The sequence below is a fragment of the Sabethes cyaneus genome, chromosome 2 (genome assembly GCF_943734655.1).
Source record: "Sabethes cyaneus chromosome 2, idSabCyanKW18_F2, whole genome shotgun sequence".
NCBI classification, from domain to species: Eukaryota; Metazoa; Arthropoda; class Insecta; order Diptera; family Culicidae; genus Sabethes; species Sabethes cyaneus.
Window position 1 is genome coordinate 236,703,679 of NC_071354.1, and position 63,175 is coordinate 236,766,853.

The following is a 63,175-nucleotide window of genomic DNA, read 5'->3' on the forward strand; positions in this document are numbered from 1 at the left end:
AATTACACTAAATACTGAGTTTTGTGCCCAATTAAAATTCATCACTATATTTACGCTTTTTCACGGTCGATTTTTCAGTAATGTATTTCGGCCGTTCCATTCGTCACATCACTTGCGAAACTTAACTTGAGGCACAGAAAACTTTAATTTACCACCCGAACAGTTAATATTTAATAAAATAGCACAATGATTTTGCCCAAACCGTTCACTTGAATTGATAGGAAAAACTTTACTTCGTTTCGATTGCAATTCCGAATCCATGACCGTCGTTGCTGTACATTACCAAGGGAACGGGCGAATATCTGGAGTGATGTCAACGTAAATATTTGAGCATGAAATTGACCAATTATTTTCGCTGTTAAATTAACGACCATAGAGTGTCGATAATATACTTAAATTCAAAATTCACCGTAAACAACATATTAAGTGATAGAATTATTGTCGAATCTAGTTCAACAGCAAAAATAGATTCGCGATTCTACGTTTCATAACTGTTCATAACAGATTATTACCTACTACATACCTAGGACAGGACATGACACGTTGTATCGCAAAAGAGCCAATTTGATGTCAAAAAAGAGCCAGCTTCCTGATTGGCTGATTTCATGCGTGTACCTGAAGAAACAAAAATTCACAAGGGAAGCGCAAAAGTGTTGCTGAAAATCACAGCAAACCCTGAAGCAATTAAGTTTTTCACGTTACTAGGTTTTTAAGACGTTGTTTATCGTAGCGTGTTAACATAAAACAAACTAAAGCGAAATGTAAGTATTATTCGATTAGATTGGATCTATTTTTGTGTAATTAGTGATCAACTAGGACAAGTGGCTTCTATCATAAACTGCAGCTGCATTCTTGGAAACACTTTTCGCTTGTCACAAGAAGAAGTCACATGCTAGCTACATACTAGAAACTCTGTTCCACAGAGTGTCTGTTCTGCTGGACGAAAAGCCATAGCATAAACAAAACTATAGTGGCAGCAGTACGTGTATTGTATTAGTAAGTAAGTAAGTATTGAAATCAGTAAAAAATACACAGCTGGACTCTAACGATCTTCACCGTGAACATAATAAACCGCCGAGAAAAGCTTCAAAAACGACGAAGTGTGCAATAATTGGGTGGCGTGCAACAATTGGCAAATTACCCTAAATGCTGTACTGACGTTTGGAAAAATTTCTCCTTGTTTAGCTCGTTACTTTCCAGCTTTTTACGAGCCATAATATTTGACATTTCCTTAAGGGGGCATAGTACTTTTTACGCCATATTTTTTGCCTTATTTCAAATATTTTTTTCTCGATAACGCGAAAAGCGAATCGATTCGGGTTTTTTGCATTCTAAACATTGCACTTCATACTAATATTTGCAATTTTGTTTGCATATGTGAACCTCTTCCCCTCTCCCCTACGGCTCCTTGAACATGATCATTCGAAAAAAACATGATTTACGGTACCATGGATTGGCGCTGGGGGGCTTACTCGAATTGAAAAATTCCAAAACGACATGAAAGTAGTATATTAAATTATCTCGTGTTTGACCCATCCTTTTTTTGAAATTCGAACGCACAACAAAATGGCGGATATTCAAACATAAAAGTAAGGTTTTTAGTCGAAAAAATTGACTTTAAGAAATTCTAAAAAATACAAAAATTACAATATCAAAAAAACGATGGGTCAAACACTAGATAATTTTATTGGCTTTGAAACAAAAAAAGAATCATGAGAATTGCTTGAGCCGTTCTTGAGATATTTATGGTACCGACTTTCAAAACCTGGTTTCGAGAAAAACGACGTTGAAGTTTTTATTCGCTGTGTAATCGCTCCAGACATGCGCGGTACAAATAGCTGTAACTTTGTCAATTTTTGGAATTCATCGAAATGACTTGAAACACATATGGTCAAAATGTCAATCTTTCAAAATAATCAATAAAAAAAATTTCGATTTTTTCAAATTGGAAAAGTACTGTACCCCCTTAAGGGGACATGAACGACTAAAAATTTTGAAAAAATCAATATTTTTTTTTTATTTTCAGATTTTGATTCTGCAATCTTTTCCGCTTATTTTGATCCGACCACGGGAAGTGGCTAAAAAACGATCATACACATAAGCATTCCAATGCAACGTGGAACAACTTCAGCGGAATAAAAGACCGCTCCTGGAAAACTATGATTTTCAAACTTTATGTACCTTTTTCTCAGAAACTACACAACGTATTGGAACAAACTTTTCTTTTTCTTTTTCGTTTTTCTCAAGCTGTGTTGTATTTACGACACTAAAAAGTTATAAAAGCAAGTAGATACAATTTACACAGATATGTCTAAGGCTTTTGACGTAATAAATATTGATGCGATCGCAACATTGCTGCCAAAATATGGAATAGGCGGTATAAATCTGAGGTGGATAAGCGACTATTTAAAGAATCGATCGCAATATGTCAAGATTGACAAGAGCAAGTCAGCTCCATTCCCGGTCTGGTCTGGTGTCCCTCAGGGGAGTCATCTTGGGCCATTGCTTTTCGTCACAGACATGAATGAGCTCCCGGAACTTCTCCCTGGAGTTCACATCTTAATTTATGCTGACGATGTGAAGGTTTTTCTCCCGGTGAAATCTGTTAAGGACTGTCGAATTCTTCAGGATGGTGTACAACATTTCATCGGATTCTGCAAAACGTTCGGCCTAAAAGTTAATACGAAGAAGTGTAATCTGGTGTCCTATACCCGAAAAACAAATAAATTGCTATTTGATTATTACATGGACGGTGAAATAATACCAAGAAGAGACCATGTATGCGATCTGGGGGTAGAAATGGACAGCGAGCTTAACTTCATCCGGCATACTGAAAAGGTTGTTGCAAAAGCAAATTCTTTATTTGGCGTGATCAAACGACTCAGTGGAGAATTAAAGGATCCGCATACTATCATCTCATTATACAATGCCTTGGTACGCAAGTGTAATATGGCAACCATTCTACGAAGTGCACAAAAAGCGAATTGAGCGAATCCAAAAGAAATTTATTCGCTATGCCCTGCGGAAATTAGGATGGACCGGAGAGATGCCTAACTATAAATCGTTATGCTTATTGGTTGGAACGGAAAGTTTGGAGAGCAGAAGGCGTACGACAGATGCTCTGTTCTTAAAGGACATACTCGCCGGCAGGTATAATTCGCCATATTTATTAAGCCAAGTGACCGCGAATGAAGGACGTTCGTCGTTAAGAAGTGTTAGACCTTTTCGTTTGACAAATAGAGTTCAAAATTACGCCAGAAATGAGCCAATGTATAGAATGATGGCCACATTTAACAATCATCGTGACATTATAAATGTTGACTTGACCAAGAAGCAAATTAGAGATAATCTGAGAATATTTTATGTAAATTATTTGTAATTAGTAGGTAATAACTATGTAACATTTTTTTTTTTAATATCGATAATGGGCAGAGCCTAACATCAGTCAAATAAATAAATAAATAAATAAATAAAAGCCTTTGCCAAGCTACTACTAACAAAACAAAACAAGTTTTTTCCAATACATTTCCGAGAAAAAGGTACATAAAGTTTAAAAATCGTGGTTTTCCAGAAGAGGCATGTTATTCCGCTGAAGTTGTTCCACGCCGCACTGGAATGCTTATGTGTCTGATCATTTTTCGGCCACTTCCCGTGGTCGGATTATTACAAAATTAGTATCAAAATAAGCGGAAAAGACTGCAGAATCGAAATCTGAAATTAAAAAAAAAGATTTTTTCAAAACTTTTAGTCGTTCATGTCCCCTTAAACCAAACCCCAGAATGCGACCCCGCTTTTAACTCAAAATAACAAATTACAAATAAAAGGAAAACATTTTTTGATTCCTTTGAAATATTATCCAAATTTATCAGTATATTACATAGCCATGCATATGTATTGATGATAACTGTCATAGTGTTATAAAAGTTGAATTATGTTCCGAAGGCGTGTCGAATTCTAACTTAAATGACAAATGAGATGGTATACCTAAGGTTCCTTTCACCAATAGGTGGATTAAATCGGGTTTTTTGTGGAAAACATGCAAATTTCTTCCACGTAAACAGCTACTAACACGGTATCATGAATTCGTTCAGTCCAAGCTGCAGTACCTTATTTCGATATGGGGAGCTGCAAACAAAGCACAGATGATGTCGCTTCAACGTCTACAAAACCGTTATTTAAAGGCTATATCCCAAAAATCCCGTTTATACCCGACAATCCACTTATACAGAGAATCTGATGGACCTGTACTGCCAGTATCAGCGTTACGGGAATTACAATGCGTTGTACAAATACATAGTATGTTGTACAATACAAATACGCACCACAACATGCGGATCGACATTTCAAGTCACAGCTACGGTACAAGAGGTCGTGCTAATCTAATCCTCAGAAGGCCGAACACGGAGCTGATGAAAAAGTCCTTCTCTTACTTCGCAATACCACGATACAATATTGTAGGATAAGAATGTTAAATGTTGAAATGAATCAAATATTAAATGAATAAAATGTTAAATAAAATTCTAAGTTAAATAATATTATACGTGAAAAAAGAAAATGATACATATTTCTCAAGTTGATATCCGAAGTCCGCCAATTTGCATTAGACAGAGTACATTTTATTCATTTAATATTTGATTCATTTCAACATTTAACATTCTTATCCTACAAATATGTTGCCTGTCTCAATAAAAAATGAACGAATTCAATAGAAATTCAAAGGAGATGTTAAAGCTCACTTGCGGAAAAATTTATGTTACCACATATTATAAACACGTGACGATTAAAAAGAACACCTACAGCCATATTGCTTGCTGCCATCCATGACGTCCCGGTCCTGAGGTCGGAGTTGAAACCGGGGTCTGTCAGCCTACATTTTTAGGCAAGTATGCGTGATTTCAAGATCTTTCCCTCCCTGAAGTTTTTCAACTTCTAGCAAATTTTTCAGGGGATCATAGAGTACTACATTTGAAGAAAAAGATTCTTCTACGCATATGGTCAAATTGCAGAGTTATTAAACATTTTTAATTTTCAATTCGGTTTGCCTTAAATTAGTTGTAGTACAAAAAGTATGCTGAAAAGTATGTTGATTTCATTCGAAAGCTGAGAAGAAATTTAGTTATACGCAAAGAGTTCTGAAATAAGTGTTTCTCACGGCATTTTCATCAATTTATTTCCAAAAAGCATGAAAATTTTATTGCTTTTATTTACCAATTTGAACCTCTGGTATCATTCTATAATTTGTTCTTTGGCGTGAAACGGCTATCTCTTTTAGTTTCGTTGCAATTTAATTTTAAACGTATCGTGTTGAGAGTTAAATTAGTATCTGAAAACTGCTCGAATTCATACATCACGCATAGCACACAAGGGCACCGCATGCGACGGCACACTTTAACACATATGAAAAACAACAACAACAACAATGTTCTCCATAAATTGAGGGTTCGCCTTCACCTTTACTTGCATAATCCTGCAAATCTCAAGCCGCTTAGGTTTATCCGCTCCGCAGGCAACAGCTCTTGAACTTTTCGTGTGGAAAGGACGCCCAACAGACGGAGGAAATTTAAATTTACATTTAAACAACAATTATCAGGTTCGTTGTTTGTCAACCTTTAGCTAGCTAAGGGATCCACGGATACCGAATTCAAGTTATCCTTAGACCCTATGATTCGTTGGTATAGCGTAACTCTTAAACTGTATAGGACTTGAAAGAAATATATTTTTGAAAATGAACAAACCAATCTTGTAGTTCATGTTGTATTGAACGTGAAATGATAAATTGGCAGAATAATGTGGTATTTTCATGCCGAATTGAAGAAACTGTACTGCATTTTCACGAAACACGAATGTTTCTTTCTTAAGTTGTAGTAAAATATCCTTTGCATTTGGTTGTTATTGAGAAACGTAATTTTTTAACAGCACAAAATGGAAGAAGCAATTCACACATTTAAAACCGGTTTGCAATAATCATCACCCAGGCTGTACTGCCTATTAAAATTGCCGGCTCAGCAATCGCGTTGCAGACTCAAGCCATTGAACCATGGCAACCGATAGCCTACTAAGCTACCTAGTGATTATACAAGCACTGCTGGCTTGCCTGTTGCTGGACCGATCGAAACAGGAAGACCCGATTGCCGGTGATCTTGGATTTGGTTTAGAACTGATTCTTACCAAATTGGACGAACTAAACCTCAGGTGAGGGCACTTTAGCACTTTCGTTTGCTGATGAATTGTTTTTTTTTTCATGTTTTGATCACAGGATCATGACCTTAGAACAGCAGAATCAAGTGCTTACCGAAATGTTGAACAAAACCATGGGTTGCATGAAAAATCCAATGTCGTTTAAAAACAGAAGGTCAAGTTTCGATAACGATAATGTAGCACCTGGGTTTTACTTTTACTGATATAGTTACGTTGTTCCGTTAGCAAAATTTGTTAGATTAAACTTATTGGTCGGTAGTTGCGTACCATAAACGTGGATGACACAATATATCGTAGTCAACGTCAGTAGCCTAAAGCCGGGGTAGCTCGTGCTGATTCAGGCAGTCGTCTCCATTTAACTCGAACTTTGGCCACACGTCGCCAATTTTCCAGTCGTTTCAAAAGTCACAAATCACTTTCGACATAATCGTGCCATCTTGCACGTTGAACCCCCTGTTCCTGGTGCCAGTGAGGTTGTTGAAGATATCTGTTTCCGTCGCACTATCGTCCGGCATTCTTACGACGTGTCTGGCCCACCGTAGCCTACTGACTTTCGCGAAATGTACGATGGGATTCGCTCTAAGCAATGCCTGTAGCTCGTGAGTCATACGTCTCCACCACTTTTCACTTTCAGTTTGTACTCCACCAAATATCCACAGTACCTTTCGGACAAGGCAAGGGCGCGTATATCCTCCGTGAGCGACCTTTCGAGTTCATAAAGAACTACTGCCCTAATAAAAAATTTGTGCATTATCAGCTTCGTACGATAGCGTATGCTTCTTGATCGTAGCGTATAGCGAAGGGCAAAGTAGGCTCGATTTCCCGCTTGAAGCGCCGCTGGATTTCCTTACTAATGTTGTCCGCGGTCACCAGCAATCCAATATACACGAATTCATCTTCCACTTCTAGTTCGTCGCCGTCAAGGGTTACCATCCGTGAGAGGCTTGCGTTTAGTCCCTTGGAGCCACTTCCTTTCATGTTTGTGATCTTTGAAGTATTTATTATTAATCTGATCTTCCCAGACTACTGCTTTCAATCTGGCGTAGGTTGCCTCCGCCATCACAAGGTTTCTAGTCTCGAAGGGTGTGTCCCCGAGATGCGCACGAAACACACCACTCGATCCAATAGCTCTGATCAGTAGCGTCAGTTTATCTGGGAAACCGTCTTCATCCAATAAGTGCAATTCCTGGTCTTGATCGACTGGTTCGTGTGATGCGTGCACATCGTGCCCAACATATCTGCTGGGTGGTAAAAATCTGGACCGTAGTTGCGCGAGCCTCCATAAAGCCCGCTTGGTAAATTACAAAGCAAACTTACAATGAAGAACGCAGTTATAATATTGTCAATTGCAAGGAAAATTGTACCATCCAAAGTGCGATATCGCTCATAAATGTGCTATTTTGCATTAAATCGTTTCGGTCTCTTCGGCGCACTTATTGCATGGAATATAACGAAAAAGTGCGCCGAAGATACCGAAACGATTTAATGCAAAATAGCACCTTTATGAGCGATATCGCACTTTGGATGGTTCAACTTTCCTTGCAATCAGCAATATTAAAATTTCCTTTTTTTTTTGCTTCAGTGTCCTGATGAGTAAAATTACTGATATTTACTGATAGTTATCAGTAACGTACTGAAATTACTGATAGTTATCAGTAACGATTTTTAATGATAGTTCCCATCCCTAGAACACACTGTGACGGTTTTAAGGAAATGTCGGAAAATCCATATTCTAACTTTTGGGACAATGATCCTTGTTTGGTATTTTCCATTATGGGTAAAATTGTGAAGCACCTGTCAATCGTGCCGCATTTTTAAATTTTTTTAAATAATCGGTTTCAAGTAGCTAGAGACCCGTAAGGGTAAGAGAAGAAGCTTACACTTTATAAGCTACAGATTACAAGTTCCACACATTCAAAACTTTGACGTTTTCCTACTTTTTTTAAAACCGGTAAATTTGGCATCAGGACAATTTCGGACTTCCGGAACGGAATCGGACCGGACCCGGAACAGAGCCAAATTGGACCGGATCGAAATCGGACCTAAAAAGTTCGTTCCGATTTTTATCCGGACCGGAACTCGGACCTCGATTTTCGTTCCGATGTCGAACACTAAGTATGGCTCGTAAAAAGCTGGATAGGACCTACTGATTCCCCATATAACCTAATAGAAAGACTTCCAATAGCAAATGGTAGAACAAAATGATAATACGTTTGTTGACTAACTAAATTCATGGATTACTAGGATCTCTAACACAATTTCAATTTCAATTTCAAAGGAAAACGGGTTTGAAGCTTTTCGAAGTATAATGGTGCAAAAATTGAACAAACGAGCCAGAACAAAGGGAAACGCGCAAGGTAGAAAAGGAAAAAAAATTGATATAAAAAAAGGAAAACCGTGACAGAATGGGAGGAAAGATAAAGCAAAATCTAGGTGCTACATTCCGTTTCCGAAATCGGATCTTCTATTATTATTCGACAGACTTTGTTAGCCCAGCTGTCAGTGAACAGGGGAATTACAGTGCTACGATCCTATTGACTCTAGCAGTCTCTCCCTGCTGAGATTCGAACATACAACGGCTGACTTTTTAGACCAGCGTCATATCACGAGGCCATCTGGGAGGGTTGTGAGGGATTACGAAACATAAAAAGAAAACAAAAAGTGAAAAAGAAAAAATCTAGAGAGAAAAGGATGGGAAATGAGGCATGGCAGGAAATGAGTAACTGGCAAATTGAAAACGAAAAAAGGGGGAAGAGAAAACTGAAAACAGGAAAAATAATAACAAAATCGAGTGAAATTGACAAAACTGACCAGAAACCAAAAAAAGGGACAGAATATTTCGTGTCCGTGTCCGGTTTGAAGTAAAATTGCAACTTCAGATTAAAATCAAATTCTAGTCTAATTGATTGTCCAAAGTCAAGTTCAATTACACGTTCGAATTTAAGCCAATTTAATTAGAATTTATTTCCAAATTCAGGTTAAAATTTACGTCAAATTTAATGATTTCAAATCCAGTTTGAATTCCAAGTTTTCGACCAACTCGGTTTTTTTCCAGACCAAAACATTCTTTTGAAATACCAGTTTGCCCACCTTTTGTTTATATCAGAGCCTGCTAGTGACAATAGCTAAAAATTGAACAGTTTTGATAACATTTTTGATTATTGCAGAAAATGGCAAAAGTTACTAATATGTTTGTGAATAAAAATTGAGGGTAAAACAATTACTCAAGCTATAAACGTTACTTAATTGAGTACATTGCATGCATGCATACCATAGTATCCACCCACAAAGTGTTGCAATAGGTTTAATCTTTAAATTATCAGCTTCAACCACCCAGTATTATTAGGTAGTTGGTATTCAACTTCCAACCGAAAGCAAAATGAAGCTAAATCACGAAATATGCGCAAGTTCCACGCGCACTACATGTAGCAAAATTCTTTCGCAACGTTTTCCGCCAGCTTGATAGCGGAACGACGGAATCAAAGAAGAAGCTGGACCGATCTTCTTTACTTCCCGCGCCAGCCAGCCAGCCGGTCGATCGCTTCCTATGGCTGGCAGGTACGAAACAAATGAAACTCAGGTGTGTTCGATATGTAGGTACCTACCTACCATCCTACGGATCGCCAATCTCGCGAGGAGGTGCTGCACACTGTAGCTATTTTTATTCACGACGACGATTTACCTTCGCCGTCCAGTCGGGAGCACATGGAAGTCGAATGAGATGCCATACAGAATGATACGATAAAAAGTGTGGATTTTATTATGCCTCCTGTTCGATTCGGTTCTGGTACGGTGGCTCTGTGTTCAAGAAAAAGGAAGACGCACTCCTTATATGGCATCCGGCAAGTTCAAGGCAGGTCGAGACATTCCTAATGACTCAAACTTCGCGTATCATGATCTTGGAGCGCTGCAAACCTGTATTCGCTTTCGGAAATGAGTTCCAACACATGGACTTTTGATTAAACTGGCCGCTAGTGTACTGGCCGTTCAAATTGCTATGGAAATACATATTATTTGAATTATCAATACCATCCCTTTTACGCTTTTGATCTTACCTGTGATAGCAATTTTTATACCACCATGCACCGTAATAATTTCTTGCGCAATTCATTGAATATAGATCGTTATCACGATCATGCGTTGAAAAGTTCATTCCTCTATGATACGAAAATGAGTCACCACCGCTGCCGGTGAATGAACCCAAATCCTTTATTTTATACAGTTCCGTTTCATTACCAATAGCAAACGAACTAAACTTCGGGATCGCAGTTTTCCCACCGGAATCCGTTAGCGCAAACATTATCTCGTGTCGGCTGGTGCTGGTGAACAGATGAATCCGATCTAAACCATACCAAAATTCGCCCTCCAAACTGCCGAACCCATTTTTGTAGTCACTCCACTTGCGATAAAAATTCTCCGACCCATTGAAACGATTCTGTATCACCATCCAACCGATTCCGTAGGTATTATCGCAAACCGCGTAGAACGGCTTAGAGTCGTCCGTAGGACGCAGCAAATATTGCCCCGCCTTTCCGTCCGGAATCTCCGAGCACGACCTGTACACTTCACTTTCATCAAATTCCTGAGGAGCCGCCGCATCAAAAGTGCTTGTTTGTTTAACTTTGGTGCTTACTTTTGGTTGATCTGCTGCTGGAGTTTTTAGGCAACCTATGGTTTGGTTCATTAGTTGTTGTTCTAAATTCAGGATTCTGTAATGATGGCTTAAAACAGTGAAAAAAAATGGAAAAAAGAAGTGCACTCACCTGAGGTTCATTTCATCCAACTTGGCAAGAATTAGTTCCAAACCAAATCCCAGATCGGCCCCCGTTTCTTCCTGGTTTGATTGGTCCAGCAACATACTGGTTAACAACGCTGGAATAACCACTAAATAACTTAGTAGGCTTCCGGTAGCCATGGTTCAATAAAGTTTAAATTTGACAGTGGAATCTGAGCGCTATGCTGCTACTGAGAACGCTGAACAGCAATGCAGCTTGTTTGTTGATAAGAAGAGCTAATATTAGAAGATTTACAACGTTCTTGAATATTTTTGGTGTAGTTCAAAGATCACGTAACCAAAAAATTATTACAATCTTCGATTGATTGTAATTTTCAATCTAACTCAATTGTGTCAATTTCGTTTTAATCTTTCGATTATTTCTGATCGGTTCGTTTGATAATCCATCATTCGTTTCAGCTGCCAAAGCCGTCTTGACCCTACAGTTTTAGCAAATCGAAAATGTTCCAACATCGCCCACCAGGCGAGTATTTGCAAGCTGAAACACGTATCCTTCCAGATCAAAACTTTCAACTGCCGCAGTCAAAAATGCCGCCGAAAACGGAAACCTTCCTACCACGTGTACTACCAGAATGTGCGGGGTTTACGTGTCAAAACTAGCAATCTACGACGAAAGCTTTCTAGTCACGAGTGCGATATTTTGGTGCTCTCTGAAAACTTCAATTTATGTCGACGCGACGTGTTGAACAATGTTCAATGTGTCAACCTTCTATGAAAAATTGCTTGAAGTCCTAATCAGTAGTATCAGTATCCTAAACCAAACAGTAAATAAATTTTTATGATCTGTTTCGACGTTGAATAGTGCTTTTCCTCAGTTAATCGGTAGACGGTACGCGCGAGTTTTCAAAAAGTTGAAAATTTTGCGCAACTTTTCTGCAGCTTATAAAAGAACACTGATAATAAAGCATTTACAACCTGCAGACGTTGTGGAAGTCGCAGAAAATGTCGCCCGTGACCAGAAAACTTATTTCCGTCATTTGTTGGTCGTCCGCAATGGCGAAAAATTCAACCTTTCCCTCGTTGCCTGTGTTATTATGGTATTAACTGGGCAAGAAAATATAATAAACTCTTCAATCGTTGTGTAGTCCTTAAAAGGACCGATTGTTTGATTATCATAACTCCAGCTTGCAATAAACTTGTACTAACGCACTTAACGTAATTCTCTGTTCGGTAAATTGGAATACCGATAACCGTAAACGAGGCACTGCTTGTTGCAACGGACCAACCGGTAGCTATGCGATCGACGAAGGCGTTCGTGTATGATCCTGAGTCACGATGAAATACCAGTCCAAAGTGGCCAGCTGCAAGTGATTCTGGTCGTTTTGTTGTCGCGAGCAGCATATTTCCTGCCAATTCCAGAACTTCAGCAGCCAGATATTCAATCACGGCAGCGAAACGAGTGCTCCAGCTCCAACACACGCTCAGCACACTTTCCTTTCCTCAGCAGCCGATGAACACGACCGACCGGGAACTGCAGACGTGCACGAGTCGAGCGTGACTCGTTTGCCCTTGGTGCTTCTTCCTTTGTCGCGTCCAGACAATAAGATACCAATAAGATGTTGGCAGTAGCTCAGCTAGCGTTTGAATAATACTGTTAGCCGGCTTACCACGTGTTATGTACCAGAGCAAGCGACAAGAATCGCCCACACCTATTTTTCATGGTCCTTCATTCTATCATCTACGTTAAATAATATGGAGCATTTCAATTTCAGTCTGAACAAAAGAGCAAAGTTACCAGTGAGCCATTCGCCTTTGGCTGCCAAGGAAAAATTACGCTGCATATTATTACTGTACCATTGGTGATGGATAAATTTGTGTTGCTAAAGAAAACCGAGTGGAAAGCCCTAAGTTCCAAGTTTCCTACGTTTCATCAATTAACGAAAACCGTTCTTTGAAGAACGAACAAATTCTTATATGAAGATGCAAAAGATGTTACTAAAACTTTCATTTTGTTAAACCCATGGTTTTATGCATTTTTACGCTTGACCGAATACATCGAGCTGGTATATTTGTTGGCTGCTTCTTACCTTCCGAGACGGCCAATTCAACCAGCAGCAACAAGCGAACAGAAGCGCGAGAGGTGATCGGTTAAAATTATTTGATAAGAAGCGAACAATTAGAATCAGTCTAAATTAAATAGAATTAAAATCAGTGAGCGAAAATTCCTCAAATCTTCCTGAACATTATGTTTTGTCCTTAAAAGAACATTTTTTCGACGTGATATGTTGGAAATTGAAGCCTTCTTTTCCATCTTCTTGGGCTGCAACAAAACAGCTTGGATGTTCGGAAAGACACTTCTCTGAGCAGTGGTGACACGGGACAGCAATTTGTTCAACTCTTCGTTGTTGCGGATGGCCAGCTGCAAGTGACGATAATTCTGATCGTTTCGTTGTCGCGAGCAGCAGGAAATACCTGCCAATTCCGGAACTTCAGCAGCGAGATATTCCTTCACGGTAGCGAAGCGAGTGCTTCAGCTCTAACACACGCTCAGCATCTGCTCAACAATTTTCGAGAGGATTTTATAGGGCGTAAAAAAAATACAATCATAAGGAAGCTTAACCCATAGCTTATATCGTATATATTTCTGTCATCCGTGCTAGGGAAGCACTGACGAGGGAAGGCAAAAATATGAAAATAATTCAAAAAAAATTTGCTCTGATTTTGTTAAAGCTCGCTCAATTTTTCCCGTAATTTTTTATTTGGCCCCTACAAGGGACCTTTCTGAATTAGAGTGGTTCAAAAAATGCAATTATTACCTACCTTCCATCATAAGTATTGAACCACTGGACCAATTTAAAGCGTTGACGCAGCAAATGAAAAGGTATTATATCGAACTTTCTAGAAAAAAATTGAGGTAGGAAGGTAGGTTCTAATCGCCTTTTTTTTGACCAAAAGCAAAGTGTGCCCGGTTGTGAAACACTTTGAAAAATTATAAAATAAAAATAAAGAAGAACATAAAGAAATATGAAATGAAAATAAAATATTACATTCATCTATTAACGGAAAACACCGTAAATGGAAAGTAATTTATTAGTTTCTTAATTTAATCATCTAAATCTACATTGTAAGCAATGGATGTAAAAACAGGAAGTTCGAGTTCTGCGGATTTGGCTCTCATGTGCCTGAAATGTGTGTTGAAAATGTTTGTGATCATTAAAGTATTGAATAATCGTTTATTTAAAAAAAAAAAAAAGGAGTCTAAAAATGCGTTTAAAAAGATTAGAAAAACAAGTCTAAAAATAGTCCAAAATTAATCACAAGATAATTCAAAAACAATCGAAAATAATCCAAAACGCGCTTGAAAAGCGTCCAATATAGAATCTCAAAATACTCCAATAGAAATCATAAGCAGTCCAAAAACATTTCAGAAAAAGGTTCGAAAAAATGCAATAGAAAAACATTTCAACAAGTTCAAAATGAGTACCAATCATCTTGCAGCTCAAAAATTGGCCTGAACGAGCCAAAAAAATCCAACAGAATTTAGAAAAAGTTCTGAAAAAGTCCAAAAGGAGTCCAAAAAACTATAAGAAGAATCCAAGACGTTTTCGAAAATGGCTCAAGAAAAGTTACAGATTCCAAGAGAGCATAAGAAGGGCTAAAAAGACTCCTAGAGGTTCAAAAAACGCCCGAAAGATTAAAAAAAGTTAAAAAATAGCCCAAAAAGGAAAAAAGTGCCAAAAATCCGAAAAGAGATCAAGAAAAGTCCAGAAAGATTCGCAAAAGTCCAAGAAAAGTCAAAAACCTTCCAAAAATAGTTCAACAACTGTCCAAGAACAATCAAACAAAATGTAATCGAATCAAAAAGACTTCAAAACACATCTAAAGAGTTCGTGAAAAAACCGTTTTAAAAAATGTCCCAAAAGGGTCAAAACTAGTATGAGGGCAAACAGAGAATGAAAATAATTCAAGAAAGTTAAGAAAGAGCCCAAAAAGGTTTGAAAAGAGTTCCAGGTAGACTGTTATTTGCCTCCGTTAAAAATCTTTGTAGACGCTTCTTGGATTCTTGAAGAACTCTTTTTGGACTCTTCTTGTATTTTTTTCGAGATGATTTTGGCCTACTTTTAATTTTTTCTTACCCCGTCTACACTCTACTTGGAGTGCTAGAAAGCTCATGGAGAAACGGGAACAGAAAAAGTGGAAAAACGAGACAGAAAACCAAACAAAATTGGGAGACGCAAATGAAAACAGAAGACAAAAGAGATAAAACTGAAATGTAAGTAATAATAGTAGCTAGAACGGAACAGACAAATGAAAAAAACGAACGACGAATGAACGAAAAATGGAATAGAAAAGGCGTTAGGAAGCGTAAAAATCGAAACAAAAAAGAAGTCGAAACGTGCTAGAAAATAACAAACCACGAGATAGGAAAAAAGGAAAAAAACGAGCCTGAATACGGGGAGAAATGGAACAGAGTTAATTCAGGACTCAGAAAAAGAGCGAAAACGGTACAACCAAAGAAGGGAAATTGAACAGAAAAAACGGAAACAGCGGACTGAAGAAGGAAAAGCGAAACAGGCTCGCGAAAAGCGAAACAAAACACAAGAGTAATCAAAACAGAAAAGGAGAATATCGAGAGAGAGAGAGAGAGAGAGAGCGAGAGAGAGAGAGAGAGAGAGGAGAGAGAGAGAGAGAGAGAGAGAGAGAGAGAGAGAGAGAGAGAGAGAGAGAGAGAGAGAGAGAGAGAGAGAGAGAGAGAGAAGAAAGAAAACCAATAGAGGAATTGAGAAAAATGGGAAGAAGAGGTAAAACGAGATGGAAAAGGAGAAATTTGGGACAAAAAACGGGAGATAAAAAAACGCAAAAGAAAGACAAATAAGGGAGTAAAAAATCAATCGAATAAAAAGACGGAAAAATGGGGCTTGGGAGTGAAATGGGGAAGGCAACTAGGAAAAAAGCACCTAACATAACTCTAGCCATCCCAAGCCCCTACCTAGCGCCTTCACGTGGTCATTCATGGAGACACTTCAATTTGTATAACTGAGTATAGCTATTGTATAGCTAAGCTAGGAGGTGCGAGGTGCGGGTCGTGTGGTTTTCAGTTCAGCTTTCAGCTGTAGTTTTAGGTCACATTAAACATAATGACTTTATTTTCAAGTGTTAGATTATTTAAACTAATATTTTTGGTAGACTAATCTATTTTCAAAGAGCGAAATAAGGCTAGGTCAAAATGCCATTAGTTCCATCTCCGAAGCTCCGGAGTATCACTCAACCTTTATTAGCAAAGATACTCCCAACGACTGTAAATAAATCATTATCTCTATGGGAAGCGTTTGGTACGGGAGGTCCACGCTTTCTTCCTTCCGATAGATTTCAAGGAGTTTAATAGAATTAGGTATTGTTTCTGGTTCCACTTGATTCCTTAGAATTCTCTCTGGCCGTTAACAAGAAAAATAATTGATTCAAGTAATCGTCATTTTCCAGGATGCATTCAAGAATTGGCTGCGTTAGTGAGAGATTAGATTAGATTAGAGAAAGACGGAAAAAAATTTCGGCGGCTTCAACGGAAGGCGAGAGGAAAACGGCACAGACGAAGACGAAAACGAGAATGAACGGAGAATGAATGATAGAATCAAGCATGCGTCCTAACAAAATCTTGATATAAGACCACAGAGTATAGACGGCTTAGTGGTGTAATTGGTTAAACAACACGCTCAACTAGAGATTGGGAGCTGTGAGTTCGTCTCTCACCTTCGTTAAGTCTATATTTTTGGCCTAATATCAAGAATGTTCAGTTTGCCTGAACCTACATTTCTCGCATTAAGCATTTTTATTCTTCCCCAACAGAGGAGATAAAAAGAGTTAAAAAATACAAAAAGTTAAAACCTAAAAAAGGGGGAAAAAGACTGAATACCCATAAAAAAATAAAAAACGTGTGGAAACCATGAGGAAAAACAGGACTGTAAAGAAAAGTAAAACTGGAACAGGAAACAATGAAACAGGAAATACTGGAAAGAACAACGAGAAAAAAGCGGAAAAACGAATGGACAGTGTGAACCAAATTGAGAAAATAGTAGAGAAAAGGAGAATAAATGTAACAAAAGAGGAAAACGGAACTGCAAAAGAGAAAAAGCGGAACAGAAAAGAGCAAAACGTGTGAGAGAATAATACGAAAAATGTGAATTTCAGTTTTCAGTAAAACTTTGTGTCCTATTTCGTGTTCAATGTCCGGATTGAAGTAAAGTTTCAAATTCAAATTAGTCCAAATTCAGCTCTATGTCAAGTTGTCAACTTCAATTGCATGTCTGATTGTAAGCCCGATCAAGGTTAGTCAAGAGAGGTTTTCTGATGTTCAAATTTGTTTATCACCCCCGCTGGGTTACCTTTGACGATCCCCGTTATTTTCAAAGCGGCAACTGTTTAATGTGTATAAACAACGTCGATGGTTGCTAGCCGATCGCTCCGCGCACTTATGTTCTACAAACTGTGAAAACTAGATCACCTATTTTAACTCACCTTGAGCCCGATTTCATGTCTAATTTCGCTCTTAATTTCAAACCCAATTTCAAGGAAAATTTCAACTTTAATTATAAGTCTAATTCAATTCAAATTTCAAATCAAATTTCATGTCCAATTTCGAATAATACCGTCAAATTCTATTTTAAGTCTAATTTAATGTCTAATTCCAAGCAAAACTTCCAGTCCAAATTACTCTAAATCTACACACTTAAAAAAAAGTACCGAGTTCGGTAAAATATCGTAACTCTGAACAGCAGAACGTTCGGTAAAAATTTTTTATGATACCAAACATTACTAATGATCCGTAAACGTCGATTGGCACCATCAAATTTTACCGAACGTTCGGCTGCTCAGAGTTCGGTAAAAAAAAGTTTAAGTGTGTAGGTCTAATTTCAAATCAAACTTTATGTCCAATTTGCAGTTCAATTTGTAGAAAAGCTTACGTACATCGACAAGCTTACGAAGCCCTACGTCGATCAGCTAAGTTATGCTTGAGACATGTATTTTGTAAATCTTGTAGTTTATGTTGTATTGAATGCAATTTAAAATGATAAATTGATTTGAAAATTAATTCATTTTTCAACATTTGCGGTACTGCACGTTCATGAATGTTGAATGTTTGCAGTTGTTTTTTTTATTGAGTAACGTAATTTTTCAACCACACAAAAAGGAAGAAGCAATTCATTCATTCAAAACCAGTTTGCAGCTTCTGCATATTATTAGCATGGCTGCCATTGAGCATTGTCAGCCCAGCATAGCACTCACAATCGAGTGTCAGACTTGAGCCATTGAACCATGGCAACCGGTAGCCTACTGAGCTACCTAGTGATTGTACCAGTGCTGTTAGCTTGCCTGTTGTTGGACCGATCGAAACAGGAAGACCCGAGTGCCGGTGATCTTGGATTCGGTTTGGAACTGATTCTTGCCAAATTGGATGAACTAAACCTCAGGTGAGTGCACTTTAGGACCTCTGTTTGCTGTTGAATCGGTTTTGTTTTACCGTTTTTTATCACAGGATCATGACCTTAGAACAGCAGAATCAACAGCTAGCTGAAATGCTGAACAAAACCATGGGTTGCATAAAAACTCCAACAGCAGATCAACCCAAAATTGGTGTGAAATCTGATCAAATCAGTGCGTCCAGTCAAGAATTTGACGAAAGCAAAGTGCACAGATCATGCTCGGAGGTTCCTTCCGGAAAAGCAGGTCAATTTTTGCTCCGTCCTACGGAAGACGCACAGCCGTTCAATGCTTCTTGCAATAATACCGACGGAAACGGGTGGATGGTCATACAGAATCGTTTCGATGGTTCGGAGGAGTTTTATCGAAACTGGACCGATTACAAGAATGGGTTCGGAAGGCTGGATGGTGGTGAGTTTTGGTTTGGCTTAGAGCGGATTCATCAGTTCACCGGCAGTCGCCGGCATGAGATAATGTTTGAGCTAGAGGATGCTGGCGCGAAAGTTGCCAATCCTAGGTATAATCCGTTTGCTATTGGTAGCGAAATGGAAGATTATAAACTGAAGGAGTTGGGTTCGTACACTGGCAGTGGTGGTGATTCCTTTGGATATCATCAGGGAATGAGATTTTCAACGCCTGATCGTGATAATGATGTACATACGTTGGACTGTGCAAAAATGTATCACGGCGGATGGTGGTATAAAAATTGCTATCACAGGTAACATTAAAGAGAACTTAATTGATTGTTTAAAATGAATTTATTTTAATTTTTATAGCAACCTAAATGGCAAGTACACTAGTGGAAAATTTGATTTCGAGTCTATGTGTTGGAGCTCATATACCGGAGGTCACGTAGGTTTAAAGCGCTCCAAGATGATGATAAGAGAAGTTTGAGTTGTGGCCTCGATTCACCTGGAACTTTCTTCGAAAACGGAAAAATTTGTTGATAAAATTGGGAAAATAAAAAAGGTAGCAACAAGTACAAACGCCACTTAAAATGTTCATTCTTTTCCCAGTGAGAGGACTTGTAAAAATCACTTAGGTATTTTACACATACAATGTGAAACGTGAATCCCCGTTCGAATGAAATGAAGCATTTGTGGTTTAACCATTGCTGAGTTACGTCATCTTTAAATCACAAAAAAAACAAAAGTGATGTTCATTCGAAGAGGTTTTGAATTCTCTATTATTAGCAATTCTTATCACTAAAAACTGACTGCACTGTCAATTTGAGTGAATTTGAGTGTCAAACATAACTTATTAGTGAACCATGGCAACCGGAAGCCTGCTTCGCAACACGGTGATCGTACTAGTGCTTCTAGCTTGTCTGATGCTGGACCAATCGAAACAGGAAGAATCGACGGCCGATCTTGGATTCGGTTTGGAATTGCTTCTTGCCAAATTTGATGAGTTAAATCTCAGGTGGGTGTGCACGGAATATCCCTTTGTTCAACTTCGCTGTAGTGTTTCGCTTTTAATTTCAGAATACTGACCTTAGAACAGCAGAATCGGGAAATTTTGAACAAAACCATGAGCTGCACAAAACGCCCAGCAAAAGATCGACCACAAATTAATCCCGCTAAATCGAATGAAACCAGTATGAGTGCGAGTGGTTTTGAGTTTGACAAGTTGGTAGTTGCTGAAGAATTTCATGAAAATGAGGTGTACCGGTCATGCTCCGAGATTCCGTCCGGCGAAGAGGGAAAATATTTGCTCCGTCCTACGACGGAAGATGGTCAGCCGTTCTATGCTGTTTGCAACAATACCGATGGAAACGGGTGGATGGTGATACAGCATCGTTTCAATGGTGTGGAGAATTTTTATCGAAACTGGACTGATTACAAGCACGGATTTGGGAGTTTAGATGGCGAGTTTTGGTACGGCTTAGATCGGATTCACCTATTTACCAGCAGCCGTAAGCACGAGATAATGTTTGAGCTAACGGATTCTACTGGGAAAGTTGCGACTCCGAAGTATAATCCGTTTACTGTTGGTAGTGAAACAGAAGGTTATAAACTAAAGGAGCTGGGTCCATACACTGGCACCGGTAGTGATTCATTTGAATATCATAGAGGAATGAAATTTTCAACGTATGATCGTGATAACGATCAATTTGCATCAAGTTGTGCAGAAACATATCAAGGTGCATGGTGGTATAAAGGTTGCTATTACAGGTAACGTTCATTTAAGACTATACACACGGTTTGGTTTTAAATAAAGGGATTGTTTAATAATTAGATCTTACATTTTTGTAGCAATCTCAACGGCAAATATAAAAGCGGCAAGGTGGATGTGACGTCCATGTGTTGGAACTCATTTCCCCGAGCGACTGTAGGTTTGCAGCGTTCCAAGATGATGATACGCGAAGTTTGAGTTACTGTGGGAATCTCTCGACCTGAGTTGCTGAACTTGTTGGATGACCACAAAATAAGCGCATATAACTCCTTTTGGGAATAGATTGCTAACGAAACAACAAGAAGTGGTAATAAAATCCATATTTTTTATCATATCATTCTGTAGTTTTTTTAAATTCAAAATAATGTAATCGCGTGAGACTTTACTGTCTAAAATACATATAGCTTTATTCATTAAAGAGGTGTTGACAATCATATAAAAATATGAAAAATTGCCAACGTTGTTGAAGAAAACTACATTAAATATATATGCTTATATGCTTCTACCTAAGTCTGATATGTGTAGGGACGAGAAAGCACAGTTTTTGGCGGAGTACAGACGGAAAGCGGAGAGTGGCGTAGACGTATGAACCAGGAGTAGCAGGCATTACTTAGAGAGACTCTCATCGTACATTTGGCGAAAGTTGGGAGACTACGGTGGGCCGGTGACGTTGCAAGGGTGCCGGACGATTGTGTAGTGAAATCCGTTCTATTCAAGAACACCACCGGCACCAGTATTATTAACACTGTTACTTTATTTGTTTCTATTTTGCCAAGAAAACTAAAGCTTTGAGAAAGTTCGGATTTGATCATACGAAGGAAAGAAGGTGCGTTCCTTATATGGCATCCGACAAAGTTCCATTTGAACCGTAACACAACTCAAACTTCTCTTATCATTATCTTGGAACTCTTTAAACCTATGTTACCGCCGGTAAACGAGCTCCAACACATAGACTCGTAATCCAATTGACCACTATTGTATTTGCCATTGAGGTTGCTATAAAAATTAGAATATATCCATTAAAACAATTCCTTTTTCCCCAAGTCCTCTTCATTGTTACCTGAGATAACACTTCTTATACCACCATCCGCCGTGATGCAGTTTTGCACAATCATACTTATGTACATCATTATCACGATCAGGCGTTGAAAATCTCATTCCTTGATGATATCCAAAGGAATCACCACCACTGCCAGTGTACGAACCCAACTCCTTCAGTTTATAATCTTCCATTTCGCTACCAATAGCAAACGGATTATACCTAGGATTGGCAACTTTCCCACCAGCATCCATTAGCTCGAACATTATCTCATGCCGACGACTGCCGGTGAACTGATGAATCCGCTCCAAACCAAACCAAAACTCACCACCATCCAGCCTACCGAACCCTTTCTTGTAATCGGTCCAGTTTCGATAAAACTCCTCCGAACCATCGAAACGATTCTGTATGACCATCCACCCGTTTCCGTCGGTATTATTGCAAGAAGCATTGAACGGTTGAGCGTCTTCCGTAGGACGAAGCAAAAATTGACCTGCTTCTCCGGAAGGAACCTCCGAGCATGATCTGTACACTTTGCTTTCGTCAAATTTTTGAATGGACGCACTGATTTGATCAGATTTCACACCAATTTTGGATTGATCTGCTGTTGGAGTTTTTATGCAACCCATGGTTTTGTTCAGCATTTCAGTAAGCTCTTGATTCTGCTGTTCTAAGGTCATAATCCTGTGATAAAAACGGTAAAACATTACCGATTCAATAGCAAACCGAGGGTGCTAAAGTGTACTCACCTGAGGTTTAGTTCGTCCAATTTGGCAAGAATCAGTTCCAAACCGAATCCGAGATCGCCGACACTCGGCTCTTCCTGTTTCGATCGGTCCAACAACAGGCAAGCTAACAGCACTGGTACAATCACTAGGTAGCTCAGTAGGCTACCGGTTGCCATGGTTCAATAGTCTGAGTCTGACACTCGATTGTGAGTGCTATGCTGGGCTGACAATGCTCAATGGCAGCCATGCTAATAATATGCAGAAGCTGCAAACTGGTTTTGAATGAATGAATTGCTTCTTCCTTTCTGTGTGGTTAAAAAATTACGTTACTCAATAAAAAAACAACTGCAAACATACAACATTCAACATGAACGCGCAATACCGCAAATGATGAAAAATGGATTATTTTCCAATCAACTTGCTTCAATTCGGCATGAAAAATGTCAATATATCCTGCCAATTTATCATTTTAAATTGCATTCAATACAACATAAACTATAAGATTGGTGAGAATACATGTCTCAGGCATAGCTTAGCTGATCGACGTAGGGCTTCGTAAGCTTTTCGATGTACGTAAGCTTTTCTACAAATTGAACTGCAAATTGGACATAAAGTTTGATTTGAAATTAAACCTAGATTTAGAGTAATTTGGACTGGAAGTTTTGCTTGGAATTAGACATTAACAGAAGACCTAAAACAGAATTTTAAAGTATTATTCGAAATTGGACATGAAATTTGATTTGAAATTTGAATTGAATTAGACTTGTAATTAAAGTTGAAATTGGGTTTGAAATTAAGAGCGAAATTAGACATGAAATCGGGCTCAAGGTGAGTTAATATAGATGATCTAGTTTTCACTTTTCCGCTTTGAAAATTACGGTGATTGTCAAAGGTAACCCAGCGGGGGTGATAAACAAATTTGAACATCAGAAAACCTCTCTTGACTAACCTTGATCGGGCTTACAATCAGACATGCAATTGAAGTTGACAACTTGACATAGAGCTGAATTTGGACTAATTTGAATTTGAAACTTTACTTCAATCCGGACATTGAACACGAAATGGAACACATAGTTTTACTTAAAATTGAAATTCACATTTTTCGTATTATTCTCTAACACGTTTTTCCTCTTTTCTGTTCCGCTTTTTCTCTTTTGCAGTTCCGTTTTCCTCTTTTGTTACATTTATTCTCCTTTTCTCTACTATTTTCTCAATTTAGTTCACACTGTCCATTCGTTTTTCCTCTTTTTTTCTCGTTTTTCTGTCCAATATTTCCTGTTTCATTGTTCCTTTTTTCTTCGTTTCCTGTTCCAGTTGTGCTTATCTTTACAGTCCTGTTTTTCCGCATGGTTTCCACACGTTTTTTTTTATTTTCTTACTGGTATTCTGTCTTTCCCCCCCTTTTTTGCGTTTAAACTTTTTGTATTTTTTAACTCTATTTATCTCATTTCATGTCCTTTCATGAGGCTGTTAGAGTCAATAGGATCGTAGCACTGACCCCGCACTGTCCTGTATTCTAACAGCTGGTTGCGAAGTCTGTCGTATAAAAACATAAAGTCAAATTTCGACAACGGAATTAGCACCCAGGCTTTGCTTTGCTTTGCTTTGCTTATCTCCTTTCATTCTCGTTTTTGTCTTCGTCTGTGCCGTTTTCCTCTCGCCTTCCGTTTGAAGCCCCATTTTTTCGTCTTTCTCTAATCTAATCTAATCTCTCACTAACGCAGCCAATTCTTGAAAGCATCCTGGAAAATGACGATTACTTGAATCAATTATTTTTCTTGTCAACGGCCAAGCTAACTGCGCAGCATGTACCACAGAGAGAATTCTAAGGAATCAAGTGGAACCAGAAACAATACCTAATTCTATTAAACTCCTTGAAATCTATCGGAAGGAAGAAAGCGTGGACCTCCCGTACCAAACGCTTCCGATATAGATAATGATTTATTTACAGTCGTTGGGAGTATCTTTGCTAATAAAGGTTGAGTGATACTCCGGATCTTCGGAGATGGAACTAATGGCATTTTGACCTAGCCTTATTTCGCTCTCTGAAAATAGATTAGTCTACCAAAAATATTAGTTTAAATAATCTAACACTTGAAAATAAAGTCATGATGTTCAATGATTGCCTAAAACTACAGCTGAAATTTGAACTGAAAACCACACGACCGCACCTCGCACCTCGCACCTCCTAGCTTAGCTATACAATAGCTATACTCAGTTATACAAATTTAGGTGTCTCCATGAATGACCACGTGAAGGCGCTAGGTAGGGGCTTGGGATGGCTAGAGTTATGTTAGGTGCTTTTTTCCTAGTTGCCTTCCCCATTTCACTCCCAAGCCCCATTTTTCCGTCTTTTTATTCGATTGATTTTTTACTCCCTTATTTGTCTTTCTTTTGCGTTTTTTTTATCTCCCGTTTTTTGTCCCAAATTTCTACTTTTCCATCCCGTTTTACCTCTTCTTCCCATTTTCCTCAATTCCTCTATCGGTTTTCTTCTCTCTCTCTCTCTCTCTCTCTCTCTCTCTCGATATTCTTCTTTTCCGTTTTGATTACTCTTGTGTTCTGTTTCGCTTTTCCTTCTTCAGTCGACTGTTTCCGGTTTTTCTGTTCAATTTCCCTTCTTTGGTTGTACCGTTTTCGCTCTTTTTCTGAGTCCTGAATTAACTCTGTTCCATTTCTCCCCGTATTCAGGCTCGTTTTTTTCCTTTTCCATTCCATTTTTCGTTCCATACCCTTTTTCTATTCCATTTTTCGTTCATCCGACGTTCTTTTTTTTTCATTTATCTGTTCCGTTCTAGCTACTATTATTACTTACATTTCAGTTTTATCTCTTTTGTCTTCTGTTTTCATTTGCTTCTCCCAATTTTGTTTGGTTTTCTGTCTCGTTTTTCCACTTTTTCTGTTCCCGTTTCTCCATGAGCTTTCTAGCACTCCAAGTAGAGTGTAGACGGGGTAAGAAAAAATTAAAAGTAGGCCAAAATCATCTCGAAAAAAATACAAGAAGAGCCCAAAAAGAGTTCTTCAAGAATCCAAGAAGCGTCTAGAAAGATTTTTAACGGAGGCAAATAACAGTCTACCTGGAACTCTTTTCAAACCTTTTTGCGCTCTTTCTTAACTTTCTTGAATTATTTTCATTCTCTGTTTGCCCTCATACTAGTTTTGACCCTTTTGGGACATTTTTTAAAATGGTTTTTTCACGAACTCTTTGTATTTTTCTGAACCCTCTTTAGATGTGTTTTGAAGTCTTTTTGATTCGATTACATTTTGTTTGATTGTTCTTGGACAGTTGTTGAACTATTTTTGGAAGGTTTTTGACTTTTCTTGGACTTTTGCGAATCTTTCTGGACTTTTCTTGAACTCTTTTCGGATTTTTGGGACTTTTTTCCTTTTTGGGCTATTTTTTAACTTTTTTTAATCTTTCGGGCGTTTTTTGAACCTCTAGGAGTCTTTTTAACCCTTCTTATGCTCTCTTGGAATCTGTAACTTTTCTCGAGCCATTTTCGTAAACGTCTTGGATTCTTCTTATAGTTTTTTGGACTCCTTTTGGACTTTTTCAGAACTTTTTCTAAATTCTGTTGGATTTTTTTGGCTCGTTCAGGCCAATTTTTGAGCTGCAAGATGATTGGTACTCATTTTGAACTTGTTGAAATGTTTTTCTATTGCATTTTTTGAGCCTTTTTCTGAAATGTTTTTGGACTGGTTATGATTTCTATTGGAGTATTTTGAGATTCTATATTGGACGCTTTTCAAGCGCGTTTTGGATTATTTTCGATTGTTTTTTGAATTCTCTTGTGATTTAATTTTGGACTATTTTTAGACTTGTTTTTCTAATCTTTTTAAATGCATTTTTAGACTCCTTTTTAATGCATTTTAGGGCGATTTTAGATTTTGTGGCATTTACTTGCAATCTTCTTCGATTAATTCTACTTTTTTTGAACCGGTTAGACCCCTTGGCGCACGTGGGGTCCACTATTTCGAGGTATCAAAAGTGCAATTCTTATTTTTTAACCATTTTCAACCAATTAAGTGCAAAAGTTCCAATATTTGAAGACCTCGTGTCAGTAGTGGCCCCGTTTCAGCGAGAATTACTCATGGGTCCTTTTAGGATTCTTATTTATCCTTTGTTGGTCTCTTCTTTTATTCTTTTCAATTTCTTTTTACCCTCTTTTTGGACTCGGCATTGATTTTTTTAGATCCGTTTTGAATTCATTTTGAATTTTATTTAAGCACTTTCCGGTTCTCTTTAGAGACACTTTTCGAACTATTTTTGGTCTTTTTTGACTGTTGTTTGTCTTTTTCCGGACTCTTTCTGACCCTAGACTTTTATCTTCTCGTATACCTTTTGGAGTTTATTTTAGACATTTTAAAGAATGTGTTTTGACTTTTTCTGGACTTCATTTTAGCGTTTTTTTTTTGTACTCTTCTCGGCTCTTTCTGAGCGTTTTTTTTTTCTTTTGAGCTCGACACTATTCTTTCATTTCTGTAATTTTTGGAACGTTTTCATCCTAATACTGGAGACTATTGAGATTGTTTTTACCTTTTTGGACATTTTTGGAACTTTTCTTAAACTTTGTAGTGTATACTTTGGATTATTTTTAAACTTTAGGACTTTTCTTGTAGTTTAGAACCCTTTGTTGAACTCTTTTCGGAATTTTTGAATTCAATTTGATGTTTTTGTATTTTTTTTTTTTTTGAATATTTTGGAAGTCTTTTTTGTACGCTTTTCGGACTTTTTCAAAACTTTTTTTTTGGGTTTCTTTGGAAACATTTTTAAATTCACTTTAAAATATTCTTTGGCTCTAATTAGACTATTTTTGGACTCTTCTGATACTTTTCTTGGACTTTTGCTACACAACTCTCAAACTCATATCGGCGCTTTTTGAATTTTTGTAATCTTGTTGGGTTCATTTTTGAAACTATTATGGCTCTTTTTGGACATTTGCTGAGTTTGGGTTGTCAATTTTGTTGGATATTTATTTAGTCATTTATTTATTTGGGATAATTCATCTGATCTTGAATTTGTCTACATGAATAAAACTTATGTTAAATAAAATCAATTCTACATAGCTTGTGCGCAAACAAGTGCGTTGCCCAAGTAACAATTTGGGTTTTATTAAACTCCTATGATGGCATTTAAGACCAAAATTGGCCTTGAAGACCACCATAAGAGTACAACAAAAACTCACATTGTTGCTTGGGTGGTTCACCGAAATTGAACAGTTCCTCCACCTTCGAAAAAGTTCTAATGCATTCAGTAATTGGCTCGTTGTAACCGAATGCAGTCCGGTGAAACTGCGTTTGCAATAATCCCGTTGAGCGCAATGGTCGTTGTGATACCGGAAATTGAGCATGGTTAATAGCCAGTATTTTCTTCCTTTCTTTTCCTCCGTTTGTTCCGTTTTTCTCTCCTTTTGTCCTATTTTTACTCTATTTTTCTCCAGTTTATCCTCATTCTTATTTTCTACGTTTTCTTTTTTTTTTGTAACCCGTTTTTACAGCTACTGACACGTATTTCTTCCTGCTCTTATCCGCTTTTTTTCTTCTCCTGGTTCATTTTTCCTTTCTTGTTTCTTTTTCCGGAGAGCTACAGGAGATGGACTGCCTCTGGATCCATCGATATGGATTTCGATATGGACTGCCTGTGAATTTTCCAAGAAAATGTACTAACATTTTCACAAGAAACTTTGTGCTCCATGTTGTTTGGTTCATGAGATATGAATTTTTGAATTAATGGATATCATCACGGTAAAATTGCAACACTCTCAAATCACTCAAATTTTTGAAATGGCGTTAGGTAGTTTTAGGGCCTTCGATGAGGAACCAAACTTCTCCGTTGATGTGGCAACTGACAAGATGTGGCTAAAAAACTGAATCTGAGCAAAAGTTTCGTGCAGAAAGCCAAAACTGGAGCTGGATTCAAGGTACAAAAGGCCCCAATAGAATACGGTCGCGAACAGTCGTGTCCGGAAGTTATACGGTAAAAAGCTGACGAAACCACACTCTTGTGTAATGGACGATGAGACCTACGTGGAAGCGGACTCCAACCAAATTCCGGGAACCAGTATTTCACTGCCAAGGATAAGTTTCATATTCCAGAGAACCTCCGCGTGATCAAAAGGTGTTGATACGGAAAACGGAGTATACCGTCAAACGGGGTAACTTGCAACAATTCTCAACTAAGATTGCAAGTCAAAACTTATCTGTAGTACATTTGAGGATATTCAATTAATATAAAGTTATTAGGTCTAGGATAGAACAATTTCACATATTGAGAAAAAATATGCAATCAATATTGGCTGTTGTAGAATTTTTAAACTAATTTGTTACTAGTAACCCCTCAAACGGGGTAACTTGCAACAAGCAATATTTTTTGCATATTGAACGAATTTAATGATTTGTATGAGTTTCTTTAGACTTGAATATGCAAATGATAATCCGACTTGCGATTTTTAATGCTTTTGCTATGAATATACGCATAAATGTCCTATGTCACGTTGGTGAAAATAATTTATGAGCCCCGTAACAGAATTTACGAATTAAACTTTTTATATTATTCATGCAGTTGATATTCCTTGTCTGGATCCGATAGAGCTGTCTTCTTTAAAGATCATTCACATATTCCGTAACGCACTTAGGGGAGCGAGAGTTGTGTAACAATGTATTACACGTCGTATATCCACTAGACCGCCCAGTTAGCTTCGAGGTACGATGCTGGTCTACCAAGCCAGTCGTCGCATGTTCGAATTTAGGCTAGGCGGTGCTTGCCTGATAGTCAATAGGATCGTTACGCTGGCCCCGTAATTTTCCTGTTTTCTAAACAGCCGGCTGCGAAGTCTGTCTAATGACGGTTTAAGCCCACGACTTTTTTGATATCCACTATGCAAAATCGCGTCACGAATTGGAGCAGGGGAGTTAAAAATCATCGATATCTTGGTTACGTAATATATGACTGTTCATTACGTTACGAGTTATCGTAATTAGACACTGTCATATTGCTGGTGAGGATATTTTATTTTTGGCCTCTTCTATAGCCATTTTCAGTATATCCAGAGAAAAACTGGCATATTTCTAACTTACCGAAAGTATCTTACACTCTTCAGGTGTGCTTTAGTATTATTTGATGCAAAATTAAATAATAACTTGCTTCGTGAAGTTAACGGAACACAGCTAGTTATATCTACCAGCTGTTGCAAGTTACCCCGTTTAAGTACTTGTTTTACGAATAATGTGGTAACAAGCAGGATAAACAGAACTAGTCATCATAAATCAATTATTTTGTTTCCTTATTATTCATTTTACAACAAAAATGTATGTTAGGCTTCTTTTATTTGAAGTGCTTGTGGGCGACACAAACGTTTTACAGACGAAAAATTGACGATAAATTTGACACCATCTTGTGAGATTTTTTAAAAATCATCAAAACAGCAGAAAATTTACTAAACAGTATCTAAGGCTTCTTTGAACTGATGTGACTGTGACTGATATAGATTAAAAATTGAAGTAACAGATCAAAAGGTACAATAAATTGGATCGATATTGCATCGCTGTTGCAAGTTATCCCGTTTGACGGTACCTTTCGTGACCACAGATACCATGAATGGACAGATGCATTCAACGACAAGGTCGTCAGAGTACATTTATGGCAGTCAGTATAGTACCGAATGTCACCAACATGCTCCCATAGACTCGGAAAACTATCAAAAAAAATAAAATCAGTTCAACTAACCTGCTAGCCGTAATAAGATCTTGCAACTCAAAGCACTAAACATTGTATTCTATAGGTTCTAATACTTTTTGGGGCAAAAATTACACTTAATATTGAGATTTCTGCCCAATTAAAATTCATCACTATATTTTCACCTTTTCGTCGTCGATTTTTCATTAATTTTTTTCGGGCGTTCCATTCATCACATCACTCGCGAAACTTAACTTGAGGCACAGAAAACTTTAATTTATCACCCGAACAGTTATTTAGTAAGATATTATAATGATTTTGCCCAAACTGTTCACTTAAATTGAAAGGAAAAACTTCACTTCGTTTCGATTGCAATTCCGAATCCACGACCATCGTTGTTGTACGTTGCTAAGGGAACGGATGTTTATATGGAGTGATACCAACGTAAACAGTTAAGCATGAAATTGTCCAATTATTTTCGGTATTAAATTAAAGGTCGTAGAGTTTCGATAATATACTTATAAAATTCACTGATAATAAAATTCACCGTAAACAACATTTTGTGTGATAGAATTACTGTCGAATCTAGTTCAACAGCAAAAATAGATACGTGATTCTACGTTTCATAATTGTTCATAACAAATTATTAGCTACTACTAGCAACCATTGGCGTAGCTAGAGGGGGTGCCTAGGGTACCAGGCCCCCTCGAGAATTCTGCAGGCCCCCTCCAGAAATTTCCCCATTAAGAAATCGGAAAAAATTGTGTATGTATAGCCACTGGGTAGAAGTTTTCTGTTTTGCTAGGTATCGCAAGCGCGCAGTTGTCGTCGTTGTCGTCAGTAGTCACCAGTAGCCTGGTTTTAAGCAGTCGTCTTCACTCAACTCGATCTTGGGCCACTCGTCGCCAATTTCTCAGTCTCAGAAGTCGCAAATCACTTTCGAGTTGGTCGAGCCACCTCTGCACGTTAAGCCTTTTTGTTCCTGGTGGTGGAGCAGTTATTGGAGAGAACTGTTTTCGTCGCACTGACGTCCGGTATCCTTACGACATGTCCGTCCCACCGTAGCCTACTGACTTTCGCCAGATGACGATGGGAATCTCTCCAAACAGGTTCTGTAGCTCGTGATTCATACGTCTCTGCCGCAGTACGTTCCGCGCGAACACGGCAATGGCGCGTATGTCCTCCATGAGCTGTGTCATGGCTTCAAGTTCTTCGTATGATGGCGTATGTTTCTTGATCGTAGCGTTATGCAAAGGGCAAAGTAGGCCCGATTTCCCGCTTAAATGTGCCGCTGGAACTCTTTACTACTGTTGTTGTCCGTAGTCACCAGCGATCCCAAATACACGAACTCATCTGCCACTTCTAGTTCGCCGTCGTCAACAGTTCGTGGGAGGCACGTGTTTGATTTTCAAACCGACAAGCGATGTTAAATAGCATGCAAGAAGGATTCGAAAATGTCTCCGTGTTACACACGAAATACATCACTCGACATAATGTAGCTCTGAGCAGTTGCGTCAGTTTATCCGGAAAACCCGAGAACCCGTGTTCGTGCATTATCTGCCATAGCAAGCGTCGATCTAGTGCATCGCATGCTGCTTTGAAATCAATGAAGATGTGATGCATGGGCACGTTGTACCCCCGATATTTCTGGAAGATCTGTCGGATAGTGAACATCTGGTCCGTAATTGCGCGATCTCTCATGAAGCCCGCCTGGTACTTCCCTACAGAGCTCTGCGCTATCGGTTACAGTCGGCGTAACAGGATCATAATGATTTTTTTTTTGGAAGGCACCCCTTAGGCCCCCTCCAGGGAAATTACCTAGCTACGCCAATGCTAGCAACTCTATTCTCAACAAAACGATAGTGTCAACAAGTACTGAAATCAGTAAAAAAGCAACTGGACTTTGACGACCTTCACCTTAAAAGAGTGTCTCCAAAAGTCACTTTTATCTATTGTGCAGTCTCACAACTGTCCTACGATCTTCTGGCCAGATTTGGCTTCACTCCATTACGCAAAGAAAGTGCTGGAGTGGTATTAGGCAAATAATGTCGTATTCGTACCGGAAAATGTTAACCTCCTAAATACACCGGAGCTACGGTCAATCGAGAAATATTGAGCTATTATGTCGCACAATCTTCTGAAACGTCCTAAAATAGTCAAAACAGTTGAAGAAATGAAGAAAGCATGGCTAAATGTGCAATATACAATATGATTTTGAGGTTATGCAAAACCTCATGGGTGAGGTTAAGGCTTGTGTTAAGGCCAAATTACGTGAATTCGGATACGGAGGCAAATTAAAATAAAATAAAGACGCTAAAACTCGCAATCGGATAAAAACTCGAATTTTTCGAATTAATTTTAGGTGTTGCGATTTTACCGTGGACACCCTTAGATAGAAAAACGCATTGCACTTGTTGGATGGCTGAAATTGAAGATCCACCTTTCTTTGCCCGTTGATTTTTCATCAGGCAGTTCCATAATGATGCATGTATTTTTCGAACAATATTTTTCCTCATGACTATCGCTAATTGTTGACATATCAAAACAATGTTTATAATAGGTTATAAAGTTACATAACACCAAAGTCAAAGGAAACGATATCAAGCTTGACCGAAAGCTCTGATTTTGAATCATAACTGTGATCGATCACCATCAGTGATACCGTGTAATTACGAAAATGATAACCCGCCTACTGTAACCGATAACCAGAAACAAGGAAGCAGTAATTTCCCACCAGCAGAGGCAGCTCAGCAGAAAACGCTGGGAACCACCACAAAGCAAGCAAGGTGTTTGAGCAAATTTTTTCCCATGTCCTTTTTTCGCTGTCTCTTCCGCTTTCGGGCAATTTAAATTGAATCTCCACATAGCCTGCTTTTTTCTCTATACGGATTTCTCACGTTCTCACGATCACCGGTGAATAACAACAACAGCAGTGCTTGCGGAACCCTTCGAATCAGGTATGCATTTCCACCTGTTTTCCCACCGTTCTCTATTTGGCTATACAACTGTTTCGGTGTGCTTTCCGTTTTGCACCCGTTTCGCATAGGTTGTCCCTGAAAACGAATGCAAGTATGCAAAAAGGATGCACGTGAGCTTTTTTCCCATGATCAAATTCAGCTAGCCTTTCCATGCTGTTTGCAACATTGTTTGGTGAACATTTCCCCGAGTAGGTATGGCGAAAAGTTTACATTTCACATGTGAATAGTTACAAACAAGCAGATGGCTACCCAATTCAAGTAATTTGCATTTAAATAGCAACAAAAAAAATGAATCAGCATATCAACTATTTGCATAAAACCTCGCGAAATATGAAAACATCGAACACTATCTCCGGCCCGCTGAATAAATAATTCCGCGACCGTCGAAGGAATGTCGAAGAACGACCTTTCCAAGTATGAGATTTTTTCTATGCTAAATCCAGAATTTCGTAATCATATCACAAGCGACCGTTCATATGTAAAATAGGTGGTGGAGTGGGGTAAAACAACACAGCTTTTACATTTTGAGACGGTCGGTCCTGAGTCGTTTCGAGTCAAACCTATTTGCCCTTGCTCACTCGGTTGGGTATTTGTTATCCAAATGTATGCAAAAACAAACTCGAAACTCGAAAAAGTAAGCCACCTGCGCACGATCAAGCGCCATCCGTCCGCGTGTGCTTACGGAAATCCACCCGCAATTTTCAGACGAAGCTCGGCGACACGAAAGGAGGACGCAACACTCGATTCGATCACGTTCGTATTTTTAAACATGCCAAAACCAAACAAACCAAGAAACCAAGGCAAAGCTTGTTCCGTGTGCTGCCTGCCATCGATAGAGGAAATCAACAATCAGTCTTCGGCAGTCAGTCAGAGCAAGTTGTACCTCCATTTATCGGTGGCAACGAAACGCGACGGACTCGGCTCACACCCGGTTTATAGAGGGCAATAAACTGGCCTCGCCGGGCAAAATAGAGTTTTCGGTCGGATCGTCAAAAATATGCAAAACAACCGGGCCAGGCGCGACGCCAGGCCAATGATGTCGTCGCCGTTGCGTTGTGATTCGCGCCTTTGAGTTTTCAGTGTATTATCGCAGGCATCCGCATCATACCATCAACTCAAAGTGGAATCATTAATCGGTGATTTTGGAATTAGCCGTTCCGTCCGTCCAGCCGGGTTGCTCTCCGGGTGTACATTTTATGTATGGTTATTTGATATCTATACTATCTACCTACTATCGGAGAGACTGTTGTTTCAACAGCTGCTTGCTTGCTAATTAGGTCACTGCAGGCTAGAATGACGGTCACGATATGATAGCGAATCAAACGATATGGTTTTTTATCTCCTTTCCTTTTATTTAAACAGAGGTATTTTGTGTTCAGCTTTGTGTGCAATTTATTCTTACTTCTTTTGCAAAATTTGCAACATGTATTGATCTGCACTAGCAGTCTTTCTCAGTTATTTGGACTTATAATAAAGCCGCTTTAGATCTCTAGGATATCTTGGATTGATGCGAATACAAACAGCAAAGGCTGGATAATGTGGGAGCCGAAAACTTTTTACTTCTTACTTCTTACTTCTTACTTCTTACTTCTTACTTCTTACTTCTTACTTCTTACTTCTTACTTCTTACTTCTTACTTCTTACTTCTTACTTCTTACTTCTTACTTCTTACTTCTTACTTCTTACTTCTTACTTCTTACTTCTTACTTCTTACTTCTTACTTCTTACTTCTTACTTCTTACTTCTTACTTCTTACTTCTTACTTCTTACTTCTTACTTCTTACTTCTTACTTCTTACTTCTTACTTCTTACTTCTTACTTCTTACTTCTTACTTCTTACTTCTTACTTCTTACTTCTTACTTCTTACTTCTTACTTCTTACTTCTTACTTCTTACTTCTTACTTCTTACTTCTTACTTCTTACTTCTTACTTCTTAGTCTTACTGCAGCACAGTGTACCATCCATCATAGATTTAATCAGTTTGTTGAGCTTCCTGGGGAAGCTGTTCTCATCCATGATTTTCCATAGCTCTTTCCGGTCGATGGTATCATCTGCGGCTTTGAAGTCAACGAATAAATGATGCGTGGGAACTCTGTATTCACGGCCCTTTTGGAGGATTTGCCGCAGTGTAAATATTTGATCCGTTGTAGACCGACCTTCGACGAAGCCGGCTTGATAAGTTCCCACAAATCTGTTCGCACTTGGTGATAGTCGGCGGAAAATGATTTGAGACAGCACTTTATAGGCGGCATTGAGAACGGTGATCGCTCGATAGTTCTCACAGTCCAACTTGTCGCCCTTTTTGTAGATCGGGCAGATAACCCCATCTTTCCACTCCTCCGGTAGCTGTTCCATATCCCAATTTCTAACAATTATTCGGTGTATACAAACGGCCAGCTTTTCTGGTCCCATTTTAATAAGCTCCGCTCCAATGCCATCTTTTCCAGCTGACTTGTTGTTCTTTAGCTGCATCGTTGAGGCTGGCACCTCTTCCCCGTTTGTTGCACCGTCGTAATCGCTTTACCCGCCGCCATGGTTCTCCGCCTGGACGCCATTCAGGTGTTCGTCGGAGTGCTGCTTCCACCTATCGGTCACCTCACGATCGTCCGTCAGAATACTGCCAGTCTTATCCCGACACATTTCGGCTCGCGGCACAAAGCCTTTGCGGGATCCGTTCAGTTTCTGGTAGAACTTCCGCGTTCCCTGAGAACGATGCTGCCGTTCCAACTCTGCATATTCCTGCTCTTCCAAGTAGCGCTTTTTCTCCCGAAAGATTTGGTTTCGCTGCATCTTCTTCTGTTTGTGTCTTTCCACGTTCTGACGTGTGTCACTGCGTATTGTGGCCGCCTGCGCAGCGTTCTCCTCATCCATCACCTTCCTACATTCATCGTTAAGCCAATCGTTCTGCTGATTCCGGGCTACATGCCCGATGGAGTTCTCCGCTACACTACTGATGGCTGTTTTGATAGTGTTCCAACAGTCCTCGAGAGGGGTTTCGTCCAGCTCGTCCTCTTCCAGCAGCGCAGCTTCGAGTGATCGCTCATAGTTTGCGGCGACGTCTAGCTGCTTCAGCCGCGCGAGATCTAACCGAGACTGGCGTCGGTACCGAATGTTGTTCACAACGGAGAGTCTTGGGCGCATCTTAACCATCACTAGGTAGTGGACCGAGTCAACGTTAGGGCTTCGATAGGATCTGACGTCGATAATGTCTGAGAAGTGCCGACTGTCGATCAAAATGTGGTCGATCTGTGATTCTGTCTGATTTGGTGACCTCCAGGTGTACTTGTGATGGATTCTGTGCTGGAAAAAGGTACTACGTACGACCATGCTCTTGGAGGCGGCAAAGTTGATAAGTCTTAGACCCATTTCATTCGTCCGCTGGTGTGCACTGAACCCTCCAATCACCGGTTTGTATTCCTCCTCCTGGCCGACCTGAGCATTGAAATCCCCGATGACGATCTTGATATCGTGTTTTGTGGGTCTATTCCGACTGTTCCCTGTTTCACCGGAGGGCCAACGAAGCTTGAAAGAGCCCTCCTTTCCTGTCCGCATACGACCTTGGCTTCCACCGGGATTGGTTACCCGATCTCCACCAAAGTTGCTCGTATCGCGCCTGGTACCACGAGGAGGTAGGAATAAGATTTGCTGAATAAGAGGCTATGAACCACTGTAGGGTCTATTTCATGCCTACACGTGCACAAGGCACCGACGGTACGCATTATTCAGCCGTTTACCAGCCCTCGTTGTATTTGTTTATTTGTAAAAAAATCATCGGACACAAGGTGGTCTTCATGATATAAACACATATGACACATATGACACCGACAGATTTTACACACAAAATATCAATTATTTCCTTCGAGCCTGTTAATCTGTTCTCTGGGGTAACAATTCCAGGCAGATCAAACGTTTTCTAGCTGAATTTATTTAACCTGTGGCTGAACTATGGTTTAGTATTAGAAATAAAGACCTTTTTTCAGCTCTTAAACATCTAAGTCAAGCTTCGGGCTTGCTAATAGCTGCTTTGAAGCTGTAATGTAGCTTAATAGAGGCTTTTGCGCGTTTTTAAATAACCAATTTGGTTATTGGTGCACAGAGACGATATAACTGCTTAACAAGTGTTTTTCCGCCTCGAAAGAAGTAGGTTGTATAAGTTCTTCAATTTCGGCTGAATAAGTATTGTACAGTTGTTTATATAAATTTTATTCGTTGGATATTCAGCTATGGCTGAATAATTGCGGCTGCTAAAATGTTTATTCAGCGCATAAATGTTTCTTGGGAAGCCGGTTTTTATTCGAAACCTCTGGCAGAAATCAAACAGAAATCCGGCAGAAAAACCGTAACCGTATGTGTCATTTCTGCTAGTTTTCACGGGTGACGGCGGCCAGAAATCCGGCAGAATGTCTGACAGAAAAAGTTTTTCGCTGCCAGATTTTTGTTCGATTGCTGCCGGACGCGCCTAAGCGGGACAGCATGATGCGTTGCATATACAACGTAAGCAACGCTCCTGTATTACATGACTCACTGCGAATATGCGTTGTATTCGCGGGATCGTGTTGGTTCGAAAGGTTTCGAAAAATATCGCCCGTGTATCGAAAATATCGTTAATTTTGATCACTAAAAATAGCGTATTACGTTATATTTCAAGTACCAGTAGTACGCAATAATTGGATTTTGAAACTGAATTGTTGTTAAGGCAACTTTTTACAAGTTAATTGCAATAACAAAAGCACAACTTATAAAAAATCGTTTGTTATCGATATTAGCTGTCATAAACGAATAAAACGTATGGTTACGTTTTGTTTCAATAACACGTATATTCGCAGTGAGTCAGGTAAAACAGTAGTTCCATTCAATATGCGTAGACCGCAAAGCCAGAAAATAACAAAGACAAAAATCGCTTGATTCATATACAGCGACGATATCGGAATGTTATGTCGACTCGAAATTTAGCAGCAGTAGATTTTTTTTATTGGGAACTGTCCGAACTGTCAGCTGTGCGGCAGAGCTGCCGGTTTCAAAAGTTTACTCCGTGGTTTCTAAAACAACCGGCTAAACAAAAGTAAACAAACAAAAGCGCAAATCGCAGAGCAGAAAAACTTAAATAAAATGTGTGATTTAATTGTATAAATATCGTTTATAGTCAGTTTAATTTGTATTGTGGAAAAAGTTTACACTCAGTTATTAAAAATGAACAGGTAATAGTCTCGCTTATATCATTTTTAAAGATTCCAATTGATTTCAATCCATTCTACAGTCACCGGTACACGAAGGACATCGATAAACAAATTGTCGAAAAACTTATTTCATACTATAATAATTCTGATAAACCAACACCCGACGTTTGGAAGAGGATAGCGTTGGAATTGTCAGAAGATCCAGAACACGAAAATCGTGATTACCGCTGGCAAGATCTTCGGAGCTACTTCCAGAGCAGTCTCGTTTATCGTTTGTCCCAGTATCGGCACGGTGACGACGAAACCACCGTTATTGATCGGCTGCAGTTCCCTTATCTGGCGAAAATTTACTCAATTAAAATTAGTTTCATAAGTCGCGAAGCGGTAGTGCAAGATAACAACCGAAGGAAAAACGAGCTCGAAGAGAACGAGCTTCTGATCAAGTATTCGATCGATGGGAAGTTTGATCCACAAATTGTTGGTGTTTTCAAGCGGCTTCGCCAGCAAAGAACTCGTGTGTGCATCGATATTAACGTTGAAGATCCAAGGTACAATCTGAGTGAGGGTGTTAAAAAGCTGCTGTTGGAATTGAATCCATCGAACAGGCGCAATCGTAAAAAAGCGCCAGCGACCAACCCACCCGGAACTTGGCAGGCTTGTGGTGGGGCACCGGTAGTAGGAAATCAGGTTTCACCGCTAATGTTAGACGGAATAGCTGTACACATCAATAATAACAGTCAGGAAAGTGCATTCGTTTCTCCAAGAACACTGCTAGAGCGGCAATCGTTTACGATCAGTACTCAGGAGTATGATCGAATAATTAAACAATCTTTAGAAAGGGATGTTCCGGTGGCTTCGCCACCTAGACGGGTATGTGACCCCGTACTGGCGCAGAATCAGAGTCAATCCTACTCGGAAATGAACGTTATAGAAGAGGTTTACGTCGATCAGAACAGAACTTTAAGTCAAACATTCGCTATGGGTGTCAGTCTGGATCCGTTACAGATCAGTTCGATGGCCACAGATGCATTATCCGGTGCTTCTGATACGGAGAGTAGTGAACTACCACCGTTACCAAAGCGTGTGCGGGATCAAAGTCAATCCGGCTTGAAAATTTACGATACGGATGAAGTCTATCTTGATCAAGATGAAATCCTAAATCGATCAACGGCTTGGAGTGTCAGCAACTATCTACTGCATTTCACGTCCACCCACACGGATGCGTCACCCGGTGCCACATCCGATAGGGATGGTAACGGTAATTCTGAACTAGTTATCGCATTTAGTGAAAGTACATTACCCACGTCAGCTTCCTTGCCGCAATTACCGACGCTAAGAAGCCAACCACCTACACTGTTGACTGAAGAAACCGAAAGAAACTCCTCCGTGCAAACGGGGGCCGTGTCTAGCCGAGAGTCTATTGAAAAAGCATTGGAGCAACCGAAAGATGTAACAATTTGTGGTGAAGATTTGCTAGAAACTGGTCAAAATGTGGAAATAGAGGAAGACAGCGAGGTTGATTCTGAATCCGTGAGAATTCCGGAAACAAGGGAAGCAAACCAACCGCCTACAAATGAAGGTTGCAGTGCTAATGCTTCTACGCCGGTTCCACCGCCTGTAGTCCTAAGTTCGGCCTCAAGTGAAAAGGAACATTCTGTTGACACCACTCAAGAGACAGGCTCAACTGAATTGGTGCCATCAAATGTTGGAACTGGTCCACCAATTTCAACAGATACGAACCATAATTTACGATGGGTAAGTCACGAATTGTGGGACCTGGCCTAAATTGAGTGAGTAATAATATTGGTTGCATACTTTCTTTCAGGATATTTTTTCCGATTATGAAAATAGTCCAACCGCTTCAGAAAGATCATCCAAAGATGAACTTTCTGATAATGTTGAGATGGTAAGTATGTAATTCCATTAGATTTCTTAAAAATATTTTTGATTAAATTGTCTAACATAGAATGAGGCTCCACAAGTCAGTAGAAAATGTCATATTGAACCGTCGCCAGTTTCTGTTAATGAACAATCCAATTGTCCAGAGATAATCGATACTTCAAAAGAGGGGGGAAGTGCAAATTCTGAACCATTATTTACACCATCCAGTGGAGAAGTGACCAAGGATAAAGAACCAGCGCAAGTAATAATGTTGGGAAACAGACCGCTGATCCTGGTGACAACCGTTGAGCAACTACCACAGGTTTTTAACAACTCTGGGCTAGCCACTTTCACGGAATTTGCAGCGTACGAAAAGCAAAATGTAACTATTGCAAAACAAAACGATGAATGTGTATCGTTTAGTAACCCATTTCTTCCGCAGCAATTCCGGAATGTAGTCAACTACATAAACCGCTGTGAAGACTCATCAGAAAATTTGCGAAATTTTCGAATTGAGACACCTTTTAACCCGCCTGCGGCGGAATACTCACAGCCTGTAAGTGCAAGCAAATCCGTGCAAAACTTGACGGCTGTTAGGCAATCACTTGTTATTGCTTCCCCACCGCCGATTGTCCAGCCAGAGGTTCCCAGTACAGGCTCGAACGAAACAACGTCAACTGATTTGTCGGAAAATGACCCCCAGTGGGTACGTTAAAATGGTCCATTTAACCCCAAATTTAAACCAAACTAAGTTAGTATTTTTACAGGATATTTTTTCCGATCGAGAAAACAGTTCGACCAGTCCTCAAGATACAAGTACATCGCGCAAAGATACTGAAGTTTTCCAAGTACGCATTAACATTTTGCCCTATTTCTATCCGTATATCTAGGGGAAAGTTTCAAACTACTCAGCTGTTTTACTTTTAGGATTTCTTTTCGGACGACGAAACGGATTCAACAGAACACGATGTGCCGTCGGTCAAACAGGAGGATACAAGCTCTACCGTGCCCTTGGCCGAGTTTGCAGCCAATAAAAATCAGGTGAGTTTACCCCAACAACGTTGGGTATAAAGCAAAATTCGATAGTAAATTACTGCGACAATTTTAGACTCAAGCCATTAGATCAGCCTCTTTCGCAACTTCGGAAACCGACTACGACCGACAGGTTGTGGCAAATCATTTCCAAACTTCACAAACAGTCACAGCCAGTACTACCTGTCATGAAAAAGAAACCAGGACTTCGGAGTGTAATAATAATATAGACCATCGGCCATGGTTGATAGCCAAGGCCAAATCAGCTCCAACAATAACGAATAGGACTCTACTTGAAGCTCACGATAAGGCCCACGTTAATAAAACCACCGAACTATCGAACCTCAGGCAGGGACCATTTTGGGTATGTTTGAATAGGGCAATTATTTTTCAATATTATTGGCTAACAATTTCCGTATTTTACAGGATATTTTCTCTGATAGTGAAGACGGTAGCGAGACCGCACCCCCGCAGCAGCCAAGAGTTGCTATTGAACAATCACTATCTGCAGCTGAGAATTCCATGGAACAAGAGCGCAGGTAACTATTCCGCCGGGGTGGCCCTTGCCGTATTAAGAATTCCTCTCCATTGTACTCAGCCCTGGACTACTCGTCGCCAACTGCGTCTCAACGCACGCAAGTCGGCTTCAACCTGGTCGAACCATCTAGCACGTTGGGACCCTCTATTCCTGGTACCGGTGGGGTTTTTGAAGAGAACGGATTTCACTGCACAGTCGTCTGGCATTCTTGCGACGTGGCTGGCCCACCGTAGTCGTAGGGTAAAGTTACTGTCTCAAGTCCGCGTTTTATGCATCGTCAGAATTAGTGTAGCTAGAGATGGTGCCCAGGGGACTAGGCCCTCTCTAGAATTCCGTAAGCCCCCTCCAGAAATCTTTATCGTTGTAATTCGAAAACCGGAAAAAATCAGTGTACCGTGAAAACACCAGTCGCCGCTCACATGGTGATATTTTCATCAAATTGCGATCAAAACTCTTAATTCTATACATACAGTTCTGTTGTCGCAACAAAACGACATGCATTCATTCGAGTGTATTAATCTCAATTGGCAAATATCGATCAAAATATCACCCAGTGCATCAGCAGTGCTCAGCAGAAGATTTACAAAAGAAAATATCGACGTGGGTCTAATTCAAGAGCCCTGGGCGTCCCAGTTCGACGCCTGTAAATATAAAATAATAAAAAGGCCCTGACAGAGTATAACAGAGAATTGAGGCGTGCGAAACGAAAGGTCTGGAGACGGGTCTGTGAAGAGATCAATAACGCTCCTACAGCTGCAGGGGTTGCACAAGGTTCTTTCAAATGGCTTAGGCAGTCTTAAAACCGAGGATGGCAGTTTTACTGCCGATTCCTGTGAAACATTGGAACTAATGATGAAAACTCACTTCCCAGGATCAACACCTGTATCTGCTGAAGCACATGACTTGGATGAGGTAGGACACTTATGGTCAACAGATGCCTATCGTAAAGCTTGTGAAATCTTCACACCTTCCAGGGTTGAATGGGCATTGGGTTCTTTTCAACCTTTCAAATCAGCTGGGAAAGATCAAATTTTCCCAGCATTGCTCCAACAGGGAAAAGAAATTCTTACTCCTCTGTTGACTGAATTATTCAGAGCCAGTGTTACTTTGCGTTACATACCAAAAGCTTGGAGAAAGGTTAGAGTTGTTTTCATTCCAAAAACGGGGTAAAGAGATAAAATAACTCCTAAAGCCTTTAGACCTATCAGTCTATCGTCTGTTCTATTTGGCTGGCAAATGAGTGAACATGTGCAAATATATCACCTCTGTTTTCTAACTCCTATCTCTACCTCCACGAGGTGCCGGCTGGGGTACGGTAGCCAAAGTTGCGCACCTGGTGGTACGCAACCTTGGTTGTCGTATGCAGACAGAGAAGGTGGATCACTCGCCGTGTGGTTTCCGGCTACCTAATCATGCAGTTCGGCGCAGGTTTTTCGGAGGGCGCGGCTGCGGGGTGTGGGCACACCGGGAGAGAGTTATTTTCTCAGCTGGCTTAGCACAGAGAGAGAGAGACTCTAAATCGGTCTGTTTTACACAATCTGCAGTTAGGCCCTTTGGCGGTTGGTGCCGAATTGTACGTTTGGGCAAAAATTGAGCCACGGGACCTGATCCTGCCGGGAGTCGGCAAATCAGGAGCCCCTAAGTCAAGGTCTACCTCCGTGCCGATGACTGAATGGCTGGAGGGGTGAAAACATGCCAGTCGCGAACGGAGTGCTTTGGGCATCTGGCCCCTACTGTGCCATGCGGGGCTCTGGTACGGTCGATCTTTGTTGTCCCTTGCGTTTCGTGGGAACAGCATAGTAGTCCTGCCCAATTTCCCTTATGGGTTTTACGCCAAGTGCGTTCTGGCCAATATAATTGGCTTCGCTTACAATTTGCTGTCTGATCTGTGTTGGAGATTGTTTGTGCATATACTCCGCTAGTCAAATAGTTAGGGTCGCACAAATAAATCTTCAACACAAACGGGCAGCAAATTTGTATTTATGCGAAAAACTTTTTAATGGCTCTGTCACCATCGCATTGGTTCAGGAGCCATATTTTCGCAAGGGGTACTTTCATTCGACGGATATTGGAAACCAGAACTTTGCTGCTTTCAGCAAAACTGGTATGACAAATCCTCGTTTGATGCCCAGGGCATGCATATTGTTGCATAGGTCAATAAGTGCATGCCTTATCTCTGAGTTGACTACTCGAGATATTTGTGCAGTCACAGTAGAACTCGTCGTGGATGATGTCCATAGGCGCTATGTCTACTGTTCTGCATACTTACCACACGATGAACCGTCTCCCAGCGACGATTTCAGAAATGTGGTGAGATACTGCCAATCTAATGGGCTTCCGCTCATTGTAGGCAGTGATGCCAATGCCCATCACATCATTTGGGGCAGCTCGGATATCAATCCGAGAGGCTCTGATTTGATGGAATATTTGAGTAGTACCAACCTTGGAATACTCAACATTGGCAATTGTCCAACTTTCATACGAGCTGGTAGAGAGGAAGTGTTAGATATAACACTCTGCTCTAACAGGATCAGTCATGAGTTGGCACAATGGCATGTTTCAAATGAGACACCAATATCTGATCATTGCTTTATATATTTTGATCATTTGGGTGTCTCCTTGAACGCTGCAACCTTTCGCAATCCGAGATTTTCTGACTGGGAACTCTTTGAGGAGGAACTGGCGACGAAATTTCAAGGATTCGAACCGACGATTGAGTCATCGATCGACTTGGATGTGGCTGTAGATGTCACAACATCTTTTATTGCGGAATCTTTTGAAGTAGCTTGCCCGCTAAAAACTATTAAAACGACTAGAGGAACACCGTGGTGGAACTCTCATCTCGCGGAACTAAAGAAACGATGCAGGAGAGCCTGGAATAGACGTCGGAGGGATGGCGTGGAGCCTTTCAAGCAGGCCCGGAAAGCCTATGCAAAGGCTCTACGGTCTTCAGCACGCACGAGCTGGCACAGGTTCTGTAGCAACGTTTCCAGTTTCGGCGAGGCAAGTCGACTTAATAAAATACTGTCAAAATCGAAAGATTATCAGGTTAATAACATTCGAAGTTCGAACGGTGAATACTGTTCGAATGACAATGAAATCCTGGAATGTCTCTTTTATAGTCACTTTCCGGGCTGTGTGGAACCTGAAGTTCGAAACGATCCAGAAATCGTTTTAGGTGGCTTAGACTCATGGGCTTTTGCTCGGAGACTTGTCACAACTGAAGCGATTGAGTGGGCCGTGAACAGCTTCTCTCCATACAAATCTCCTGGAACAGATGGAATATACCCTATTCTACTGCAGAAAGGATTCAAGTACTTCAAACACATTCTGAGAAGGATGTTTGTGTGTAGTATTGCTATTGGGTACATCCCAACTCAATGGCGTGAAATAACCATTAAGTTCATTCCTAAAGGTGGACGCGCGACATACGAGCAAGCAAAAAGTTTTAGACCAATCAGTCTAACGTCATTCTTGCTTAAATCACTTGAGCGGATTGTTGATCACCACATCCGCGAAACAAGCTTAGTAGAAGTTCCTTTTCATTCAGCACAACATGCTTATCAAAGTGGCAAATCTACAACCACTTTATTACATGATGTGGTGGATAAAATTGAGGTTGCTTTTTCACAAAAGGAATCTTGCTTAGGAACTTTTTTGGATATTGAAGGCGCGTTTGATAACGTATCTTTCGCTTCCATTTTGGAGGCTGCTCGTTATCATAATGTGCCTTCAATAATCATAAAGTGGATAGAACAAATGCTTAGTAACCGATTGCTTTTTTCGTCCTTACGGCAAGCAAGCATTTGGAAGCAAAGTGTTTGTGGATGTCCACAAGGTGGCGTTCTCTCGCCTCTTTTATGGAACCTTGTGGCGGACGGCCTATTGAGGAAACTCAATAGTCTAGGCTATCCGTCATATGGTTTTGCGGATGACTATCTCATCCTAGTAGTTGGAAAGTGCATAAGCACATTATTTGATTTAATGCAGCAGGCACTACGCGTCGTGGAAACGTGGTGCCGAGAAACTGCACTTTCGGTAAATCCGAGCAAAACATCTATCGTCTTATTTTCAAGACGTAGAAATACCAATGGAGCTCGCGCTCTGCGCTTTTACGATTCGGATGTTGATGTTGTGAACGAAGTGAAGTACGTGGGGTTGATTCTCAACTCCAAGCTTGACTGGTCCACAAATATTGACTTCCGAATTAAAAAAGCGTGCATGGCCTTTGGGCAATGTAGACGAGCAATTGGCAACTCTTGGGGGCTTAAACCCAAATACATACACTGGTTATACACGGTCGTTGTCAGACCAATACTGGCGTATGGTTGTCTTGTATGGTGGCAGAGAGGGGAAGTTGTGACTGTCCAGACAAAGCTAAACCATCTTCAAAGGATGTGTTTAATGGCAATGTCTGGTGCATTTACTACAACTCCTACTGCCGCCCTAGAAGCTATTTTCAATATTAAACCTCTACACTTCCACCTGAAGCAAGAGGCACTAATATGTGCCTATCGACTACACGCGATTGGCCTTTGGCAGTCTGTGGACGGTTCCACTGGTCATACTCGATTGTGGTCGCAAATTGTTGCTGAGGACAAGTTTGCCCTTGCTCCTAGCGATGTAACGCTCATGCGTACTTTCCCGTATAGGACTTTCTCAAGTGACTTTCCTCCTAGAGAGGATTGGATGTCAGGCTACATGGAAAGGAAAATTTCCGACTATGTAGTCTGTTATACCGATGGTTCCTTGTACGAAGGTCGCGCGGGTGCTGGTGTTTACTGCCGTGAGCTAGAATTGGAGGAATCCTATTCGTTAGGTAGTTACTGCACCGTTTTTCAAGCTGAAATCTTTGCAATTATGTGCGGAGCTCAGTTTGCACTTCAGAAAGAACTGATAGGCAAGATTATCTACTTCTGTTCTGACAGTCAAGCCGCTATAAAAGCCCTTTGTGCGGCTAATTCTAAATCTAAAACAGTCATCGCCTGCCACACCCAATTAGAAGAACTAAGCATTCTAAATGCCGTTCATCTGGTTTGGGTTCCTGGCCATTCTGGTATAACCGGAAATGAATGGGCTGATGAACTAGCAAGATCTGGAGCAGAAAAGTCGGTTTTCGGACCGGAACCTGCTTTACCAATTGCGGCATGTTGGATAAAACAAAAGATTCGATCTTGGTTTTCATCTGAACATGTACGTTATTGGGAAAATCTTGAAACTTGTCGTCAAACGAAAAGTTTCATTGTTAAGCCTTGTGAGAAGGTTGCGAAATTTCTTTTGCAACACTCAAAGGTAAATTGCAGTATTCTTGTCAGATCACTGACTGGTCACTGCAGGCTAAATTATCATATGGCTACGATTCAGCGAGCTGAATCGTTTCATTGTAATTTATGTGAATCCGACTACGGTACACCATATCACGTAATTTGCAACTGTCCTGCAGTAGCACAATTGCGTCATAGGATCTTTGGATCATACGTCTTAAATGAATCGGATTTTAGGAAACTAAAATTACGAGACATTTTGATGTTCCTTACCGAAAGCGGTATTGAGCTATAAGCTCTTATTTATCATGAGTATACCCCTCAGGGGGTGTACTTTTGATAAGTTAACTACCAAGGATTGCAGTATCCCCTCGGGGGTACAAAAATCTCTCGGTATATATATGTTTGTGTTTGTCCAAATTCCTCATCCACCCCTTCCTATTCCTCCTGTTTTCCTTCCCGTCCTCATCAGGTAAATGATGACACGGGCAAGATGGGCAAGGCACAAATCTTCCACATGATTGTGAGGAACGTGCTGCTCGAGCCAAAGATGCTGATACCTGAAAATTGGAATGGAAAAGTGTTCCTGAAGCAGTGGTGGTTCCTGTTTCATGTCTGAAATGATGACATTCAGCTTCATGTCAGGGTAAAATATTGTTGTATCACCGGCAAATAACCTAGATGTCCCAACAAGGTTTATTTTACTAATATCATTGATGTAAATGAGGAAAAGACAAAGGGCCAATGTTTCCCCCCTGTGAAACTCTTGTACTTATTATGCTCGGAATTTTGGCTGGCAAATGAGTGAACATGTGCAAATATATCACCTCTGTTTTCTAACTCCTATCTGTACCTCCACGAGGTGCCGGCTGGGGTACGGTAGCCAAAGTTGCGCACCTAGTGGTACGCAACCTTGGTTGTCGTATGCAGACAGAGAAGGTGGAACACTCGCCGTGTGGTTTCCGGCTACCTAATCTTGCAGTTCGGCGCAGGTTTTTCGGAGGGCGCGGCTGCGGGGTGTGAGCACACCGGGAGAGAGTTATTTTCTCAGCTGGCTTAGCACAGAGAGAGAGACTCTAAATCGGTCTGTTTTACACAATCTGCAGTTAGGCCCTTTGGCGGTTGGTGCCGAATTGTACGTTTGGGCAAAAATTGAGCCACGGGACCTGATCCTGCCGGGAGTCGGCAAAAGAGATAAAACAACTCCTAAAGCCTTTAGACCTGTCAGTCTATCGTCTGTTCTATTTAAGAGAATGGAAAAAATTGTGGACGACTTTATTAAGTCAACAAGCTTATCGAGGTTTCCCTTGAGCAAATATCAATTTGCTTACCAATCAGGCTACGATAACGGCGCTACAATCGCTAGTTAGCAAAATCGAGAAATCGTTTCAAGCCAAAGAAATAGCTTTGGTTGCGTTTCTCGGTATTGAAGAAGCATTCGATATATAGCTCAATGCGTTCCGCAATGGAAGCGAGGGGTCTGGATAACTGTATTATCGAATGAATAATGGCGATTTTAAAAGATCGAGAAATTTCTGCCGATCTTGGAAGTGCACAACTAACTATAAGATCAATGAAGGGCTGTCCTCAAGGAGGAGTACTGTCACCCTTATTGTGGTCATTAGTAGTAGACAAACTCCTTGAAAGGCTAGCAGAACAAGGATATGAGGTGATTGGTTACGCAGATGATGTAGCCGTCAACGCCCGGGGCAAGTTTGATGACACGATATCTAATCGGTTACAAACTGCGCTAAATATGGCTTTGAGATGGTGTAGAAAAGAGGGCTTAAATGTAAACCCTTCTAAAACTGTTATAGTGCCTTTTACTAAAAGGATCAAGCTAAATTTAACTCCACCTATTCTAGATGGGGTTCCAATTCAGTTTGAAAAAGAAGTTAAATACCTTGGTGTCACTTTGGATAAAAAACTAAGTTGGAACTCCCATCTAGACAAGGTTATCACTAAGGGTACAAATGCCCTATGGGTTTGTAGTAAAGCCGTGGGAAAACATGGGGACTACGACCAAAAACTGTCCATTGGATTTACACGGCAATAGTTCGTCCGAAAATTACATACGTCTCACTTGTATGGTGGCCCAAACTTAATGAGGTAACCGCTCAAGTAAAGCTAGGTAAACTACAGAGGCTTGCTTGTATTTCAATAACTGGAGCAATGAAAAGTACACCATCAGTTGCTTTGGATGCCCTTCTTAACCTGTTACCTCTGCATCAATTTGTGAAGCAACAGGCCGCGAAAAGTGCCCTGCAATTCAAACGGTATAACAAGATTTTAGACGGTGATCTGACAGGACATTTAAGGATCATTAAGGATTTGCGTCCAGGTTCAATTGTGTTCTATACTAATGGGTCGAAGATGGGTGAAAATACTGGAGCTAGGGTTTTTGGCCCTGGAGTCAGGATTGGTATAACTAATGAGTCATAGCCCAACAGTATTTCAACCAGAAATTCACGCCATTATTGAATGTGCGAATATCTGTTTAAATAGGATGTACAGATTTGCAAAGATCTGCATATTTTCAGATAGCCAAGCGGCTCTCAATGCGCTTAAAGCTTTTACGTGTAAATCGAAGCTAGTGTGGGAATGCATTCTCTCTCTTAGGCAATTGGCCAGTAGGAACGAAGTAACTTTATACTGGGAGCCCGGTCATTGTGGTATTGAGGGAAATTAATAAGCCCACAGGCTAGCAAGAGAAGATTCTGCATCAAACTTCGGAACTGTTTTGCGGAGTCCCGGAGTGTGCTCTGAGAACCGAAATAAGAAAATGGGAAGTGTCCATGGTAGAATCAAATTGGAACGCCACGGACACATCCAGACAAGCAAAAAGATTCATAAGATCAAGTGCAGCAAAAGCCCGGATCTTATCAGACAACTAGACAACTACTAGCCAGGAACTTTGCGACGCAAAATGCTACGATCGCCGCCGTACGAAGCTGACAATGTACAAAACCATTATTAGATCGGTAGTGCTTTACGGAATTTAAACCGAGACGCAATCCACGGAGGACATACGCGCCATTGTCGTGTTCGAGCGGAAAGTGCCGCAGACGATATTTGGCGGAGTACAAACCGAAAGCGGAGAGTGATGAAGGCGTATGAATCACGAGCTACAGGCACTGTTTGGAGGGATTCCCATCGTACGTCTGGCGAAAGACGATAGGTTACGGTGGTCCAGACACGTCGTAAGGATGCAGGATGACAATGCGACGAAAATAGTTCTCTTTAATGTCCCTACCGGTACCAGGAACAAGGAGGCTCCACGTGCAGGATGGCTCGACCAGACGAAAGTGATTTGCAACCTCTGAGACAACTGGGAAATTGGCACCTGCTTGAAACAGCACGAGCCACTTCGACTCTATGCTGCTGACGACAACGACGACGATGGCGTTTATCTAAGTTTTTATACAAAGTGAATTTTCTTTTGGAAGGCTCCCCTCAAGGAAGTTTCTCCTTACTCCTGTTATTGTCGGCGGTGACCAGAAATCCTAAATATACGAACTCATCAACCACCTCCAGTTCATCGCCGTCAATAGTCACTGTCTGTAACACAATCCTCCTAGTCTCCGTTTTTAGTCTGGCGTAGATTGCCTCCGCCGTCCCAAGGTTGCTAGTAATGATGTCGAGGTCGTCTGCGAAGGCTAGGAGTTGCCCAGATAACACAAAATCGTAATAGAAAGTTCACATTAAATCGTTTTCATGTCAATATCAAATTGGAATTGTACAATGATAAGAGTATGTCAAATCGAAGTGAACAATAAGTTGTTTTGCAGTCGTGCGTGTCTTCATATACAATTCATGACTGTGAATTATAAAGCAGTATAGACGACTGCAATATTTGATTATATCTTAATCATATATTCAGGAGTATTTAGTTGCGTGTTATAAAAACTACGCAAAATAGAATTGCAACTAATTGTCAAAACTTTTGCACGTATATCGCCTCCACTTTGGTACATATATGTTCTTATATGGCGTGAAATATAACTTTTTCGTTCAGATATGATTTCGTATATCTCAGTTGCAATCGAGATATACAAACCGAATGGTTTACTGGGTGGCTACTTTTGCTAAAGATTATTTCTCTCGTTTCGATGCCCACTCGCCGATTCACACCTTTAATAACAATGTTGAACAGGACAGTCCATCCCCTTGCCGTAACCCTCTGCGCGAATCGAAAGGGTTTGTGAGAGTGCCCCCAAAACGCGTACGTAGCACATCAGTCGCTTCAGGGCAGCCTTGATCAGTTTGTCCGTAAACTCGTTCTCGTGCATCATCTGCTCCCGATCGACTGTATCGAAAGGTTAAATCCACGAAAACGTTCTTTTCCAGACATTTCTGGAGGGTTTATCGGGGTGTGAAAATTTGTTTCCGGCGTGATACTGCCCTACGAAATCTTATCGGTAAATCGTAACAAGTTTTGAACGAGCATCTTGTAGGTAGCGTTCATCAGCGTAATGCCGCGGTAATTACAGCAATCGAGCCGATCGACTTTTGTAAATGGAACCAATCACACTATCCAATCCATCAATTCCTCCAGTAATTCCTCGTCCTTTCAAATCCTGGAAATTATCTGATTTTAAATCAAGTCCGTTTAGGCCGAAGCACCGGGAGGGCTGACTCAGTTCCCTAGATGAAATGCTGGTATGCACAGAAATTTCTCTAGAAAACTGAAACCAAATCCTACCCATCATTCATGAGATTTTAACTTACTGGTGAAAATTAAAATTTATCGCTAGTTAGTTCATTGTTATTGCTTATACAATTGTAGCGGGTCTGCATAGAGTCAAGTTCTGTCATCTCTTCTTCCTCATTAATTCATCATCATCAACGCATTATGGCGCTAGCGTTGTCCGCACAGACTCTTTCATCATTATCACAACCACCTTCTCTCAGCCTTGGACAGACTTGGCTCTAACTGCCCCACCTCGTGCTGCAAACGGAAACGTAAACCGAACGGATTTGGCCTTAATCAATTGAAAGTTCCTCGAAAGTCCGAGTCTAGGTTCCGAGCACTGCCTTGAGCTGCGTTTTCATGCTCTTTACCGCAGCTTCCCATATTCCACCCGGATGGGTCTTGTTCGTGAGGGACGACGGTTTTATCACAAACGAGCGCGAGGTGGTCGACAGATGTAAGCAGTTCTTCGATGAGGATCTCAACGGCGATATAACAGAAGGAGACGAAACGGAAGTTACCTTGGAGTACCATCAAATGACAACAGCCTGCTGGCTCTCGATCTTGAAGAGATCCGGCGAGAAATCGGTTAGCTGAAGAATAATAGCACCGCCGAACAGGACCCCCGGCAGATCTTTACAAAAATGGCCAAGTACCGCTAGCAACAGCACCTGACCGGACAATTTCAAGGATTTGGAAGAAGGGGAAACTACCGGAGGAGTGGACAGAAGGTGTGATCCGTTCCATTTACAATAATTTACCGCATCTTACGTTACGTCGTCTATCCCCAATAGCAAGAAAATCCGTAGGGTAGTATCAGGCCGGCGACGGACAGCGTGCTCACGTATCATATTTTCGTGGATTTCAGGACAGCATACAATACAGTTGAACGCGACAGCTAGCCTGGTACGAGTGAAGTCCTACGTGCGCGTTTCGGGAGCACTCTCAAGTCCTTTTAAATCGCGTCGTAGATGGTGGCGGCAAGGGATCGGACTGTCCTGTAGGTTATTCAACATCGCTATTGAAGGTCCGGGAGGAACGATCTTCAGCAAGAAGAGTAGCCACTTCCTAGCCTTCATTACTAGAAACTGAAGGTGAAAGTAATCCATGCGACTAAAAACGGAGGCTAGCATAGTTGGGTAACAAATCAATGCGTCAAAAATCAAACTCATGGTAGAAGAGGCTCCTGAGAAAGTAACGTTTGCCTCCCACGGACAGTGATTATTTACGGCGATGAACTGGATTATGGAGTTCGTATATTTGGGATCTCTGGTCAACGCCGACAATAATACGACGAACGAGACACTCCACCCAGGAAAGCCGAACATCTGTTCATATCGCTCTTCCTCGCGTCGAACGTCCAGAACGGCCAGTTTTGCTACGAGGCAAAACACCGTGGACACCGCCTACAGTCATAACTATCGCTAATCGAACTCCACCGTCCTTGCTGGGATGAGCGGCGATGACCTTACTTTTCGGCCAACAGCTCCTGGTCATCACATCGTCAAACGCAATCGGCTTCGTATCGATAAACCATTTCGTCCGTTTTGTGAAATTGGTAAGATAGTCGGATAACCAGCGTTTGCAGAACTGGTTGGTCTGGAGAGCCAACTGGCTGACACATGGAGAGCCAGTGGCGGTTAAAGCTCTAATTCGTCTCAGCGGTTACAAAGCTGCTGCTAATCTGGGCGAAGTAAAGCTGCCTAAGTTCTTCTGCTTAACGTGTTGACCATGGTATCAAATAGGGAAGGCGATGCGTCCAACATAGCTCTAGTCATTCTCTAGTCAAGTTCCTAGCTAGAGTCTCCAATACGTAAGAATTATTCTGGACGCAGTTCGTTCTCGATAGCGGCGTGGTTCTGGTGATTGAACTTTTCGTGGGTGTATGAGAAGGATTATCGGTCTTTCGGTGTCGGTGTTCAGTTTGAGAAACTCGAGATGGTGATGACAACACCAAGAGAGAAGTGATGAACCACGAAGGAGGGCCGCAACTCGTCTGAATGTGCTAACGTTGAGGAAGCTTGGGCCATTCCGTTTCACTGCGGTAAAGAAAGTCGAGTCTTCGAAACCATCTGGATTCTGGAGCAATATCGGGCTGCGTTTCTCACTTGGTGCCATCGTCTGCTACATTCAGTTTCGACGGTGCCAAGCACCAATCTGCTGCTTCTGTAACGTCGAGTATTTCGCTAACACGAAAGGCAACGAATCGTCGGTGATCTGAATTTATCCATGAATTAGAACGCCGCGTGAGTCGGTCCAACAAAATTCGCGGTCAATTGTGTTGCGGTTGATTGATTAACCGAGAGGGCTATTGGATACCATTAGGACCGCAAACCGGCGACATTTGGGAAACAGTTGTGAAATACGTAAACGTCTTTGGTGCGTTTGTGCCACACTCAAAGTTTTCTTAGTACAAATTGGATATTAGTTTCTGCGCTCGGATCTATCAATCCGTCCTGATCAATTGCATAAGTTTATCCGAAAAGATGTTTGCGTTCTCTACATAAATCCATTTCTTCGACATTCCAGTACGGACCCCATTGAAGCTACCACAAAAGTAACTGGTCAAGGAAATACGGTTCAGATCGAATCGTCGAGAAGTCCAGCAGATTTGCGAAGCGATCGTAATCGAAATCAAACTGTTCCGGGATGTATCGAAGCGCCTGAACAGCATCCTCCTGATTCAGATAAAAACCTAAACCAACCATCCAATCAATCTCATTCACCTGTGATACAACATTCCGGTGCTATGGAAGCACCAACCAGCGCAGCTGGTATCTCGGTACTCCTACCCAGTGGGAGTGATACTAGAAACCATTCGGATTCACCGCAAAAATTATTGCAGGAAAATCAAGCATCCAATGAGCAGCAATCTCTTTGGGTACGTCTCAAGTCTCACCAACTTGCAAATTTAATTTTGAAAAATTAATTTTTGATTTTTCAGGATATTTTTTCCGATGATGAAGCGGAAGCTTCAACTTCAAGCAAAGGAGAGAATAATCAAGCGGAAACCATTGGACCACACATCTCAATTGATTCGCCAAAGGTGACAAACCGAAGCCCGCCAAAGGGTGCGCAAGCGCACCTTTTCATGGTACGTAAAAATGTGCCAGAATGAGAAAAGTTTTTAGTTATTAATATTTTCAGGAATTTGTGTTCGACGATGAGGATAATTCGGTCCAACATGAGGATAGTACGACTGCGGCACCCTTAATTGAACGTGCAATTGAAGAGCTGGTAAGTACAGTGCCGTAGCACTTAGTGTCAACGATTTAAGTTTACCTCCCTCTTAGAATCAAGCTGCTAGGACACTGGCCGCCCGAGAAGCCGAGTCTAATCAACAATTACTGAATAATTCACGAACTCCAGTAGCTTTACACGTAGAAATCGATGTTGTCTGTAACGGGAAAAGAGCTAGTCCTAAGAAATTACCAACAATATCCCGCGAAAAAAGCTTCAGAGATAAAAACACACCTTTAAATGGGCTAGTTTCAACTAAAACGGTATCGGCAAAAACATCTAAATCAACTAAAAATGTGTCAGCCCGTAAACAGAAACCTAGTGAGGTATGGTCCATTTCCTTAGACACGTTTAAACAAAATTAACGATTTAATTTTTAGCAGACTGAGACTGAGATGCCACCACCACTTGATCAGCGAGTTTCTGTGGTGCAAATTCAATCAACTTCGGACCGTTCTGCAGTAAATGAACTACACACAATCACAGGGCAACCATCAGAACCGCCGGCGGCGGTGCAAACGAAACAGCGCTCTCTTTGGGTTCGTCCTCACGGCTTTGCTGCAAAGCTACCTTATTTAAAAAAATATATATTTTTATTTACCCTCTGTAGGATATTTTTTCCAGTGATGAAGAAGAACTTGAGCATCGTTCGATCGACGATGTCGATCAAATTGAGAATATTCGACCAGCCTCAGCAAACATCTCCAGTGATTCGTTGTCGTTATCAAATGCCTCCAATCGGCATTTGCTTTGGGTAAGTTCGAAGTGAACCAGCCGAAAGTCGAAGAGTTAAGAAAAGCTTGTTTTTTTTATTACTTCAACAGCAGGACGTTTTTTCCGATGGGAGAGAAACCCTTGACAGAAGTGTTCAGTTGGTCAAAGTGGAAGATAGCAGTAGCACAGTGCCGCTGTCGGCGAGTTTTGGCGACGCAGGACCGGTATGAATAAAATTTTGATTCTAAATCTGTAGTTGTTCAATACTTTGTATCGTGCATTTCATTAAATTAGATTGCCTTTCCTTTCACATACACATCAAAGTCCTACTTCTGGAGAGGAATATATAGTGACAAAGCATTGAAGCTTGAGCTTGATTTCAATTCCAATTTACAAAATCAATTTTTTCTTCTATCTTTTCTAATAACATTCGTTCCACGGTTCTGCAGCGACGCCGTACCGTAGCAAAGCGAAAAAATGGCATAATCCCACCCCTGTCTTCTGATACCGAAATAAACGAACCAACACCACATCCATTACCGAAGCGAAGGTATTCCAATGTTTGATTGTTGGTTAAATTGTAAATCCATTTTTTTTTCAGGAGAAGAGTTCTCAGGGTAAGGAGCTGATGATGCGCTCAAGCATCCGGAGTAGTGGATGTAAATGCAAACCAACCAAAAATGTGATATACGGTTTCATATTGAAATACCTACTAATAATAATAGTGTTTAAATAAATCTTTCCAATTGTGAAATTTCCGCGTTTAGCATTAAATCACTCGGCTCAAGGTGCCAAGTAAATCTTTCAGTATTTCAACAACCGATCTCACCGATTCACCGAAGTCCTGCCAAACCTTACAAAATCGCTTGTTTCATCACAAACCGAGAAATATTGCTACCGGAATCTTAGACTTTCTAAAATATCCAATATTACTACCAAAATGTAGGTGGCATAAGTAGTAGCACCCGTCTTGCTTTTCGATCTACGTCCCCAGGAACAGTGATAACTCTCCTAGGCTTAAGAATTTAAACTGCTTCGCCAGCGCGCCATCTTGATTGTCTCGCTTTCTTCCTCATCGTAGTTCGTCCCCTGTTTTTGCCTAATGCCTTATGCAACAAACCTGCTTCTTCTTGAAAGTCCATTTGCATCATACGGTCTTCTTTCCATGTGGTGCAGCTGCTCCTTCATTACGTTCTGTCAAGCTTAAGTTTCTTGGCTCGTTGGTGTTGTTGCTGGTGACACCAGTGCTCTGTCTACCTTGTGGCTGGACTACCTTGGTGGATCTTATCGAACGCCATGGCGCAATTGGCACAACAGAAGATACCGTCGCTCTGCTATCCAGTTGTGCTGCGGCCAACTGTAGGCTGAAGTACTGGATTCCGGTTACGGATAGTACCTCCACGGAACCGCACACACGGCACGCAAATATGCGCCAGGTTCAATGGCACTTTGGGGCTCGATTTCGATTCCCTGGGAAGGGGTTGCAGCTTTGCTGCAATACTCGCATCGGCGGTTGCCTTCACTCCACACTCGTGGATCTGCAATCCGGTGACTAAATCGTCCCACTGCATTCGAGAAGTAGCGTTCAGGTCCCGGTCAAGACAGAATCTCTTGTTGCACTCATGCCTGCAGCCCTTCTTGTGGCTCCCACCGGCCTGCATGGTGACCTCCTTCTGTTGCTGCAGATAGTAAAGGCTATGGCTATGTGCGTTGCTATGACTGCCGTTTGCCGTTGTTGGCTGACGCATCACCTGGCAACCATTGATGTCGCAGACTACAGTTGCATTTTTCTACACCAGCGACGGAACAGACAAAAGATTCATCGTCAGCGTGGGTGTGTATAGCGCCTTGCTTACGGTCATCTCAGTTTGCTTATCCTGGTCTTTGTAGCATTGGATCACGCCGAGGCCTTCCCCTTCGATGGAAGCTCGCTTTCCATCGGTAAGTGTGACATGTTCCAACACGCTTTCGTGGAACTTCGTAAAAAACTGCAAGGCATACAGCCCTAAGGGTTGTACGAAAGGGTGACGTAGGACTATATCAGATCATCAGATCATAGACTAATGTAAACTGCATTTCTGGCATATGTATGTTTATAAGAATCTGTGAGTGCCATTGTTTAAGCGAATGTTTAAAAGAGAAGAGCAAAATATTCAGATTCAATTCTTAATTTAATGCAATGGTGACTTTGAAAATACGTGGAGGGTTCATAACTACAATGCCTGCAACCTTTGAGGCATAGAAATTTCTTTTAAAAATCACTTGTCTGCATTACAAAGGTTGAAATGGTAATGAATTATCCTCCTACCACAGGGATGAGGGGTCTCAAAGTATCATAAAATAATTAAATGCATGCCTCCAAAAAACCCACACTTGTATTTCATTTGTATGGGATCTCCCCTTCTTAAAGAAAGCAAAGGTTCTAATCCATCTTAGAAAAAATACCCCCCCCCCTGTTAAAAGACGGATGGGTCTCATTATACCATAGAAAAAATTCGTGCTTTCTAAAACCCCCACATGCCAAATTTGGTTTCATTTGCTTGATTAGTTCTAGAGTTATGAGGAAATTTGTATTTCATTTGTATGGGAGCCCCCCTTCTTAGAAGAAGAAGGGGTCTCAGTACACCATAGAAAAACATCTTACCTCCAAAAACCCCAACAAGCCAATTTTGGTTCCTTTTGTTCGAATAGTTCTCGAGTTATGAGGAAATCTGAATATTATTTGTATGCCCCCCCCCCTTCTAAAGAGGGGAGGGGTCTTAATTGACCAAAGAAAAAATTCTTGCCTTCTAAAACCCCTGCATTCCAAATTTGGTTCCATTTGCTTGATCAGTTCTCGAGTTTAGAGTAAATTTGTGTTTCATTTGTAGGAGCTCCCCCTCTCTCTTACACCTCCCTTAAAATTGCTCTTTAACACCCCTTAAAAAATTGCTGGTCATTTTATCTATCCAACGACATATAAATTGTTCAGTTTCGTTCAGTAGTTTAGTAGTTATTAGCATTTGAAATCTTTCATTCAAGCGTTACACTTCTATTTTCGTTTTCATAAAGTGCTACCCAGTCCCAGTATAGTAAACAAAGACGTCCTACGTCAAAAGTATAAAGGTCTGTGCCTAGGGTAAAGTGATCAGATTTTTTTTTGGATGAATGCGGGACATATTGAATGGCTTATTTGCCAAATCGATTCGGTAGTAAAGATGGGGTCATTTAAAAATTGGGCACTTCATTTTGGCGATAGCGGCGCTCCCATAGTGGTCATGGATGCTAGCTTTTGGTAGCGTTGAGTTATTGATAAACGGTTCTGCTCGGTACATTTTTTCGCAGTATAAAGATAACGTGGCTTGGAGATATTCAACGTGCAGGAGGAAAAAAGAAAGTAATTGTGAGCGGTCTCCTGCAGAATCCATCAGCGTCGGCTAGAGAGCTGGCGGGACTGACGGATTATCCTAAAAGAGCTGTGGTGTGAGTAATTGAGGGGTGCAAGGAAATTCTAAGGGCTGTCCACAAGGTGTAGGCCAGACGTTGGAGTTGAACTCTTGATCGTCAACTACGGTTGCGGGTCATTCGGAAATCACGGCATAGTGCTTTGGCAAAAAAAACTGAATACTGACCGCTATACTGTACGGCGAATCCGACTCCGAATGGCTACAAACGTTAACGAGCAAATAAGGAGCCCAACAGAAGTCTTAAACAATAAACAAAGGCTAGAATTCGGTCTCTAGTGGGCCGTGCGGCCGGGTGGTGACAAAACGCGATGCCTGTATCTAACTCGATGATAAATAAACTTTAGAGAAGGCCGATTTCAGCCAAATACAGGGGTGCTCTGACTCGCGGAGGGTATGTAGCAGATTCGGGATTGGTTTTGGGGAAGGGTTCGTGATAAAAGGTCATAACTTGGCAAGGGATGTTTCATTGGCATCCGTGTGAAAACCAGTGTTTTGTGACGGATAGGAAGTCGGAGATACACAGGGGTAGATGCCTCACCAGGCGGATTGTACCCTTCATTAAGTCCTATATGATAGCCTGCCGTAGTCAGCATGCATGCTACAATGGACCATGGACTTCAGTTCATCTCAAAAGAGCTGAGTGCGTCAAATTGTCCCCGAGTTTGTCCAGTATTGAAATACGGGGGGGATAATGAAGTGAAAGCTGAAGATGAAGAAAACAGTCACCAGCGACATTGGTCAGATGAGGAGTTCGAGGTGCCGGCTGGCCGGGGCCGTGACTGAGGAGGGTGTGCACCAGCTGACAAGCGGTGTCAGCAGTAGGTTTTTTATGCAATGTAACATAATTGCCAATGTTTCATTCTTAGAAACTGTTTCAATTGAATAATTAATCAATGCGGGACACTTAGTAATCCGGAACAAGCCATCCGAGTCCGGGACAGTCCCGCATAATCCCGGACGTCTGGTCAGCCTAGCCTAGGGGCACGAACGAGGGGCTCCCTAGGACTACGAATGCAGGTTCAATTTGACAAAGCTTAACATTTTGCAAATACCCAGTAAACCATTTGGTTTGTATATCTCGATTGCAACTGAGGTATACGAAATCATATCTGAACGAAAAAGTTATATTTAACGCCATATAAGAACATATATGTACCAAAGTGGAGGCGATATACGTGCGAAAATTTTGACAACTATTTGTAATTCTATTTTGCGCAGTTTTTATAACACGCAACTAAATGCTCCTGAATATATGATATAGATATAATCAAATATTGCAATTGTCTATCCTGCTTTATAATTCACAGTCATGAATTGTATATGAAGACACGCACGACTGCAAAACAACTTATCGTTCACTTCGATTTGACATACTCTAATCATTATACAATTCCAATGTAAAATTGACATGAAAACGATTTAATGTGAACTTTCTATTACGATTTTGTGTTATCTGGGTATTTGTCACGCAAATTTTTAATTTTCTGTATTGAAATAAATGCTCTGAAACATTCTTATAAATTTGATACAAGAAGACAAGGTTGAATTTCGTGCTCTGTATCAGTTATAACCCTTTCTTGGAGTTTGCACTTTGTAGTTGCACTAAGGATCTTGTTTCTAAACCTAAAATATTTGTCATTGGAGGCACAACTTGTGGTTGAAAAGAAAAAAAAAATAATATAAATAATCTATGTTATCATTAACGGGAAACTAGCGGTCATTAACTTTTCGTCGGTCAGGCCAATTTCGAAAGCAGTTTTTGGGCACAAAACAAGGGTTCTGTATTGAAAAATATATTCACTGCATTCTTTTTGCCAATCTGAACACAAAAATATACTTTCATGAAGAGAATTTTTGTTTCAAACAAAAAAAACTACTTTTGAAATGTACAAAATCAATGACGACTCATTTCACCTTAACCACTGGTTCACATTCGTCACTGTCCTTGTAAATAGTTGATATATAGCACCACTGATTTATTCCAGTATATGGATACAATCGGGCGAAAGATCGAGTTGGTTGCTCTCTATTTTATAACGGTTCACGTTCAGGACATCAAATTAGACTAGATTTGTTGCGTAAAAACTGAAACGAGTGTAAATTTAAGTACCTTGCAATAGTGGCAGGTCAGCGATTTCTTCATCATCATCGTCAGCAGCAGCAGCATAGTAAGGAGGCACGTGCTGTTTTAAGCAGTTGTCTCCATTCAACTCGATCTTGGGTCACTCGTCGCCAATTTCCCAGTCATCTCAAAAGTCGCAATTCACTTTCGACCTGGTCGAGCCATCTTGCACGTTGAACCCCTCTGTTTCTGGTGCCGGTGGGGTTGTTAAAGAGAACTGTTTTCGTTGCACTGTCGTCCGGCATCCTTACGATATGTCCGGCCCAATGTAGCCTATCGACTTTCACCAGATGTACGATGGAAAGCACTCCAAGCAGTGCTTGTAGCTCGTGCTTTATACGCCTCCGTCTCTCCGCCTTCAGTGCGACTGGCTGAATCTGACGGCAAAACTTGCCATCGGCGCAGCTTGAATTGCGATTTCGTGAGATAGAGCTAATTTCACAAGCCAAACCGACTAAAAGCGCAGATCCTCATACCTCGAATTTATCAGCAGACGAGTCGACGCTAGCAGCCACAGCTCAGTGCCAAGGAACGGCAGAAAGCCGCGAGTCACGTAACATGTACGCACAAAGACAACGAAGGCTTCCTATTCCCAGGAGATTGGATGGATTCGAGCCAGCTGTGTAGTGTTGCGTGGTGGCATGCTAACGATTCAACGAAATCAACGTCGTCATTTGCAGATTGATTGGGAGGCACATTAGGGCAATAGGCTAGGCCAGTTTTTATCTGTATGTAATGAGCGAGAACAGAATAAACACGCGATGAGGTTCGAAATCTACAACTTATGCGTTTTGGGTTTTCCGTTCGCTTTTAATTAGGGCTAGTCTGCGGGCATTCTTATTCTTAATCTTATTAATACTATCACAGCCACAATAAAGCATTCCTGGAAATAATTTTAATTATTTCTAATCATAGAAATATTTCAAATTATTTTCTTGTCACTATTGACATTTGCGAAACATCCGAGATATCTTGCAAATGTTAAATCGGCCAGGCCAACTGTGGAGTATTGACGCAGAGACGATTCATACATAGATACATTTCTGAATCTACAGGGGTAGAAGAAACGGGGACGTCTCGTACCAACCGCTTCTGATTAATAGTTAAATTGATTAAGTTTTTATTTTAGTTGGGAGTACTTGGCTAGTAAAGGTTTATTAATACTCCGGATGAACTTGTGGCATTAACCACAAGCCAAGCTGCAATAGGGCAAGGTTATAGCAACTTATTTCGCTCTCTGAAAGTAGATAAAACACTATCTACCCACATACAGAATATATATAGAATCGTTTTAATTAGTTACTCCAAAGAATAAAAATTTAGGAATAATAAAATATATGAATGAAAGAAAAGCAAACAGATAATAAGTGAAGTTATAAAACGATCTCACCGGCATTTAAATTCTTCGTCCGTTCTATTAGATTCCGCCACTGAACAGCATTTTTTATTGAATTTGCGACACTTTTAAGACCTCTTCGAAAGCAAGGTTTTGGGAGCTTCCTGGGCAGGACATCGTAAACCACAAAAGTCGAGCGTAAATATAGACGAGCAAGGTTTCCATAGTTTTCAGCTTTAAAAACGATTGCCTTCATGGTAACTTTTCTCAGATGTTCCACAGTGTTCCGCCCTAAGTTGTACATGATGGGATGCAGCATAAATTGATTCACAAAAAATAAGTGAGATTAGCTGCTCATAGCTGCTCTCTCCCGAGTTACACCCCCTTAAAAATTCCATGTAAAAATTAAAAAACCAGTGACAGCCGCTAAAAGGAAAAAGATAGAGCTCTACTGTCTTCGACGAAAATGTGCAATTTAATGTGATTAATAATTTCCTAGAACATTTGAAAAGTATACGAAGCGTTATTAAAGAGCTAGATTGAAAAAAAACTGTTTTGAAGGGTGTCCCTAAGAGTTTGGCTCTATAACTTCTTTCATGTAAGAAATAGAAATCTTCAGTACATATTCAACAAAGTTCTTCGAAATTAGTTTAGCTACAACTTTTCTGTAGGTAGTAATCATTTCTGACTTAAAATAGAGAAAATATTTTTTGTATCTGATTAGGGACAC

The 63,175-nt window shown here is 40.6% G+C and overlaps 5 protein-coding genes across 5 annotated transcripts; 3 read left to right on the plus strand and 2 right to left on the minus strand.

Annotated features, from left to right (window-relative positions):
- Window positions 1-9,952: 9,952 nt before the first annotated feature.
- On the minus strand, window positions 9,953-11,150 carry LOC128737854 (microfibril-associated glycoprotein 4-like). Its single transcript, XM_053832588.1, has 3 exons — window positions 10,962-11,150; window positions 10,254-10,907; window positions 9,953-10,193 (listed from the first exon to the last, which is right to left on the minus strand). The coding sequence occupies exons 1-3, from the start codon at window positions 11,111-11,113 to the stop codon at window positions 10,076-10,078; spliced, it is 924 nt and encodes a 307-aa protein (XP_053688563.1). The 5' UTR covers window positions 11,114-11,150; the 3' UTR covers window positions 9,953-10,075.
- Window positions 11,151-18,244: 7,094 nt separating this feature from the next.
- Window positions 18,245-19,372, plus strand: LOC128736806 (angiopoietin-related protein 1-like). Its single transcript, XM_053831295.1, has 3 exons — window positions 18,245-18,399; window positions 18,465-19,127; window positions 19,186-19,372. Exons 1-3 carry the CDS (start codon window positions 18,245-18,247, stop codon window positions 19,301-19,303), a joined length of 936 nt encoding a protein of 311 aa, XP_053687270.1. The 3' UTR covers window positions 19,304-19,372.
- Window positions 19,373-19,679: 307 nt separating this feature from the next.
- On the plus strand, window positions 19,680-20,887 carry LOC128736807 (microfibril-associated glycoprotein 4-like). Its single transcript, XM_053831296.1, has 3 exons — window positions 19,680-19,831; window positions 19,894-20,583; window positions 20,665-20,887. The coding sequence occupies exons 1-3, from the start codon at window positions 19,680-19,682 to the stop codon at window positions 20,780-20,782; spliced, it is 960 nt and encodes a 319-aa protein (XP_053687271.1). The 3' UTR covers window positions 20,783-20,887.
- Window positions 20,888-21,462: 575 nt separating this feature from the next.
- Window positions 21,463-22,527, minus strand: LOC128736808 (microfibril-associated glycoprotein 4-like). Its single transcript, XM_053831297.1, has 3 exons — window positions 22,373-22,527; window positions 21,645-22,307; window positions 21,463-21,580 (listed from the first exon to the last, which is right to left on the minus strand). The coding sequence occupies exons 1-3, from the start codon at window positions 22,525-22,527 to the stop codon at window positions 21,463-21,465; spliced, it is 936 nt and encodes a 311-aa protein (XP_053687272.1).
- A 15,567-nt stretch (window positions 22,528-38,094) lies between these two features.
- On the plus strand, window positions 38,095-56,217 carry LOC128736809 (uncharacterized). Its single transcript, XM_053831299.1, has 18 exons — window positions 38,095-38,203; window positions 38,263-39,937; window positions 40,008-40,088; window positions 40,149-40,445; window positions 40,506-40,769; window positions 40,831-40,911; window positions 40,991-41,104; window positions 41,172-41,459; window positions 41,522-41,634; window positions 54,117-54,468; window positions 54,532-54,681; window positions 54,735-54,824; window positions 54,881-55,153; window positions 55,208-55,366; window positions 55,438-55,581; window positions 55,652-55,765; window positions 55,991-56,091; window positions 56,143-56,217. The coding sequence occupies exons 1-18, from the start codon at window positions 38,196-38,198 to the stop codon at window positions 56,168-56,170; spliced, it is 4,332 nt and encodes a 1,443-aa protein (XP_053687274.1). The 5' UTR covers window positions 38,095-38,195; the 3' UTR covers window positions 56,171-56,217.
- The last annotated feature ends 6,958 nt before the right edge of the window (window positions 56,218-63,175 follow it).

Coding starts and splice junctions, on each gene's coding strand:
- LOC128736809 (XM_053831299.1), top strand. Junction 40,770..40,830: donor CGGAAAATGACCCCCAGTGG/GTACGTTAAAAT, acceptor GTATTTTTACAG/GATATTTTTTCCGATCGAGA. Junction 55,582..55,651: donor CCAATCGGCATTTGCTTTGG/GTAAGTTCGAAG, acceptor TTACTTCAACAG/CAGGACGTTTTTTCCGATGG.
- LOC128736808 (XM_053831297.1), bottom strand. CDS start 22,527: ATGGCAACCGGTAGCCTACTGAGCTACCTAGTGATTGTACCAGTGCTG. Junction 22,308..22,372: donor TTGGACGAACTAAACCTCAG/GTGAGTACACTT, acceptor TTTTTATCACAG/GATTATGACCTTAGAACAGC. Junction 21,581..21,644: donor TATAAGAAGTGTTATCTCAG/GTAACAATGAAG, acceptor TAATTTTTATAG/CAACCTCAATGGCAAATACA.
- LOC128736806 (XM_053831295.1), top strand. CDS start 18,245: ATGGCAACCGGTAGCCTACTGAGCTACCTAGTGATTGTACCAGTGCTG. Junction 18,400..18,464: donor TTGGATGAACTAAACCTCAG/GTGAGTGCACTT, acceptor TTTTTATCACAG/GATCATGACCTTAGAACAGC. Junction 19,128..19,185: donor TATAAAAATTGCTATCACAG/GTAACATTAAAG, acceptor TAATTTTTATAG/CAACCTAAATGGCAAGTACA.
- LOC128736807 (XM_053831296.1), top strand. CDS start 19,680: ATGGCAACCGGAAGCCTGCTTCGCAACACGGTGATCGTACTAGTGCTT. Junction 19,832..19,893: donor TTTGATGAGTTAAATCTCAG/GTGGGTGTGCAC, acceptor TTTTAATTTCAG/AATACTGACCTTAGAACAGC. Junction 20,584..20,664: donor TATAAAGGTTGCTATTACAG/GTAACGTTCATT, acceptor ACATTTTTGTAG/CAATCTCAACGGCAAATATA.
- LOC128737854 (XM_053832588.1), bottom strand. CDS start 11,113: ATGGCTACCGGAAGCCTACTAAGTTATTTAGTGGTTATTCCAGCGTTG. Junction 10,908..10,961: donor TTGGATGAAATGAACCTCAG/GTGAGTGCACTT, acceptor CCATCATTACAG/AATCCTGAATTTAGAACAAC. Junction 10,194..10,253: donor TATAAAAATTGCTATCACAG/GTAAGATCAAAA, acceptor GTATTTCCATAG/CAATTTGAACGGCCAGTACA.